The 60,505-nt window shown below is 34.2% G+C and overlaps 1 protein-coding gene and 4 pseudogenes across 1 annotated transcript; 1 reads left to right on the top strand and 4 right to left on the bottom strand.

The window, feature by feature from the left end:
- Window positions 1-12,942: 12,942 nt before the first annotated feature.
- LOC107018228 lies at window positions 12,943-19,387 on the bottom strand (annotated as a pseudogene).
- A 9,258-nt stretch (window positions 19,388-28,645) lies between these two features.
- LOC107018218 lies at window positions 28,646-29,211 on the bottom strand (annotated as a pseudogene).
- A 12,636-nt stretch (window positions 29,212-41,847) lies between these two features.
- On the top strand, window positions 41,848-42,580 carry LOC107012584 (annotated as a pseudogene).
- Window positions 42,581-42,802: 222 nt separating this feature from the next.
- LOC114074874 lies at window positions 42,803-43,714 on the bottom strand (annotated as a pseudogene).
- Window positions 43,715-43,783: 69 nt separating this feature from the next.
- Window positions 43,784-50,054, bottom strand: LOC114074873 (G-type lectin S-receptor-like serine/threonine-protein kinase LECRK2). The gene is made up of 3 exons (XM_027912949.1): window positions 49,732-50,054; window positions 49,250-49,677; window positions 43,784-43,899 (listed from the first exon to the last, which is right to left on the bottom strand). Exons 1-3 carry the CDS (start codon window positions 50,052-50,054, stop codon window positions 43,784-43,786), a joined length of 867 nt encoding a protein of 288 aa, XP_027768750.1.
- Between the last annotated feature and the right edge of the window lie 10,451 nt (window positions 50,055-60,505).

Raw genomic sequence — 60,505 nt, 5'->3', positions numbered from 1 at the left:
CCCATCTTTCCCATTTTTGTTGTCTAACTTCCCTGTAGTTCTTTACATTTTCTTCGTGCAGTTTTGTATCTTTTTTTCTCGTTGGACGATATCTTCTTTGAAGTGACCTTGGCCTTCCAATTTTTGAAGATACTTTCTTTACAAATTCTTTTATGTCGTTTGGACTTCTCGCCTTGAAGATTTTTCTCCTCATCAACAAATAAGTATGTGTTGTCAGTATCCGTTATTTAAATATGTACAACATGTTGCAAGACAAGTTACAACCAAACGTTCGCCTATTAAATTGTTTTTTCTCTGGAAGCTTAATTTTTAGGGTTTTATGACCACCTCTTTTTCGTGAAGCTCATCTTTAAAAGTCATTGCTCCATGAAAGAGAACAAACAAAAAATCACGAAATGTACATTCAATCAGGCATGTATGTACACTTCGTTAATATTCAAATTAATTTTATTTATGTACTCTCTCTGTTGTTATCTTATTTGGACCTAGCACAAAGTTTAAGAAAATAAATGAACTTAAATTCAAACTATCAACTCTGAAATTCCATATTATCTATCTATCTATCTATCTATCTATCTATCTATGTATCTATCTATCTATCTTCTGTACTACCTTAAAAGCATCAACTCCTGAATTCAATGTTGAATTACTATAATACCCCCAATTAATTAATTTTATTAGGGTAAATCTAGATAACCTTTAATGTTAAAGGATTATGATTTCTCAAAGAGATGTGACTTATCCAAAGGGTTGCGACTTTATTGACCGGTTTTGAAATTCTTGATGAGTTGTGACTTTTTCGAATGTTTGTATTTTTTTTCAAATGGTTGTGACTCCTTGTTATTTATGTCACAAGATAGACTCCTTGTTATCTATATATATAAATATATATAAGAAAATAGTATTTGGCCTTAAAATAATCTTAAATAAAATTAAAGATTCTATCATAATACTTTAAATCCATATATTAATTTTTAATATTGAAAAAGTTTAACATGTTATATCACCGTACAACTTCTATATGATTCTTGCTACTTTCATTAGACAATAACTATATTGTATGTATGCAGCAGTAAAAAGGAGAAGATTTCAGTTCTACAAAAATAAGGTAGAAACATAAAAAAGATCAAATATTTTTCACCAAAGGTGATATTGTTTTTATATTAAAATAAAATTATGCTACTAATATATGTATATCTAAAACAATGAATTTCTGAGGCGAAGTATTCGACATACACTGAAACCTCAATTAAACCATAATTCTTCATTACAATAAAGGACCTTTATTTTAATGTAGAATTACCTGTCTATGATAGTCTTACTCAAATATCAATTGATAAAAGATAGATTACATATAATATTTTATTAAAATATTAAAATATTTATGGTAATCCCTATTAGTGTCATGCACATACTAAATTTAATGTATGAATATTTAAGTGAAAAATATACATAAATGTTGTCCATCATTTATGTTCATACACTCAATAGGAAAGACTATTTGTGACATTTTTTAAAAATTGTCCTAGTTATATTTGTTTACAAAATTGAGTGAACTAAATAACACTACTTCTTAAGAAATGTCACTTTTTCTCCAAATTTTAACTTTAAATCTATTTTGAAATGTTTAGTAATTTTGGTCATTTGAGCTCAAAAATACAAGTAACTGTATGACAATCTTTATAAATCATTTAAAAGCACTTGTCCAATGTTCTTGAAATTTTAATTATTATCTAAATAGATTTAATTTAGTAATATTAATTATATTTTACAATATTATAATATATATATATATATATGTATACACACACACACACACACACACACACACAATATGCACGTGCAACGCACAAAACGTAAAACCGGTAAGGATAAAAAGAAAATAAAAGAAATATTGTCTTAGTCTCAATTTAAGTGGTCTTTTAAACTTTTTTGAGTTAAAGGTATTTTGACCGTGGCTTTTTCATACCACTTACCTATAATTTTAATTGTCAATTACTTGACTTATAGTAAATTTTACATAATTGTTGAAAATATAATTTATTTGAAGTCCTTATAGATTTAATGACTGAATATACCATCACATTTAAAAAATTTGACTTTCGAAGTCTTAAATATCCCATATAAATTGAAATAGAGACCTATTAAAGAACATATTTCCCAAATAAACATGTTCCGTTCTCAAGAATGAGCATGCATAAATGAAAGTTGTACTAAATTTCTTTGGAAGGAAATGAGTTATCTTGCCTTTACCAATTTTGTTTATTTTTTAAAAATGATTGTCTTTTCAGATCTCATAGGTGTAAAAAATGAAAATTCAACAAGGTTATTAAATTAAAAGCAATTTTTATAGGGCAGAAAATAATTTTCGCCGGTTTATATCCACTTTCACGAATTAAGACTCCATAATTTTAAAAAAATAGGATCTCTTGCTCTTTTACAATTTAAATGCAAGAAAATGACATTTTTCAAATTTCTAATGTATAAAAATGAAGATATTTTAAAACTAAAAAATCTCTTATTCAGAAAAATGTTATAAACTAAAAAGAATTTCGGAAAGGACTAGAAAATCATCTCCCTCAAACTCACTTAAAACCACATGATACTCATCAGTAAACTTCTAAACATAAGCGAAGGGAATAAAATTTGGGTAATCCTTACTCCCCAACCAAACCTCCACAACTACAACATGTTTCAAACAAGTCCAACCTAATATTTCACAACTTATATAGTACCCAACTCAACAACAACACTGTAAAAATTAAATATCCTCAACTACAAGCTTAATATTCATCAATCACAAATATGACCTGCATAAAATTAGCCCAAACTAGCAGTTCACAGCTTACATAACACACAACTTAACACCAGCACTTTAACAAATATATATCTTAAATATTAAAGTCATTATTCAACAATCATAAGTTTCACAAAAAGGCACTCACAAGATCAAGTTCATAAATGATAAAGATGTGCAATGCAATGAAATGCAATGTTAAGTATAATAACTCTCTTTATTTGATTTAAGTAACAATACAATCATGATACAACATCAACAATGAATCAATAAGCCTTTCAAAACCATTCTGAACACATCACTTACCAACAATTTACCACCCCTTTTCATCATTAGAGTTATTGAACATCGACAAGTCAACCCATCATAGATTCCCATTACTCCCCAACACATACCACAAGGAAATACGCGATTGTATGCACTTTACAAGGGTTTCGAAGTCCATTTGCCTCAAATAACTGAATAATAACTTCAAGACTTGAGTCTTCCCTTTTCGTTGAGCTTTCAAAATAATGTCATCTATAGAAGCACATATTCACAATAAGATTTCAAAACTAACAAGACCCACATTACTATGTCTTTAGCCTTGACCTAAAAATTCACTAAAAAATTGTGACCAAGTTCGTAAATCTTGATGCTAATTAACATTTCAATCATTAAATTTTTCATGTTTCATGTCTAGAATTATGTTTGAATTCTTCCAATATTATAATCTAATAGTATAGACATTATACCAAGTCGGAGTAAATTGGCTGGAAACATCAAAGAGAAACAGAGGGTTGAAGGTTAAGAGAATTGTATACTGAAGTCTTTTCTATTTTTCCGGATATGAAGTCATAGGAAAGTACAACTTTATAAAAACATAAAATACAAACTACTAAGTCATTGAATGACCACTACTTCAATTAATTAAGCAACTAATTATTAACCCAAAACACAAATAGAAAGTACTGCACAATGATCTACATATCTACTAACGTAGCTCAAGAATATAGGACTCTACTAACAAAAATAATTGACATGGTCATACTTTAAATCAGTCTTCAATATTCCCCCTTGATTTAGAGTTACAAACACCAAGTGAAGCCCTCAAATAAATAAACTTGTACGCTGCCAACGACTTCGTAAATATATGGGCTAATTGCTTACGAGTGTTGCAATGCTTCAACAAAATATCCTCCTTTGCAACCAAATCATGAATGAAATAGAAACAAACATCGATGTTCTTCTTTCTACTACGAAAAATTGGATTCTTTGTCATGTAGATTGATGCTTTATTTTTGCAATATATCTCTATTGCACTTTTATGTTTATGTTGATGTTCTGCTAACATTCTTCTTAGTTAGATAGCTTGGCAATCGGCGGAAGTAGCTGCAATGTAATCAGCTTCAGATATGGATAATGTTGTTGTAGCTTACTTCTTTGAGCTCCAATAAATTACTCCTGACCCAAGAGTAAAATTATGTGTTCAAATGCTTCGTGTATAACACAATGAATTAGCATAGTCAATATCGTGAACCCACATAATCTGAAGTTAGACACTTGTGAATACCAAATTCCATTTTCCATAGTTCCAGCGACAAAATACGGAACTCTTTTTGCGGCTCAAAAATTAATCTTTGAAGGTTGTTGCATAAACCTGGATATAACACCACCTAAAATGCAATATTGGGGTGAGTATGGGTTAGGTAAATTAAATGTCCAACCAATCTCTTGAAACTTCTATAATCATCCATCTCTGCTCCATCTTTAAGCTGAACGTTTTCACCAACATGCATAGGTGTAGCAGAAGGGTTTCAATTAAGAAAACTAAACTTAATGAGAAGATTTTGGCATATTTTCTTTGTGAATGAAATATTCAATACTCAGCTTGATGGTCTGCAAGGCCAAGAAAATAATGTAATAACCCCATATCATACATCTCAAATTCATCAACCATTTGAGACTTAAATTCATCACCCAGAGTAATAGAAGATCTAGAATAAATGATATTATCAACATAAAGGCAAAGAATGATGAAAGCATTACCTTTCTTCTTTACATACAACATGGTTTCACAATCACTTCTTGTATATCCCTTTATGTGAAATACCCATCGATTTAGCTACATCACGCGGGAGTGGCTACCTTCAAACCAACAATGATCTTTTCAGTTTATAAATCTTTATTTCATCACCGTTCTTTATAAAACCTTCTGGTTATGCTATGTAGACCTCTTCTTGTAGGTCTTCATTGAAAAAATACCGACAGGACGTCAAATTAATAAACTAGTTATTGTGACTGTGCAATAAACGCTAGAACATGTCGAGCAGTTTCAAATTGAGCAACCGGATAAAATGTTTCTTCAAAATCAATATTATATTGTTGTGCATATCCTTTTGCCTAGACAAGAGCTTTATGCTTCTGCAAAGTCCCATTCTTTTCGATAGATTTCTTATCATCTAACATCATTCTCCGCTACTTCCATCTTAGCCGCTTCTCCATAATGTATAGGAACTGACGTTTGCAAAAGAGAATTGACAAGCTGTATACATGTCGTTGGCGTACTTGGTGTTCAGATATTCTTAAAGGAATTGGCTCATGTGAAGACTTTTCAAGTGTAGTATATGAAGAGTTTCTGCTCCCTGAAGTTGAAGAAAATAAATCTGGAGAAGTGGTACTAGATTCGGCTGCTATAGTTGTAGGAGTTCGCTGCTGAATTGCATCAAAAGTTATTCTACTAGGCATAGAAATCTGTTCATGCATCTTGTTGTTGCTTCCACTCCAATTCCAACTTGTCATTTCATCAAGTATTCTTTCTAGTAAGACGGTTATATAGTGTATATGCATTAGATTAAGTGCAGTAACCAATCAAAAAAGAATTTTCAGAGTTCTCATCCATCTTATGATGAAATTTGCAATTTACTAAAGAATAAGTAATACAACAGAAAATTCATAACTAACTTGCAAATGGTTTTCTACTTTTCCAAGATTAAAATGGAGTTCGATACATAACACAATTTATTGGAGACAAATTCAATAAATGAACAGATGTCGTTAAAGCTTCAGCCCAAAATTGATTTGGAAGTCCCTTCGCTTGAAACATGATTCTTGCCATCTCCACCACTGTGTGATTTTTTTGCTCAGCAACACCATTTTTATTGAATTATTACTCCTTGGACAAGAATTCACGGGCTCTATCAGTGCGAAATATTTTTATGCATAAACCACTTTGCTTCATAATTTGGGCTTTAAAGTACTTGAATTTTAAAATGTTTCTGATTTGGTTTTTAATAAATAGACAATCTCATGAGACTACAATCATATGTAAATTTGAGAAAATGACAAAACCCACTAAAAGTTGTAGTATGCATAGGTAATAAATAAACATGTATTAATTCAAGAAAATTTGAAGCCCTCCTAGCTTTTGCAACAAGAAAAGACTTCCAAGTTTGTTTTCCATAAATGCACCCTTCACACAATTCAATAGAATCAATTTTTGGTAGTCCAAGAACCATACCTTTGTCAACTAGAAATTTCAGCCTCTTAAAATTGAACTTACCATACCTCAAATGCCAGAACTTCAACTCATCAATTGCACTTGCAACAACAATAAAACTATCCATGTTGGAAACATCGAGCAGAAATATCTTGTTTGACATCATAGTGATGTGAACATTTTTGCCTTAATTATTGTTTGTAATGACACAAGCATCGTCATCAAACAAAAAACCAAAGATAATTCCAATTGGACATCGGTTGTCCAACACTAAAGAAATTGTATCCTAAATTAGGTATGAACTGAACTATGTCAAACATTTTTACTATGTCGTGGCTAGAGTCAATACCCACAATGTCTTTTGCTTCAACCTGCTTCTCTTTTGCGTTGACAAGCTCCACTATTTCTTTTGTTTCTCCTCTAGAACCTGGAACAAAGATTTGATGCTTTTCATATTATTTGAACAACCACTATCTACAAACCACACATCAATTTGATTGTGATATGTATCAATGCAAATCATAAAGAGATAATTTTTTTCCTCATCTTTCTGTTGCTGCAACATTTATTTTCTAATCTTTATACCAACAATTAGCCTTTATATGCCTGTAGTACTGATAATAATGACATTGAATGCAATTGTTTGGGTTACTTTGCTCATTGGACTACCTATGCCCATCAGTCCTTCCTCAGCCTATTCTGTAGCCATGACCTCGACCACTACGAAATCATCCTCTTCCTGGACCTTTGCTTGATGAACCATTATTCTCACCACATTTGGCTGTTTCTTACTTCACCTGTATTGCTTTATCTTAATTATTTTCAATAGATCAATTGAGTCTCACCTCATGTCCTTGAAGATATCCCATCAGATAATCAAAGGAAAAAATTGATAGATCCTTAGACTCTTCTATAGAAGCAACTAAATGATCAAATTATGAAGTCATGCTTCGCGGTATCTTTTCCACAATCGTTTGATAAGTAATTTTCTCGTCACATGATCAAATTTTACTGATAATTTCCACTGCTCTGGACAAGAAAATAGCAATTGATTCTTCATTTTTCATTATCAAGATTTTAAAGTCACGCTGAAGTTATTGCAATCTCACTACAATGACCTTTGAATCACCTTGAATGTCCATCTACAGAATGCACCAAGCTTGCTTTGATGTGGTTGATGCTGCGATCCATGAAAAGTTTCTATCATGAACTGCTTGCTGGATAAAACCCAGTGCTTTAGCATCTTCTTCCTCGTTCTACCACGTCCCAAAGATATTGATATTTGAGTATTATTTTCATACGAGTACTCCAGAATTCATAGTTTTCTCCCTTGAAGATGGGAATGAGCGGTTGTTCCACACTGAATGCATTGGTACTTATTAACATGACTCTGGTACCAACGGGTTTAGCGTAAATAGGCAGGAAAACTTTAGGAATAAACAAAGGTTTAAAGATTATGACAATTTTATTTTGAAGTCTTTTCTATATTTCAGTATATGAAATCATTTGAAAGTACAACTTTATATAGAGCAGGTAAACTAACCGCGCTTTGCACGGTGGTAAACTTCATCTATTAACTTGCATCTCTTTTGAGTTTAATGAAATAACACATGGCCATTTGAATTGACATTTCAGCAAGTCCTTCAACATCGTTGATGGTACTAATTTACTTTTTCAAGAGATATTTTTACTTATCTTTTTTGGTTTCGAATAGTACATTCAAAACATGTAAAGCTTTGCGAATTTTAATCTAATATAAAAAACATGTTTATTTATGTTGTGTCGGACTAATTTGGATCCGTGAAAATAGACATTTTAACTTCAATACAATATGCATTATGTTTGTGACCTTTATTTGATAGAATATGAGAATGTTATGACACTACTGTCATTATTTTCTTGCGGGATATTATATAGACATACACTTAAGCTTGACTTCAAATGTTAAATTAAAAAATACTATGATTTTGAGTCTCTATATATAAATGCATTAATTCATCTCCTCCATGTTAATTAAACACTCCCACTTGTAAAATGATACTCTTGTAATGTATATAATTTTTTATTAAGTAGCAAATTAATCAATAAAAATGTGGTAAAGAACTGGCTATCTTTATTCTTTTCAAATATAACCAAAAATACAATTTGTTAGAAATATTTCAATTAATACTTTGACAATGCAAGTATTTTCTATTTTCACTTACTAAAATACTTTATTTGCCTCAAATATTTTTGCTGTCTTCCTCTATATTAGAAATGAGTGAATTTGGAAAAAAAATGCCCTTAATTTACAACAAAAATCCTGAGGGCGTGGTTGCATACGTGAAAACAATGATGACAACTCTATCGGATGAAACATCTTTAATTTACTAAAGTTTGTTAATATGTTACATTCTTAGTCTATTTGGTTTAACTGTTTTGAGAAGAGAGATATATATTGAATAACTGTTATTTTATTTGAACTTGAAACATAAATAGGAAAAAACATGAAAACAAAAATAAAAAATTATCAATTAGTTACATAAAATAATCCCTCACAAATTTAATGAGATTCGAACATTGTAACTAAATTTATAACAACTAAATTTATAACAAAGACTACAAAAGATCAATGAAAGAGAGAAATTCCAACTACCCTTCATCGTTTCAACACTGGAAAAAGGTGAAATAACATATCATTTTTTACATGTCTTACAATTGTAAAAGATAATACAAAGTAAATAGTCAGTACCTCACTTGAGGATAGTAAAATTGCGAAGCTTCATGCAATGCGGCTACGCATTCAAATTTTAAAGGTTCAAGTGCGCTACTTCAAATTCCTTGAATGTTTCTGACTTGGTACACCATTTACAGTAAAGGTATCTTGTATGGTAAAAAAAAGGACAATGTATGCGATATACCTCGTCTCGTCTGACAACTATATAACATACATTCTAGAATACTTATTTTAAAAGTTGAGATTCTCTCTCACTGAAGCTGATTATTATCAACATACAATATTAGATTCGCAAGTAAAATTCTGAAAAAGAACCTAGCTAAGGAGGGAATAAAACCAGTTCTCATCTCCTACACTTACGCATCAATGATCATAGCAAAAACACCTAAAAGCTGGACAACTTCTAGCAATGCAAAAAAATTGAAAATGAAAATTGCGTAAATTTAATCAGACCTATAGCAAATCATGTAATGAACACTAGTTTACTCTTCGTTTTCAAAACACCATTGTAATATTGTGGAATAGTTTTGAGTTTCTACGGTACATTTTAAATTGAAAGTAGAGGATAAAAAATATAAACTACTTTGTAGATGAGTCATAAATGTGATAATTAATAAAAACATGCATACATTTTCATTGCAAAAATAATTATTTCGAGACAGATTCACTGCAACCCCAAATTCCGCTCACGAAAAAGTAATTTCTACATACTAAAAATAAAAACTACTCAATTGATGAAGGGTGAAGATCCCTGCTACCCTGAATAACAGTTGTAAAGAAAAATATATAAGGTAGTAGTTATTTTATTGAGTAAAAAAATAAACCTTAGATTTTGATTGTACATTTATTTTTCTTTTTTTTAAAACATATGAGACATTGACCTATAAGTAAAGGAAAAGATCTGCGTAAATTTAGATAGAGAATGAATATGGTGGAAATTTATCTAAAGAATCAGCATACAATTATCCATGCTTCCGGCGGGAATCTAATAATACTTAAAATCTATCGGTCACTAAAACTAATATACTCTAGTATCTTACATTAAAGATTAATAATGTAAACAAAAATGAAAATTATTACATCTTATAATTTAACCTTAATTACAAAAACATAAATTAATGACGGTAAAATACATACCAAGATCTCTAACATAAGCAATGGTGTCACTGAGCCACTCAACCTGAGCAGTGTACACAAATATAGAATTGTGAAGAAAAAGAAAAATAAGAAAAAGAGGTTCAAAATTTTCGTTGTTTTAAAATAAGAGGGAACACCTCTATTTATTGAAAACAAATGGTAGTGTGAACAAATATTTATTGCCTTATCGAAAAGGTTATGACTATTTGGAAAAGTTGCAACCCTTTAGAAATGTCATAATCTTTCATAAAAGTCACAACTTTTCATAAAAGTCATAAATTTTCATAAAAGTCGCAACTCTTCTTTAAAAGTCGCAACTTTTCATAAAAGTCACAACTTTTCATAAAAGTCACAACTTTTCATAAAAGTTACAACTTTTCATAAAAGTTACAACTATTCATTAAAGTCACAAATATTCATAAAAGTCACAACTTTTCATAAAAGCCACATAATTTCATGAAAGAAGATGACTATTTTTTGGGTAAGTATTCATAAAAGACGTAACTCTTCACAAAAGTCACATTTTTTCATGAAAGTCACATATTTTCAAGAAAGGAGAAGGCTATTTTTGTAAATAAATAAATTTAGAAGGAAATTCTAGTTTGTGGAGGCGCCACGTAGGCGTGCCTAGGGTTCTCTTTTATATAAATATATGATATGATTGAAATAACAAACTATTAAGTCACCAAATGACCACTACTTCCATTAATTAAACAAGAATTACTAACATAAACACAACCAGAAATTACTGCACCATGATTAGCGTATATGCTAACGACTAGCCCAAGAATATAGGACACTACTAACAAACTTAAATAACATGGTCATACTTTAAATTAGTATTCAATATCCCATAAACCTAATATTTAATTACGTATACCACTATATCAAAACTTGAAATTTCATATGGTAAATCAAATAAACAGCGAATTAAATTACGAACAAAATTAACGAGAACACTTATTATTTCAAAACCTTATATCGAGGCCCCATACATTTCTATTAATTAATTTATTATCATTGATTAATCATGAACTTAATCATTACATAATCATTGGTCATTAACTCCATTGTTCTCCATTTTAAAAAAAGTACATGTAGATTAAGTTATTTCATTCTTCTAAATCAAAACCTATTTAATTTTTTCCTCATTTCTTTGACAAGGACCTGTTAAAATATAAAGTAATTAGTTATACAATCCAATAGTGCAGTAATCAATTCTATAATAGAGTAATCTGAACGTGTGACTAGTTGAGTTTAAGATTTATTCCTTCAATACGTATAAATTGACTATGTATTCATGGCATCAAAGTTAAATTCTAGAGTAACATTTATTTGACCTTACAATGATGAAGATGTTTGACAGTTGTGATAGTAATCGGCGGCATCAGATAGAGAACCTTAGCAATTCAAGACAATAATTTTGTAGAAAATAAGACCTTTAATACACATGGTCCAAAAGGTATAGGGTCTTAAGCAAGTTTCAAACTTAGCTCATCATTATCAGCTCAAATAATTATCTAACCATTACCCATACATTAATAGAGTATATCGAATAGATCAAAATTTGCCACCAACTTCACCTACCAATCATTAATGACTCGGAAAAACTATCGAGAGGGGTAAAAGAGTATGTTTATAAAAATTTTCAAAAATGACCTTGCGAATCATGAAAAAAAAGGTACCTACATTCCATCATGAATTTCATATAGTTCAAAAGATATAACACTCAAAGACAAATAGATCTAAAGTAGTACAATCTACACATATATAAGTTTTAGAATGTGTTTGTAGAAACACACATGGAAACAAGAAAACGAGATCTCTTGTCTTCTCACTATTTCAATGAAAGAAATTTTCTTTTTAGATCTCTTATGTATAAGAGAAAAAAAGATATCCTATAAAAGGGCATAAACTATATTTCTCATAAAAGACTAAAAAAGACAATATTTATGATCGCAATTTAAAAAATCAATTTTGCAGTTAAAATTGTGCCATATCGATCATTGTTAAGAATGAATGTTCATGTGATTTCAAGAAAGATTGCTTTCGTCTATTCAACGTCATAAATATGTTTTACTACCTCGCCAAATAAAGCTAAAAAGTGTGTACCATGTGACTTTGTATATATTTGTTGTATTAGGACGTCTCTATTTACTAGATCATGTTTGAAACTAAGTCATGATTATTATTACTTTGATAAGAAAAATGGTCTCATCCTATCCATTTCAAGAATGAATTTACATTTAGTGAGAAGTGTACAAAATTGACCTAATGCAACTAATCTAATTAATGAAGAAAATGAGTATCAATAATGTTTGATATAACAAAAAATGAAATGAGAAACTCTAGTGAAATTTCTATGTAAAGTTCCTCAGGATATGTTAAGGGAGCAAGAAGTAATAGCTTCATGTAAATATTTTAGCTTTCTAGAAAATTTTCAAATGAACTATTTGACGAAAATCTTTTGATTACTTATTTTACGATTTATGTCGAACTATATTGAACACTTTTGTTGCATTAGACATATATTGTCTAAATATTTTTTTATAACCCAAGGTTTGTTTATCTAGCAAAAGTATCATTTTTATATAATTTTTTTTAGAAAATCTTTACAAAGAATACAACAAAAACAACTCCACATCATTAATACAGACATCATACTTATTCATTTGCCTCCAATTGATTAGTTCAACAACAACAACAAAATATATGGTGTAATTTCACAAAAAGATATTGGAGAAGATAGACCTACGGAAACTTGAACCAATAAAGTTACTAATCATATTTGGAGTTGCATGCCTTTTGTCTTCCTTAAAGGTGGATACGGTCGCTTTCCTTCGGTGGTGGCTTAAGAATGTTTGTCAAAGCATTTGGACCTTTTATTTCAATGGCTGCCTTGTTATAAGCCAAAGCAGCTTCATCCATAGTGGCAAAACTTCCCAACAAATTTCGTTTATACATTCTTATATCTCGAATCTCTGTAACCCATCTTCCCCATTTTCATTGTCTAACTCCCCTGTACTTTTTCCTTTGTCTTGGTGCGGTTTTGTATCATTTTTCTCTTTGGAGGATACCATCTATGAAGTGACCTTGGTCTTCCCATTTTTTATGATAATTTCTTTGCAATCCTTTTTGTTGTTTGGACTTCTCGCCTTGATGATTTTCCTCCTCATCACTAGACGAGTCTGTGGTGTCATTGTCCGTTATGTAAATGCATACAAAACGTGGAAAGAACACAAAACAATCTCCCATTAGATTGGTTTCTTTTCCTTTGGAAACTTTTGAGTGGTGTTTGACTACCTCATTTTCGTGAAGCCCGTCTTTGGAAGCCATTGCTTCAGCAAAGAGAATAAACAAAAAAAGCACAATAAGTCTATTAGATCAGGCATGTATAAACGCTTTATCACTAATCAAATTATTTTTATTTATCTAATCTATATGTCAACTTGATTTATCTTATTTTGACCTAGCACATAAAGCTTTAGACTTTGTTCATTATTATCAACTCAATTAATTACCTATATATTACTTTCCAATTAATTAAATATAGTTATCCAATAGTTCAAAATGTTCAACCAACTTCCGCGACGAATCATAAATGATCCATGTCTCATGAAACGATGTCCTGGACAATAGATTCATGTTTAAGTGACTCTAGCACTTTATACTTTTTAGAACATATATGGTAGGTTAGGTGAGTATAAATCTTTCACCACAAATATACCTATTAGGCTTCTATCACCTTACCTTTACCCTCAAAGCCCTATTGATTCCATATTCCTTACTACAAGCCTTACTTTCAAGCCTACAATCATCAATTACCCCTAGATTCTGAGGCATTCTAATCACATTCTTTATTACCATGTGAATCTAGTCATAATTTAGCAAAAGGTTCAAATTCTATGCTTTACAAGTCAAGATCCATCATAAATAATAAAGTCTAGTTTAATTCATGTCTATATGTTCCACAATCTTGAACCATTACTACAGAAGAAATTAATGTTAGAAGATCAAAAAACTAAACTATAAATTTGACCACACTCAGAAAACCCCCATCCACGGACCGTGGATGGGTCTATTGATTGTGCTGCACCCTTATTGGTGGTGAACATAGCTAAAAATTGCATAAAAGTGCACGACATGGCCTATGACCCCAATCCACGGGGCGTGGGTCCATATACAATTCAAAGTGGCTGCTTTTTAACAGATTTTGGGGCTGTTCTAAGGGTCCTCCTCAAGGACCCCTTGGGTAGTCCTTGGTGATCATACCTTGACGTCCTAACCCTAAAACCCTCATTCTAAGTAGGGGGATCATTTTTAGGATTTTAACAATCATAAAAATCTAAGGAACTCTAGAACAAGTCTAGAACTTTCTAGTTTAGTTCGGTAGTTTTTGAGGCACAATAATATATCCCCCTTGGGATCATTCATCCTCGAATGATGATTCTAAACACTTATTAAGGTCACCTCTCTAAAATTGCATCCCATCATACATGCAATACATCTAAATGCACACAATCAAGGAAGGAAATTTTATTTCCAAGATAAACATATTTAATGCAACACAAGGGAGTAAACTACTTCTAACAACTCAAAATGTGTGAACTTCTACATTTACTCATTTCAAAGAGGAACTACATTCTCCTAACTAAAACATGATCAACGCACACTCATGGATCCTAAATGCAATTTACTCTCGAAAAGTCTTTATTAAAGGAGGAATCTTTCAACTCCTAACTAAGGTATGTTAATTAGTTCATCTCAATAAGTTTATATGAAATTCCACTCAAATTCCCCATAACATGAGGCAAATCAATGTATATAATTCTTTTCTATGAAGACCTAAGAATTTTTTCATGAACATGCACATAAGAGAATCATGGCAATAGATAAGCACACAATAACTTTACTTTTTTGGAGCATTATCTTCCACTTCTATACATTATTCATGCTAAAATTAACTTCAGGGCCTAACATACGAAGTCACAAAAGACAAGAAATTCAGAAATTAATAAAGCATAAAAAAAACATATCACAGACAACATGAGGAAATTACTCTTGATCTTCTCTAGATTGGAGAGCATAAAACTTATTCTTCTTAAGATAACTCTCATCTTAAAAACTAGAGGCAACTATAATATCCTCCCTTCCCTTAGCCTTAAGAACTAGGGAATCTCTAATTTTGTGCCCATCCTTTCCACACCCATAGCAACCATCCATACAAGTGAGGCACTTACTGATGAGTCCACAATTTCGACTCATTAGGGATTTATTTTTATTGATTTAGTGTCTTTAAAGGCCTATTTGTATCAATAGTTGGGATTGAGGAACAAAGCGTGAATATTAATGAGCATAAATGAATAAGGCAGCCGAAAGAATGAATAAAAGAAGGCCTGATGATCGTCCATCTAATTGGGATAGTCTTCGAATGGACATGGTCTCGCCGAAAGTTCTAGTGTGCAAAGCCCTCAAGGATAAAATCAAGTTGGCGAGAGAAAAGAGTAGTGGGCGAGTCGCCGAACTGTTCCACAATGCATTCGTCCAAAGTTACAAATTTGAAGATACTGTAGGTGAAAGCAAAAAGTCAATGGAGTCGACCAAAGGGCTGATCACGGAGTGGATCGGCGATCCCAATATATTGAGCCGAATGATCATTCGTAGCATATTTTTTGAGACCATAAATACATTTTTTAGTATTTAGTTTAGTATCAATAGATCTATCATTCTATCTAGGTTCCAATCTAGAATAAGAATTATCAGCTTGAAAGTTTAGAACGGAGTTTAGAGACAATATATTCCATAGTTTGAATGATTTGAAGATTGCCATTTTTGAGAAATTGGAAATGGGTGTTTAAGATTCGTCAAATTAGACCTTTGTAAAGATGAAGTGAATCTTACCCACTCGATGGAAACACAATTTGATAAAAACTTCTATCTTCTAATGATATCTGGCTTAACCTCAAATTCTTGGGGTGTGATTATGGATTGATTTCGCTGCTGGGTATTGTTGATTGATAGTTTTATGGCTTTACGAGAAATTGTTGTCCTTACAGATAAGAGATCTTCATTTTTCAATAGAAGGGATTTAAAATGGTAATTTTCTTCTATTCAAACTTTAATAGGGTGAGAGATCTGAGTTTTAAAATTTATATACTCACCGACTTGAATATCCTTATAAAAACAAGAAATCATTTTTCTCAAAATCACTTAAAATCCTAGAATTTTCTTTTGTTAAGTTGTTTCTCTATAGTTTTAAATAGAAACTTTCCACTTGGTAAATGTTCAAAATATAAAAATCAAACCTAAAGTAGTTGAATCTACACATATATATGTTTTAAAATGTGTTTGTAGAACAGATATAGAAATAAGGAAATGAGTATCTCTTTGTCTATTTACAATTTGAATTTTAAAAAATGTCATTTTCAGATCTTTTATGTGTAAAATTTAAATTATATCTCCGCCGCAGAAATTCATATGTCACACATAGGTAACTCCAAAAATGTAAATTGTGGTCCAAAAAAGTTTTTAAAAACACTATATTTGAGTATACCTTGAAAATAATATCAAAATCTCTCGAACAAATAAGTTATTTTATATTTTATCTTCTCTTAAAATTTTTGCATTTGATGGTCATTTATATTATTTAAATTTTAGTAATCATTGCTATATAGAATGGTAAGAAATTAAAATGCAAATAATTATACTTTTATACTTCGATTTTTTTTCACTTCTCATTCTTATCCATTATCATATCTGTGTACTAAAAAATAGAAATCAACATTAATAATTCATTAAATTGTCATAAATGTGTCATTGAACTTTTAAAAAAGACTCATCTTTGTTATCCGTTAAAAATTTGGCTCATCTATGTCATTTTCTATTGAGAAGAGACTTATGTCTAGATTGTTAACTAAAAAAAGTTTTGATTATGCAAAACCATTTTTTACACATCGTCAATCACGATTCGACCATGTCATTGATAAAATTTCTTTTTTAAAAACAAAGAATAAAATATGTCATCGAATATTGAGAAAATGTTCGTCTATGTCATCCGTTAATAGTTTGGATCATCTATGTCATTTCAGTTAACAAATAATGACATGCATGAGCCTTTTCTAAAATAGAAACAACATAGATGACCTAACCTTTTGACAGATGACATAAATAATCTTCTCTTAAAGTGTGATAAGCCAAAGAATCTTCTTAAGCAGTGTCAAAAGTCCCAAACCAAAGCCGAGTTCTCTTTCTTGTATCTCGAATCTCTACTGTCCACTTCCGTCATTTTCACAGTCTGACCCTCCTATACTTATTCACATCTTCTTGCATCAAATTTGAATCTTTATTCTCTTTGTAATTCTTCTTTTAATTGACCTTTTTCCTTCCATTCTCGATGACATTTTCCGTTACACGCGTCCTTTCATGTCCCTCAGACTTCTCTTCTTCATCCTTATCCTCCTCGTCAATAGGCGAGTCTATTGTGTCATGGTCCGGCACATGAATACGTACAAGGCATGGAAAGACTTGGGAAATTTTTACCACACGATTGCTGGATTTTTCGACTATATCAATTGTTGAGGGTTTTACGGCTCCATCTATTACCTGAAGATCTTCCTTGGAGGTCATTGCTGCATGAAAATAAAAAAGGCGCATCAGACTGAATATGCATACCCTTCATATATAATTAGAAATTCGTTTATTAATATGAGGTGATCGTACCCTATATCTGTTCAGAAACTTTTAGAAGAAAATTCAAATAAAATTTCTCACTCTAAGAAAATTGTAGTGCCTCTTAATTCAATGGTTGCCTTACCATAAGCCAAAGTAACTTCTTCAGCAGTGTCAAAAGTGCCCAACCAAAGTCGAGTTTTGTTTTTTGTGTTTAGGATTTCTGCTGCACATTTTCCCCATCTTCGTTCTCTAATTCCTTTGTACGTTTTCGTATTTTCTTGGAACAGCGTTATATATTTCTTCTCTTTGGACACTCCACTCCCTTTGTCTCAATTTATGATCACAATTTCAAAAATCTATCTCAAATTTCATGCTTTACCATATAAATCATTATTAAGAATGTTCAGGTGATTTCAATGAAAAATTTGTTTTGGTCTATTCAACCTAATGAATTTGTTTCTATTGCCACGACAAAATAAACCCCAAAAATGTGTACCGTGTAATCGTAGTAGTCATATGAGGACGTCTCTATTTACTTGATCATATTTGAAACTAAAGCTTAATTATTGATTATTTAAATGTAAAAATGGTATCACCTTAATGCATTTTAAGAATAAATTTACATTTAGTGAGAACTGTAAAAAATTAATCTAAACATGCAACTAATCTATTAATGAAGAAAAAGAGTAACACACTATGTTTGATATAAAATAACGTAATAAATAACTTTGATCAAATTTCCATTTCAAGCTCCTCATGATATGTTAAGGGAGCAAAGAACTAGTTTCTTCATATAAATAATTTAGCTTTTCACAAAAAAATTCAATGACATATTTAGAACAAATCTTTCAATCATTTATTTTATGAAACACGTTGAAATATAAAGAAAATTTATGTTACATTAGAAATATATTGTCTACACTTTTTTTTAAAACCCAAGGTTTATGTAGAAAAAGTAGCATTTTTTAGATAATGTTCTGTTCGAAAAACTTTACAAGGAGAACAACAATAACAACTCTGCATCATCAATACATAAATCATAGATATTCATGCTCCTCCAATTAATTAGTTTAACAACGCTAATGATATATACGGTGTAATTCCGCAAATAGAGTTTGGAGAGGGTAATAAAATATACACGAACTATTCTTTTCATTTTGTAAAGAAAGATTGTTTCCAATGACCCACGGCTAAAAAATAAAAGTTATTAGGAAAAATAAATTTCCATAAAAATAAATGGCAGTTAAAAATTAAGATACAAAGCAAAATAAAACAACAAACAATAAAAATTATATGTGATTACTAAATACTTTTGCCAATAAGGGAAGAAGATATGGGGCTAGCCCCCAGCCTCTCCCCCCAAAAGAAACATATATGGAGTTGCATGCCTATTGTCTTCTTAGTAGTGGATATGGTTTCTTTCCTTCTGTTGTAGCTCGAGAATACTTATCAAAGCTTTCTTAACACCTTCTATTTTAATGGTTGTCTTTTTATAAACTAAAGCAGCTTCATCCACAGTATCCAAACTTCCCAACCAACATCGTTTATTTGTTCTTACATCTCGAATCTCTGCACTCATCTCCCCCATTTTTCGTTGTCTAACTTCCCTATAGTTCTTTACATTTTCTTGGTGAAGTTTTTTATCTTTTTTTCTCTTTGGACGATATCGTCTTTGAAGTGACCTTGGCCTTTCCATTTTTGAAGATAATTTCTTTATAAATACTTTTATGTCGTTTCAAATTCTCCCCTTGAAGATTTTACTCCACACAGCTAAATGAGTTTACGGTGTCATTGTCCGTTTTTTAAATATGTACAACATGTGGCAAGAAATATTACAACCAAACATTCTCCTATTAAGTTGTTCTTTTCTCTGGAAGCTTAATTTGAGGGTTTTTTTACCACCTCATTTTCTTGAAGCTCATCTTTAAAAAGTCATTGCTTCATGAAAGAGAACAAACAAAAAAAGTTCATTAAATCAGGCATGTATATACACTTCATTAATAATCAAATTATTTTTATTTATGTACTCTCTATCAACTTGATTATCTGATTTGGACCTAGCACAAAGTTTAAGAAAACAAACAAACTTAAAATCAAACTGTCAACTCCAAAATTCCATATTACGGTTGTAACTTTTTGAAAGGATTATCTTATTTGGACCTAGCATCGTTGGGTCTGTTGATTGGGCATGTTCGACAACCCTCTACTAAAATGGGCATAACTTTTTACTCATAGGTGTTATTTTAGCAAGGTCGGAGGCTATGAAAACATTATTCAATTATTATCTTTGTGTAGGTCATGGGGCACCTAAATAATTTTTTGCTAAGAGTTATGACAATTTGAAATTGACCCAATTGTAGATCCCCTTAATTGTCTCCAAAATTTTCACCTATGATCTGTAGGTGCACCTACGGACCGTGATATTCATCCGTAGCTCTTGTTAGAGAGTGGGTGAGTGGGGGTCTCAATCGACGGTCACGGACTACGGTCCGTCGTCTAACATAGGGACCGTCGATCCGTCCGTCGATCAAGACTTAGCCAACTTTTCCCGGCTGAGTTTTCGGGAGTTTCTGATCCCATCGACGGTAGTGCAAGACGCACCGTCGTCTGTCCTATGGACCGTCGATGCCACCGTTGGTTGCACATGCAGATTTTTCTGAAAAAAATGGTTTTTGGTCTATTTTGGCTAGGGGGTGTTACATTATCTCTCCTTTGGGAACATTCGTGCTCGAATGAAGACTAAACTAGCTACAAGAGAAGGAGAGAGCTGCAAACCCTACTACTAAACACTGAAAACTGAGTTTCTGACTTAATTGAGTTCCGAGTACAATAAAATACACTGAAAATGCAAGTACAAACTGAGGGAACATGATTCTAAGACTGCATTTATGCGTGAATGATTGGAAAACTAAAGAGGAACTATTACCTCAAGCTAGAGTGGAATCGGAAGGAAAGAGGTGAGGATACTTGGCTTTCATTGATGCTTCTGCTTCCCAAGTACCTCCCTCTACGGACTGACTCCTCCACAAAACCTTGACTGAAGCGACTTCTTTGTTTCTCAACCTTCTGACCTGACAGTCAAGAATCTAAAGTGGTACATCCTCATACGAAAGACTTTTTTTCACCGCCACACTCTCCATTGGCACTATAGGGGCTGCATCACCCACACACTTCATCAAGAGTGAGATATGGAAGACCGGATGCACTGCTGCTAATTCTGCTGGCAACTCTAACTCATATGCCACCTTGCAAACCCTTTTCAAAATCTTGTAAGGGCCTATATATCTAGGACTGAGCTTCCCTTTCTTTCCAAATCTCATCACCCCTTTCATAGATGAGACTTTCAGAAAAATCCAATCATCCACTTGGAACTCTAATTTCCTTCTCCTTACATCTACATAAGATTTCTGACGACTTTGAGTTTTCTTTAGTCTATGTCTAATGAGTTGCACTTTCTCCATAGAATAAAGGACTGAATCTGGCCCTATAAAAGCTACTTCAGCTCTTCAAACCAACAAACTGGAGATCTACATCTACACCAATAAAAAGCCTCATAAGGGGCCATCAGAATTCATGAATGGTAGCTATATTGTAAGTAAACTCAATATGAGGAAGGTGATCATCCCAACTACCTTTGAAATCGATCACACAAGCTCTCAATATATCCTCTAATGTCTGAATAATACGCTCTGCCTACCCATCCGTTTGTGGATGAAATGTTGTACTAAGGTTAACTTTAGTATCAAGACCTTTCCGAAATGACTTCCAGAAATGAGAGGTAAACTGAGGACCTCTATCTTAGATGTTAGACAAAGGAACCCCATGCAACCTCACAGTTTCATTAATGTAAAGCTTGGCATAGTCCTCCGCGGAATTTGTAGTCTTGACCGCTAAAAAGCGAGAAGACTTAATCATCCTATCAGCTATTACCCAAATAGAGTCATACTTTCTGCGAGTACGCGGTAATCCTGTGATGAAGTCCATAATGATCACATCCCACTTCCAAGTAGGAATATCGATCTGTTGAGTCATACCTCCTAGTTTCTAATGTTCTACCTTGACTTGCTGGCAATTAGGGGACTTACTCACAAAATCTGCTATATCCCTCTTCATGTCATTCCACCTATAGACTTCTCGTAGATCGTGGTACATCTTAGTGGCACCTAGATTAGTAGAATACCTAGAGTTGTGGGATTCTATAAGAATATGTTGTCTCAACTCGCCCAAATCAGGAACACACAATCTACCCTGGTAGCGAAGTACACCATCTCCCCTTTGGGATAAAACCTCCACTCTCTGATTTTGGACATCATTCTGAAGTTCAAGCAAAATTGTCCCACTATCTTGATTTTCCTTCACCTCCACTACCAAAGACGATTCTGCAATAATCTAAACTGTTACACCGCTGTCTGATATGCTCATAAGGCGAACTCCCAAGCGAGCAAGCCTGTGAACATCATTCACTAGCTCCTTCCTTTCTTCCTCAAAATGGGCTACACTACCTATAGATAATCTACTAAGATTATCTGCTATTACATTTGCCTTACGAGGATGGTAATGCACACTTATATCATAATCCTTAAGGAATTAAAGCCATCTCCTCTGGCGAAGATTCAACTCTTTTGAGGTGTACACATACTAAAGGCTCTTATGGTCAGTGAACACATCTACGTGAACACCATACAAGTAGTGTCTCCAGATCTTGAGTGCAAATACCACTGCTGCAAGCTCGAGGTCATGAGTTGGATAGTTCTTCTCATGAACCTTAAGTTGTCTATAGGTATAACCTATCACCTTACTTCGCTGCATCAACACACAACCTAGGTAGAGTCAATACAAGAGTTGTAGTCAATCTAGTTTTCAATTCTGCAAAGCTTTTCTCACAATCATCTGACTATTGGAATTTGACCATCTTCTGAATCAACCTAGTCAATGGTGAGGCTATGGATTAAAATCCTTCCACAAACCTTTTATAATAACCCGCTAGACCTACAAAACTTATGATATCTGTAATAGAGGTTGGTCTTATCCATTGTTTCATTGCTTCTATCTTCTATGAAACCACTTGGATCCCTTCGCTAGATACAATATGACCAAGGAAAGCAACGTATTGCAACCAGAACTCACATTTGCTAAACTTAGCGAATAGCTGGCGATCCTTGAGAGTCTGCAAAACAACTTTCAAATGACTTGCATGTTCTTCCTCACTCTTAGAGTAAATGAGGATATCAACAATAAAGACGATAATGAACAAGTCCAAGTTCTGTTTGAACACTCTGTTCATCAAATCCATGAAAGTTGCAGGAGCATTAGTTAGTCCAAATGACATAACTACAGATTCATAATTACCACGCCGAGTTCGGAAGGCTGTTTTCGGAATGTCACTATCTTTGACTCTAAGCTGATGATAACCCGATCTGAGGTTTATCTTTGAGAAATAGCTAGCACCCTCAAGTTAGTAAAACAAGTCATCAATCCTGGGGATGGGATACTTATTCTTGATTGTGACCATGTTCAACTGTCTATAGTCAATGCACATTCTGAGAGAACCATATTTCTTCCTTACAAAAAACACTGGTGCACCCCATGGTGAAATACTAAGTCCGATGAAGCCCTTATCTAGAAGGTCTTTCGACTACTCTTTCAATTCCTTAAGCTCTGCTGGAGCCATTCTATAAGGTGGAATATAAATAGGGTGGTATCTGGAGGTGAGATCCATTCAAAAGTAGATTTCCCTTCCGGGAGGGACTCTTTGAAGATCTTCTGGAAATACTTCTAGAAATTCACATACTACTGGAACTGACTCAAGAGTTGGGGTTTCAAGTATAGAATCCTTAACCCGACCATTCTAAGATTTGTTCATCTGGAAACTGAAAATGAACAACCCTAGTTCTACAATCAACTACGACTAACGTGAGTGTAACCAATCCATGCCTAGAATGACATCGTAGTCTACCATTTCTAACTCTACTAGATCTCCTGAGGTGACTTTCTAAGAGACTGAGATAGGGCAATTCCTGTATACCTGTCTAGCTATAATTGGGTAACCGACTGGAGTAGAGACTCAGAAAGGTTCTGAGAGAGTTTCAGGAATAACACTGAATTGGACTACTATACTGAGTTACAAAAGACAAAGTCATGTCTGTTGTCTTTCCACTGAGTGAACCATATATGTGTCACATCCTTGAGTTTGTAGGATGTCAATCTCACCTATAACTACGATTACTGACATCACACCAAATACTTTCTTAACCTTATCAATGAACTTATGTGGGCCCTTACCAACTTGCGACCCTAAAAACTTAGGTGGATTCATCCTAACAAAATCACAAACTCTTCATTGTTCTTGTTGGTCATACTCTGAGCCAAAAGCTAAATTGGCATTCTGAATCTCTGTATTTAAACTTCCTTATCTGTTACTTGAGGAACTACGTTAGCATTGTGTGTAATAGCATTCCATGACTAATCTCTACGAGAAGCCATGATCTTAAGCACACAACGTCGAGTTATAATGGAATCAGATCATACCTTATGCACAATAAGATTAATAAGAAAGTGCAGTTTTTCTTAAACACTTCATAGCCTCCCTCTCATTAGATGTGGTGCACTTCACACCCATGAAAAGGACTCTACTTAATGCGTCTTTTAAGACATCCTAGGACACCTAAACCTTCTGATATGATACCAAGTTTTGTCAGGCCCCGAGCTACCCCTGAGACGTGGACACAGAACCTAGAACCACAAGTGATCCCAAGCTAACCCGTCTAATAAACTGATGCAGAAGCTAAATCATAACTAAATATGAAAAGATAGGGAATACCCATATGCTAAAACTGATATATATGAAAACTGATGATTTTAATCCAATGAAATATTAACTCACTACTAAGGCGAAACTAAATATGTCTTAAAATAAGCCTCTAAAATGGACTATAAATAATGGGACAAGCCCCCAGCTAAATCTAGCAAAAATTAAAACTAAATGACTAAAGACTGAAATGACACTCATGACTATTGTCCTTAGAGAATGATGACTCACAATTGAATCTGCTGAATTGGATATCGGAAATCGATCTATGCGTGATCTGGATGCTGGGAATCTAAACCCACATCATGAGAAGATGTAGCGCATGTATGCGTCATTACTTGAAAGGTACTGAACATGTGGGATAGAGTAAAACTGAAATAATACATAACACAACGAGCATAATAGAAAGTCTAATAATCTGACTTGTTAAACTGACGGACCATCGTCGACTGACGCCGCGTCGTAGGGTTCGTCGACTGGGCCTGTTCGGAAGCACTTTGATATAATAGCCATAACATTTTACTCAAAGGTTCGATTTTACCAAGGTCGGTGTCTACGGAAAGATAATTCAATTATCTATCTGTGAGTAGGTGATGGGACACCTAATTCATTTTGTGCTAAGAGTTATGTCCATTTGAAGTTTACCCAATTATATTTTCCCCTTAACTGTCTACAAATTTTCCACCAACAGTCAGACCTACGATCCGTAGGTCCACTTACGGACCGTGTTGGTCATCTGTAGCTATTGTCAGATAGTGGGTGAGTGGGGATCTCGATCGACGGTCACAGACTACGGACCATCGTCTGACCTACGATCGTTGGTCCGTTCGTCGATCAAGACTTGGCCAATTTTTCTCGGCTTAGTTTCTGGGAGTTTTTGATCCCATCGACGATTGTGCAGGACGGCACATGTAGACTTTTCTGGAAAAAAAAACTGATTTTTGGACTATTTTAACAACGGGGTGATACATATATCCCTTTCTCTGAAAACACCCATCGATTTTGCTACATCACGCTCCAGTTGCTACCTTCAAACCATACAATGATTTTTCGGGTTTGTAGACCTTTGTTTCATCACCCTTCATTATAAAACCTTTTGTTTGTTCTATGTATACCTCCTCTTGTAGGTCTTTATTGTGAAATGTCCACTTGACATCAAATTGATAAACTAGCTATAGTTACTATGCAGCCAGTGCTCTACAGTTCTAACAATCTCAAGTCGAGCAACTGAAGAAATTGTTTTTCTAAAATCAATATCATATTGTTGTGCATATCCTTTTGTCAAAAGACGAGTTTTATCCTTCTACAGGGTCCCATCCGCTGCACTTTGTCTTGAACACCCATTTAAAACTAATTACATTTTTGTCTCCTGGTAATTCCGCCATCTCCCATGTGCCATTCTTTTTGATAGATTTCATCTCTTCTAACATCGCTCTCCCCTACTCTTCTTTTTTAGCCACTTCACCATAATTTGTAGGATATGACGTTGCAAAAGAGAATTTACAAGTTGTATACATGTGATTGGCGTATTTGGGGTTCATCTTTTTAAGTCTTGTTTATGTTCTTTATGGAATTGGCTCATCCGAAGACTCTTCAAGAGAAATAGATGAACTATTTCTGCTCCCTGAAGTTGAAGAAAATAAATTTGGAGAAGTGGTACTAGAATCGGTTGTTGTAGTTGAGGAGTTAGTTGTTGAATTGAATAAAAAGTTGTTCCTGTAGGCATAGGAATTTGTACTTGCATCTTATCATTGCTTCCACTCAATTTCCAGCTTGCCATTTCAGTAAATACTACATCCCTTCTAATTAAAATCTTTCTACTAAGAGGGTTATAGCCTATATGCTTTAGATTGTGTCCAGTAACCAATAAAAACACAATTTCCAGATTTTTCATCCAGCTTATGACGAAATTGGGAATTTACAAAATATAATAAGTAAAACAATAAATTCATAAATAAATTGCAAATGTTTTTCTACCCTTCCAAGATTCAAATAGAGTATGATACATTGGATAAAAATTCAATAAATGGATTGATGTTGTTACAGCTTCATCCCAAAATTTATTCGGAACTCCCTTCGCTTGTAACATGCTTCTTTCCATCTCCACCACAGTGTGATTGGTTTGCTCAGCAACGACATTTTTTCTCCGGAGTATAAGGTGTTGTCAACTCCCTATGTATGTCATTTTCTTCAAAAAAAATTGATTAAACTCCTTGGACAATAATTCGCGACCTCTATCTGTGCAAAAAGTCTTTATGCACAGGCCGCTTTACATTTCAATTTGGTCTTTAAAGTACTTGAACTTTTGAAATTTTTCTGATTTTGTTTCTAAGAAATAGACCCAACTCATGCGACTACAATCATCAGTAAATAGGAGAAAATAATGACTCCCACTAAAAGATCTAGTATGCATAGGTCCACTTTAAATAAACATGTATTAATTAAAGACACTTTGAAGCCCTCTAAACTTTTCCAACGGGAAGAGATTTTCAAATTTATTTTTCATAAATGCACTCTTCACACAATTCAATATAATCAATTTTTGGTAGTCCAATAACCATACCTTTTTGAACTAGCAATTTCAGGCCATTTATATTGAGGTGACGATACCTCAAACGCCACAACTCCGACTCATCATTTGTACTTTCAACAAGCGTATAACTTTCCATGTTGGAAACATCGAGCAGAAACATCTTGTTTGACATCATAGTGATGCAAACCTTTTTGCCTGAATTCTTGTTTGTAATGACACAACCATCGTCATCAAACGAAAGAGAATGCCCATTGGACATAAGTTTTCCAACAATAAACAAATTCTATCCTAAATTAGGTAGAAACAGAATGATGTCCAACATTTTTACTATGTCGTGGGCTGGTGTCAATACCCACAGTGTGTTTTCCTTCACCCTGCATCTCTTTTGAGTTGACAACCTGAATATTTTTCTTTTGCTTCTCATTTTTCAAAGGTTATAACCACTACTTCCATTAATTAAACAAGTAATTACTAACGAAAACACAACTAGAATGTAATGCACCATGATCAGCGTATTTGCTAACAACTAGTCCTAGAATCTAGGACACTACTAACAAATTTAATTAACCTGGTAATACTTGAATTAGTATTCAATATACCATACATCTAATATTTAATAACGTATACCAATATATCAAATTTTGAAATTTAATGTGGTATTAATAAAAACATCACAGAAATAGCGAAGTTAATCACAAACAAAACTAACGAGAACACTTAACTTTTTCAAAACCTTTTACTTAGGCACCATAATTTCTATTAATTAATTTATTCATTGACTACTCATGACCTTAATCATTACATAATGATTGGTCATGAACAACATTATTCTCCAGTTTTAAAAAGGACATGTAGATTAAGTATTTTCATTCGTCTAAATCAAAACCCACTTAATTGTTTACTAGTTTCTATGCAAAGAACCTATTAAAATATAAAGTAATTAATTATACAATCCAATATGCAGTAATCAGTTCCATTATAGAGTAATCTCAACGTGTGACTAGTTGAATTTAAGATTTATCCCTTCAATACTTATAAATTGACTAAGTTTTCATGGAATAAAAGTGAAATTCTAGAGTAGCATTAATTTGACCTTACAATGATGAAGACGTTCGGCAGTGGTGATAGAAATTGGCGGCAGCGAATAAAGAACTTTAGCAAACCAAGACAATAATTTTGTAGAAAATAAGATCTTTAATACATAGGGTTCAAAAGGTATAGGTTCTTACACAAGTTTCAGACTTAACCCAAAGTTGTTTATCTAGCAAAATTATTAGTTTTAGATAATGTTTTTTAGCAAATCATTACAAGTAATACAACAAAAACAACTCTACATCATCAATACACAGATCATACTTATTCATGTGCCTCCAATTCATTATTTCAACGACAACAAGAACATGTATAGATAATTTTACAAAGAGAGATTAGAGAGGATAAACTTATAGAAACTTGAACCAACGAAGTGACTAAACATATATGGAGTTGCATGCCATTTGTCTTCCTTAATGGAGGATGGGGTCGCTTTCCTTTGGTGGCGGCTTAATAATGTTCGTCAAAGCATTTAGACCTTTTATTTCAATGGTTGCCTTGTCATAAGCCAAAGCAGCTTCATCCGAAGTGGCAAAACTTCTCAACCAATGTCGTTTATTCATTCTTACATCTCGAATCTCTGTAACCCATCTTCACCATTTACGTTGTCTAACTCCCTAGTACTTCTTTACATTTTCTTGGTGCAATTTTGTATCTCTTTTCTCTTTGGAGGATACCATCTTTGAAGTGACCTTGGTCTTTCCATTTTTTATGATAATTTCTTTTCAAATCCTTTTTTATCGTTTGGACTTTTCTCCTTGATGATTTTCCCCTCATCACACGATGAGTCTGTAGATTCATTATCCATTATGTAAATATGTACAACACGTGGCAAGACCACAGAACGTTCACTCATTAGATTGGGTTTTTTTCATCTAGTAACTTTTGAGGGTTTTTTAACTAGCTCATTTTCGTGGAGGTCGTCTCTGGAAGCCATTGCTTTAGGAAAGAGAACAAACAAAAAAATCACAATAAGTCCATTTAATCAGGCACGTACATAGGCTTCATCAATAATCAAATTATTTTTATTTACGTACTCTATCTGTCAACTTGATTAATCTGATTTTGACCTAACAAATAAAGTTTAAGACTTTGCTCGTTATTATCAACTCAATTAATTACATGTCTATTACACGCCAATTAATTATATATAGTTATCTAATTGTTTACAGTTTAAATCAAACTACCTCGATCATAAATAACCCATGTCTCATGGAAGGATGTCCTTGACAATAAATTAATGTCCAAGTGACTATCAATTTATACTTTCTAGAACTTATATGGTAGGTTAGGTGAGTATAGATCATTCACCACAAATATAAATATTAGACTTCTATCACCTTCCCTTTACTCTCAAATCCCTATTGATTCAACATTCTTGACTACAAGCCTTACTTTCAAGACCCACAATCATCAACTACCCTAGATTTTGAGGAATTCTAATCACATTCTTTATTACCAGGTAAATCAAGTCATTATTCATCAAAAGGTTCAAATTCATTGATTTACAAGTAAAGATACATCATACATCATAAATTATATTTTAATTCATGTATATATGTTTCCCAATCTTGAACCATTACTTCACATGACTTTAATTTTAGAAGATCAATTCTAATTCTTCAATTTCACCATTCATGGCATAAACTCCCAAAATATCAAATTCATCAAATAGACTAGGGTTTACCATTGAAATAACATAAATTCATTATAATATCATAATTTAATTTCAATTAGATCATAATTAAGTATCATCCACTTGATTGGAATAAAAGTTTAACACTACCCACAATGTAGCAAGAATACCCTAGCAAGAATTGCATTTTGACTTCGGGGAAACTCTGTGGATCTATGGGTGGAAGAACCATATATGAACAAGATAACATACCTTAATTCGAATATCTAACACAATATTTAAACAATGGAAGAAATTTTCCCATCTTAGTTCTCTTCTTCTTTTTCACTTCTAGAGAGTGAATTATTTGGAGTGAATTTGGGTTAGTTTTGTGGTCTTGGAAGAATGATTTAATTCACATATTTTAGGGTTCTATTAATCTTATATATATGCTTTGATAAAAAACTAACTGACCTCCCTTAACCCCTAACTAAATGCCATTTAACCCCTAAGCCCCCAACTTAAAAACTAAACTCTATTCAAGGAGGGATCTTTCAACTCCTAACTAAGGTATGTTAATTAGTTCATCTCATGAAGTTTATATGCAATTCCACTCAAATGCACCACAATATAAGGCAAAACAATGTATATAAGTCATTTATATCAAGATCTAAGCTTTTTTCATGAACATGCACATAAGTGAATCATGGCAACAGATAACACACAATAACCTTACTTTTTTGGCACACTATGTCCTCTATAGGAGTAAGCCTATATAATCACTTCTATACATCATTCATGCTAAAGACAACGTCAAGATCAAAAATAATAAGTCACAAAAGAGAAGAAATCCAGAAATTAATAAAGCATAAAAAACTAACAGAAGCAACATCAGGAGATCACTCTTGATCTTCTCTAGATTGGAGAACATAAAACTTATTTTTCTTAAGAGAACTCTGATCTAGACCACTAGAGGAAACTTTATTATTCTCACTTCCCTTAGCCTTGAAAATCACGAAATCTCTAATTTTGTTCCCATCCTTTCCACACCCATAGCAATCGTCCATACAAGTTAGGCACTTACTGATGAGTGCACAATTTTGACTCATTAGGCCTTTATTTTAATAGATTTAGTGTCCTCAAAAGCATATTTTGTATCAATGTAAATCCTTGAATTTCATGTATTTGGATTGAGGAACAAAACATGAGCACTGATGAGCACAAACGAACAAGGCAGCTGAAAGAATGAAGAAAAGAAGGCCTGATGATCGCCTATCTTATTGGTCAAGTTGCCAAATGGCCATGGTCTCGCCTAAAGTTCCAGTGTGCAAAGCCTTCAAGGAGAAAATTAAGTCAGCGACATAAAAGAGTGGTCGATGAGTCGACGAATGGTTCCATGATGCAGTCACCCAAAGTATAAAAATTTGAACATTGCCATTTCTTAGTGGGTATTGAAGATTCGTCATATTAGACCTTAAAGATGAAATAAATTTTACCCAGTTGATGGAGACACAATTTGGTAACAACTTCTATCTTTTTTTGATATCAAGCTAAAACTTCAATTCTTGAGGTGTGATTATGTGATTATAGGTTGAGTTAGCTGTTGACTATTGTTTATTGATAGTATAAATGTTGTTTCGAAGTGATTTCATTCAATAATTTTTGCTTAATCTAAAGGGTTGTAGTTTCAAATGCAACTGTACCTTTGTGATTTTGGCTTGCTTGAGAGAGACATTTCAAAACTAAGATTACTGATTTGACGGCATGTGGGTATTGAATTTTCATGAGTTCAGCTCAAGAGAGTAAAGATGAAACCCTCTTGTGCACATTCAACTCAAGAGAGTGAATGGGCTAAAATGTAGGTAGTTCTTTATTATTTCTTATTGGTGTTCGAGAGAAACAAATTTGATTCGGGGTAAATTTTTCAAGAGAATGTTTATCCCCAATAGAGTCTAGCTTGTAACATAATTTACAACTTTTTAACATCAGTTGCAATTACCCAGTTGTCAACCTTAGCCTATAATACAATCACATCCCAAAAACCTATCTCATTATTTATCTATACATGTTATTTGCTATTATAGTTTATAATTACAATCAAAAACCCCTGTTATTTGACATTTGATTCACCCCAAACTTGAATCATGATTTTATTCGTAAATGTTTTTACCTATGATTGAGTTGAGCATTTTCGCACTTGGTTATTGATTCTCAAATACATACCACTCCCTGTGGGATTTAACCCCCAACTCGATTATTTGGGTTATACTAATTAATAATCATTGAAATTTAGTGTTGGATGAAGAGTCCTGATACCTAAAATCAAAATGGTCGCGCTGCCAGGGAGTGGTGTTGTATGAGAATCTTTAGTTAAGTTGAATGTATTTCTTGTTAGTTATAGTTGAACTTACTTAATTTTAGTTGTGTTTTGCCAGTTTGTGTCTTGAAACAGAACGAAATCAATGGTATCCAAGTAGCCACCAAGACGACATCAGAAACCTCAATGATGTCAACGAACCTTATGCTAATTACCCCTTTTGGGTGGTATTGTTTCCCTTTGCTTGTCTCCGGCCGAAGGAAATGCGTTGTTTTACATCACAAGTACTAATGTTTCAACTTTTGCAATCGAAAAGGGTTGTTCGATGGTTTTGCTCATGAGGATCCCTATTAGCATATTAGAAACCTCGTGGATGTATGTGGACCGTTCTCCTTTAAGAACATATCACTAGAGTTGGTCCAATTGAGGTTGTTGCCATTCTCTTTTATGGAAGAAGCCTACAAGTGGCTGGCGTGGTTGCCACATGAATCAATCACATCGTGAAAGAAGACGTATCGATTCTTAGCCAGACTGTTACTTCCCATTCAGTATCAATCAAGTATTTTGAGACCCTAATGTGTAATATCTCTTCTCATTTGAATCTGAGACAACAAGGGGAATTTTTCGAGTGATACAACGGCAAACCCCAAGAATAAGATTTTAGTGTGGACTTGTTTCATGTCACGACGTTATCTAAGGGCTTTTTAGTAGGCAACCCAAAAATTTATTTGCTTTCTTTTTAAGTTGAAATAATGGTATGTTCATTGTGCAGGTTAAAGTATGGAAAATGATTGAAAAATGCAGATAGGCGAGCCACAAGTCCAGCCGGCGTAAGAGGTCAGAGTGCCCAATCTGATCCTTTGTTTGACCTAAGATAATTTGAAATTGGGTTCTGTAAAACACTGTGATCCCGTTACAAACTTCTTTAAATCTTGTAATCTTAAACAATAGCATTAAAAATGATTTCTTTAGCCCTTTACAAACTTCTTTTAGTTTTATGGCTTTACAAGAATTTTTCGTCCTTAAATATAAGAGATCTTGATCTTTAAACAGAAGAGATTTAAAATGGTCATTTTCTTCTATTCAAATTGTTATAGGGTGAGAGTTCTAAGTTTTCAAATTTTTACACTCACCGACTTGAATTATATATCCTTCTAAAGAACTAGAAAACCATTTCTCTCAATCTCACTTTAAATCCTAGATTTTTCTTTTGTTAAGTTATTTCTGTAGAGTTTCAAATAGAAAATTTTCCATGCGCTAAGGATATCATAAATCGATCAATGAATTTCTTATAGTTCAATAGATACAATCTTCAAAAAAAAAAAATTTTAAAAATATTAAACCTAAAGTAGTCGAATCTAAACATATATAAGTTTTAAAATGTGTTTGTAGAGACAGAGAAACAAGGAAATGAGATCACTTTGTTTACTTACAATTGAATTTTAAGAAAATGTCATTTTCAGATCTCTTATGTGTAAAAGATAAAATTATACATTCGCCACAGAAATTCACATGTCACACATAGATAACTTAAAAAATATAACTTGTGGTATAGAAAAGTTAAAGAAACTCAGATTTGAGCATACCTTGAAAAGAAACTCGACAGCACTCAACCAAATAAGTAATTCTGATCTTTTGTTTTGTCTTTAAGTCTTTTTGCATATGATAGTCCTTTATATACTTTAAACTTTAGCAGACATCGCTATATAGAAGTGATAAGAAATTAAAACACAAATAGTTAATCTTTTGTACTTCAATTTTTTTCACTTGTCATTCTTATCCATTATCATATATGTGGACTAAAAAGACGAAATCAACATTAATAATTCATTAAATAGTCATAAATGTGTCATTGCACTTTTAAAAAAGACTCATCTATGTCATTCGTTAAAAATTTGGCTAATCTATGTCATTTTAATTTTAGAAGAATAATTTGTTAAAAAAATAAATGTAAAATATTTTACTCTGTCACTGTACCCCCCTCCCCATTTTTTTAGTTTAAATTTCTCTAGAAATGTATATAATTTTTTTTACTTTCTTAAAAAAAATTCTAACCACTCCACCTAACCCTCCGCTTACAAAAAAATTTATCGCTTTCTATTAGAAATATACATATTGAAAATATGTTTTACTTACCACCTCAACTATTTTTTATAATAAATTTCTTATTTATGTTATATTCGATAAACGAAAAAGTTTCTAAAACTATATGTACATATCAAACACAAAACGAGAAAAATGTAAAAATAAATTACGAGCGGCGAATGAGCAACGAGGGGGTGGAATTTCTATTTTTTAAAAGTAAAATAATATCAATCTTTTTTTGAATGAGTGGGTGATTTTTGTTTGGAGAGGAGGGTGGTGAAGTATGAATTTTTAAAAATATATTATAAAAGAAATTTTAAAAAAAAAATAAGAGGGTGTGGATTGTGGGGGGGTGGGTGGAGGAGGGGGAGTACAAGGAGGATGAGGTGAAGTGGGTAAAAAAATAAATTTAAAAATTTTTGCATGTGCAATGTCATGTGTAAATAAATTCATATAAAATAGAGTGTGCATTACTGTATTTGTCAATCTAATAATTGATACTTTAGGTATGAAAATCACTCTCAAGAGTTTAGGTATTGAACTCAAAAAACTCAATATTTTAGATGTGTTTTTGATGCTTATTTCTATTGAAAATGGATGAATTCTTTAGCTCCGTAAGTGAAAAATTAAATAAAAACTAAATAAAGAAAACTGAAATAAGAAAAAAAAAGAAAAATAGTTTTTAAAAAAGATAGTAGATGAAAAAGACCAAAAAAATACAAAATATAGGACAAAAGGACAAAAAGACGAATAAGACGAGAAAAAAACAAGCAGGAAAAGAATTTTTTTTGCCATTTATTTATCAAAACAAAAATGATATCGTATCATATATTTATATAAAAGAGAATCCTAGGTCCGCCTATGTGGCAATTACAAGCACGGATTTCGTTTTAAATTTATTTATTTTTAAAATTAGCCTTCGGTTTTTCATGAAAAGATGTGACTTTTATGAATAGTTGCAACTTTAATGAAGAGTTGTGACTTTTATCAAAAGTTGTTACTTTATGAAGAGTTGCGACGTCTTTCAAAATGTTGTGACTTTTATGAAAAGTTGCAACTTTAGTGAAAAGTTGCGCCTTTGTGAAAAGTTGCAACTTCTATGAAAGGTTGTGAACTTTTCGAAGGCTTGCAAAATTTTCAAATAGTTGTAACATTTCTGATAAAGCACAACAAACATTTGTTCACACTACCCTTTTTGTCAATAAATAGAGGGATTTTCTCTCATTTTTAAAAAAAGTCCGATCTTCTTCTTCTACTCCCAAATATTCATTTGATTTGCTCCAGTTGAATAACTTACTGACGCTGTTGTTTTTGTATGGATAAGTTGGTGAATAAAATTGTTCCATCATGAGAAGATGTTATTCTTTAAATCTCTGGTATTAGAGGGGAATAATTTTCTTAACGGATATTGTGCATTCAGTTGACTCGATTTTTTTCATTCTATTTCATTCTATTTTTATATACTCATTAACTTATGCATATGATATTAATTATTATTTTTGAGTACATGTTTTAAACACTTTTATGTTTCTGCAAAGTTATTGTCGCTAATTATATTGAACATATACACTTGTAGTACGTTTATTCATTGTACAGAATATAATTATTGTACTCGGCTCCAAAAATTCATGTTTTGATATTCTATATTAAATTTTATAACATAAAAGTAATATATATAAACATAAATATTATCTATTTTTACATATATACGTAATTTCTCACTTATCATTTGAAGAAATTCATTATGCAAGTTAAAAAGTTGTAATTGTTTTCCTGTTCAAGCGTAATTTCTTTTTTAAATATGTTTACAAACTTTTGAATTTTCTTGTATGACATATTTCACAATTGTATAATCTGAGCAACTTAAATGATTCTTTTTATCATGAAATGTCTTTGTATATGTATATATTCTTATTTTCTTCTTTATTTTCCTTTTAATGTTAATTAAAGAACCAATGATTTATTATTTCGTGAATAATTTATTTGTTAGAGGTTCTTGGGTTAAGTGATAATGACAAATAATCAAATTCATGTTGAAATATTGCTAATATTTTTTGATGAACCTATTTTTCCATTATTTTTAATATATAAATATTAGTAAAAAATTATTTACAGTTTAAATGAAATTATTATTTATGGCCGCGCGATGCACGGGCAAATTAATCAATTATGATATAATATTAAGCTCTTTTTAATTTATTTGTAGGATAATTTTATTTTATAAAAAATATTAAATAAATAAACATTATGTTGGTAAAACTTTTCTTTTATGGATATGGAGACAAATAACAGATAGTATTAAATAATAGTATTAAATAATATTAGTATTTACTGTGTACTAATCCTAGTCCTATTAGGATTAGTACTCCTTAATCCTAGTCCTATTAGGATTAATACTCCTTCCTATATCTCCTATATATATCTCCCATGTATTCCCTTACTAGGTTAACACTTCAATACAATCAATATTCCTTCATGGTATCAAGAGCCAGAAAACCTAGATCTTCTTTTCTCTAGGTTTTTTCTCTCTTTAGGGCACCGATCGTTCCCTGTCTTCTCTTGGGCGGCGGCAACCATGACAACCGAGGTAGATCCTCTCGATTCACTTCCTTCTGCTGTTAAACTCCTTCTCACGCATCTTCATGCCCTGATTCCCGAAAAATTATCAGACATAATTTACCCTACATGGAAAATCACCGTTCTTACAGCCCTTGAGGCCAATTACCTTCTCAAATACATCGATGGAAGAACAGAACCGCCGCCGGCAGTCATCACCGCCACGAACAAATCAGAAAAAACCAATCCGGCCCATGCCGCCTGGAAAGCCGTAGATGGCCAGATCCGATCATGTTTGATTGCGGTCATCTCTCCCACGGTTCAGAAGCACGTCCGATCCTACACAACTGCTTCAGCCCTGTGGACGGCCCTCGCAACACGCTATGCATCAATTTCCCACTCTCATATTTTTCAATTGCGTGATCGTCTCCACACAATTACCAAAGGCACGAAAACTATGGCGGAGTATTTAGACGAGGTCTCCACCATCATCACAGCCCTCGACACCGTGAACGAAATCATTCCCGAAAAAGATCTCGTCATGTGCGTCGTTCGGGGGCTCCCATCAGCTTACTCCTCCATTAAACAGGCGGTTCGCATCAGTCCAACGCCCGTTGACCTGGCTACTCTCTCCTCGTGGCTAAAAAGTGAAGAAATCAACGTGGATCTGGAGAGCAAACTTCTTCTCCGAGAAGCCGCTGTTATGGAGCCGGCCACCGCCCTCACCGCAAGCCAGAACTATCGCGGGGGGCGTGGTGGCGGCCGGCAGGGGAGCCGCGGCGGCTACGGCAGAAACAGCGGAGGCCGCGGGCGCGGCGGTCGGCAGGGCAGTCGTCCGCCGTACGACGGTCAGCAGCACGGCAGCAACAACAGCCTGCACTCCTTCGGCAGCGGCGGGCAGTCATCTTCCAGCGGCGGGCAGGGCACTTACGAGCGGGATCGTCCAACTTGTCAAATCTGTCAGAAAACAGGACACACCGCTGTTCGTTGCTGGTTTCGGTATGAGGAGAGCCGAAATAGTGATAACCGTGCCAATTATGCATCTCAAGCCGGCCCTTCCTCTGAATGGCTGTTGGATACTGGGGCCAACATGCACGTTACTTCTGATCTATCCAAGCTTAACGCTCCAAATCCATATCATGGCTCCAATGGTATTACTGTTGGCAACGGTGAGTCCCTTAATATTTCTCACACTGGCACGGGTACCATTAAAACCCCCACCGCTATCTTTCACCTAGGTAACCTTACCCACGTCCCTTCTATTAAATCCAATCTCCTTTCAGTTCACCAATTCACAAAAGACAATAATTGCTCACTCTTGTTCACCTCTAATGATTTTCAGATCCTAGACAATACTACCAAGAGGGTGATTTTTCAGGGCCCCTGTGAGCATGGTCTGTACGTTCTTCCTGGCACAAGTTCGTCTGCCCACCCAGTTTCAGAAAGCGTTCCTGTGGCTCCGGTGGCTCTTTCGGCTGATGGCCACAGTCTGTTGTGGCACAGTCGTCTGGGTCACCCGTCTACTCAAATAATAAATTCTTTAATGTCTCAATTAGGTTTTTCTTCCATTCATGTAAACAATTGTGACTCCTGTTCAATTGCTAAATCTCATAAATTACCTTTTACTTTATCTGAGAAGCGTACAACTGCACCTTTTCAACTTATTCATTCTGACCTATGGGGTCCTACTGCTGTTCCTTCATTTGCTGGTTTTCGCTATTATATTTGTTTTGTGGATGATTTTACAAAATACACTTGGTTGTACCCACTAAAACACAAATCACAGGCATACACCACCTTTGTCACTTTTGAAAAAATGGTCAAAACACAATTCAATTCTCATGTTAAACTTTTTCGAAGTGACAATGGAAAGGAATATGTCAATAACATCTTTGGCCAGTTTCTGCAATCCCTGGGAATTATACATCAAACCTCCTGTCCATACACTCCCGAACAGAATGGGGTGGCTGAGCGTAAGCATCGCCATCTCATTGAAACGGTGGTTACTCTTCTACATCAATCTCATCTCCCTGTCTCCTTTTGGGTAGAAGCTCTAGCCACCGCAAACTACCTCATTAACAGAATGCCCAGTCACACTCTCTCCAACAAATCACCCTATCAACTCCTTTACCAAGAACTTCCCAATTATACCAACCTCCGCGTCTTTGGGTGTCTTGCCTACCCTTGGCTACGCCCTCATATTACTCACAAATTACAACCCCGATCCCGTCCTTGTATTTTTTTGGGCTATCATCCTACCTCCAAGGGTTATCGCTGTCTTGACCCACAAACTCATAAAGTCTACATATCTCGTCATGTCAAATTTGTCGAAAATGAGTTTCCCTACGAGTCTATTTCCTCCTCCACAAATACATCATTCATTGGCGTCCTTCCCCTTTTTCCAACATACTCACAGGGTCCCTCACCACCTTCCCCCACACCTCCACCCACTACCCAACCACCCCTCATCACCCCTTCGACCGTCACCCACAATACACCCGCAACCACCACCCACACTCACAACCAACCCGAACCACCCCATACCCACAACATCTCCAGCCCGATCCGTTTTGGGTCCTTCCCGGCCACCCCCGAATCACCACCGCCCGTGCCACCCCCCAATACTCATCCCATGTTAACCCGTGGCAAAGCCGGTATCTTTAAACCCAAAACCTTTCAGGCTACCATACTACCAAATACACCCCTTCCCGATAGTGAACCAACAACCTACTCTGTTGCCTCAAAAAATGCTTATTGGCGTCATGCTATGGATGACGAGTTTAAGGCTTTGACTGATCAGAAAACTTGGGTTCTTGTACCTAAGCCCCATGGGCGGCACCCAGTGGGCTGTAAATGGGTGTACAAAATTAAACACAATGCAGATGGCAGTATTTCCAGGTACAAGGCTCGTTTGGTTGCTAAAGGCTACAATCAGGAGTATGGGCTTGATTACTCCGAGACATTCAGTCCTGTTATTCGGCAGGAAACCATTCGCCTGGTACTGTCACTCGCCGTGCGCAACAATTGGCTCATCAATCAGTTGGATGTTTCCAATGCTTTTCTTCATGGCATGCTTGATGAAACTATCTACATGACGCAACCACCGGGCTATGTTGATCCCCGCTTCCCTCAACATGTTTGCAAACTCCAGAAGTCTCTGTATGGGCTCAAGCAAGCCCCCCGTGCTTGGTACACACGTCTGAAAACGTTCCTCCAGGGACTCGGCTTCACGTGTTGCGTACACGACACGAGTCTGTTTACTCGACATTCAGCACACGGTACAGTCATTCTTCTTGTCTATGTAGATGATATCATTATTACAGGCTCTACTGCAGCTCTCATTCAGGATGTCACTCGAGCTATGCATACTACCTTCAAAATGAAGGACCTTGGCCCGTTACATTATTTTCTGGGAATGGAGGTTTCTCGGACAGGCAGCGGCTTGTTTCTTCATCAGTCAAAATATGCTCGAGATCTGTTGCAGAAAGCTGGACTGGAAAAATGCACCAGTCAACCAACACCGATGGCAGTCTCTTCGTCTACGAATGGAGCCGACACCCCCTTTGCCGATATCACCCACTTCCGCAGCCTCATTGGGGCTCTACAGTATCTGGCCATTACCCGTCCTGACATCCAGTTTGCTGTCAACCGAGTTGCTCAGCGCATGCATCAACCAAGTGAACATGATTACCATTGTCTAAAATGCATTCTCAGGTACATTTTTGGCACTCTTGGTCGTGGTTTACTCATTCGACCCGGGGACTTGGAGCTTCGGGGTTTCTCAGATTCAGATTGGGCGAATGATAAAAATGACAGAAAATCTACATCGGGGTTTCTCGTTTTTTTGGGGCCGAACCTGATCTCCTGGTGTACAAAAAAACAACCCAAGGTCTCTCGGTCCTCGACTGAAGCTGAATACCGCGCCCTTGCTCTTCTTGCTGCTGAGACCATGTGGGTCACATATATTCTTCGCGAACTCCGCGCCACTCACACTGTTCCTGCTCTCTATTGTGACAACAAATCAACCATCTGTGTGGCCAAGAATTCCGTCCTACACACCAGAATGAAGCATGTTGATACCGATTGTCTCTTTGTTCGCGATGAAGTTCAGGCCGGCACCATGACTGTGCAGTATGTACCCACTGAAGAACAACCGGCTGATATTCTCACCAAGCCTCTCCCGAGCCGACAGCACGATTACCTCAGTTCCAAGCTTCCGTTCGCTTCCGCTCAGCTCAGCTTGAGGGGGGATAATAACAGATAGTATTAAATAAATAGTATTAAATAATATTAGTATTTACTGTGTACTAATCCTAGTCCTATTAGGATTAGTACTCCTTAATCCTAGTCCTATTAGGATTAGTACTCCTTCCTATATCTCCTATATATATCTCCCATGTATTCCCTTATTAGGTTAACACTTCAATACAATCAATATTCCTTCAGAGACAAATATCATACCAGCCATATAAGTATTATTTATTATAAATTAACCCATCACCCAGCCTGGTCCACACCTCCTAGTCCACATCTCCTACAACTCTCTATTCATTTAAAATTTTCAATTATCAAAATGCTTGGGAAAGTCAAAGAAGTACGAAACACTCACCAAGTAACAATAATTTCTCACAATGATAAACGTAATAGATAATGTATCTTATTTTTAGTATTATCAATTAACTATCATAGTAAATATAATAGATAATCTGTCTTATTTTCAAAATTATGAATTCCACTTGTAAAAAAATGTTGCTCATCTTTTTATGTGATAGTGGTATATAAAAAAGATAAACCTCACATTAATATACCATAGTTTTTTGAAATGTGAAACTGACATACTCCACAAATATCCTCTTGTGCTTGTTCTTCTCATCTTTCCCCTTCATATTTTAGCACAACTAAGTTTGCTATACCATTAGGCAGCTCTCTCATAGCAAATGATGAAACAACATCCTGACTTTCTCAATCTGGAGATTTTGCATTTGGATTCAAGAAAATTCAAAGTCAAAATCAGTTCTTGCTTTGCATATACAATGCTAAGATTAAAGATGCCAACATAATTTGGTATGCAAGTGGTGGTAACCTTGTGCCACGAGGCTCAATCGCGGAGTTAAATCCTCAAAAGGGACTGATTCTCCGCGATCCTAAAGGGAAAATGATCATGTGGAGCACTGGTAGGATTGATTCTAATGTTGCTTATGCTGTCATGAACGATACAGGAAACTTTGTTCTTGTTGGTATGGTTCTTCAGTATTATGGGAAAGTTTTCGATATCCGACTGATACCCTTATGCCTACTCAAATACTAGAGATTAACAACAAGCTTGTTGCTCGAAAATCTGAGTCTTTCTTTGTTCCTGGTAGATTTTATCTTCGTATGTTAAGTGATTTGAATTTAGTTCTTCTTACTTAATCCAAGCCAATGAATTTCGATTATGATGCTGAGTAGTACAATTGTCATACTTCTGATTTAGGAGATGAAGCCAATTCTGGTTATCGATTGATATTCGATGAGTTTGGTTCAGTTTACATATTGAAAAGGAGCAATCAAAGACTTGTGTTGACACCTCCTAATGTTCCTTCAATTTCAGAAAATTATCACAGGCTAAGTCTTTATTTTGATGGTGTTTTAACTCATTATTATCGTCCAAAGAGTAAGTCTACGGGGGATCAAAAGAGGAGTACTCTATGGTCTTTGCCTGATAACATATGTCTAGAAATTGTTGAAGATATTGGAAGTGGAGTTTGTGGATTCAACAGAACCTTCAAGCATTAAATATCTTGATATCTTCTAATGCCTCTACATCAGCGCCTACAAGTAAATGCAGCTCGTCTCTTTTATAGCAATCGTAAGCCCATTCTAGTAGTATCACTTCGTTCTGGTTTGCCACATCCTGCTCATAGTTTTATCTGCAGCAAATCAACTCTAAGAGCAAGACCCCGAAGCTCTACAGATCAACCTTCACAGTTACAGGCATGCTTCTGAACCAGTCTGGAGCTACGTACCCTTTGGTTCCACGTATCCTAGTTGTTGTTTGAGTCTGATGTTTTTTCAATAGCTTGGCCATACCAAAATCTGCTATTTTTGCTGTCAAATATTCATCTAAAAGAACGTTTTGGGGATTGATGTCACAATGTATAATTTAAGTGCTGCACTCTTCATGCAAATAGCAAAGTCCTTTCGCACTGTCGATGGCATCTTGTACTCTTTTGGACCAACTAAGCCTAGAGTCTTTGAATAGAAAGTGTGTTATCAAGCCGGTTTCATGTGTTCATATACCAAAAGGCGGTGTTTGCCTTCTTTGCAGAATCCAAGGAGTTAGACAAAGTTCTTGTGATTAGTCCTGCTGATTGAATTCACTTCAGCTTCAAATACCTCTTCTCCTTCTCCTTCTGTTACCATGTTTCGGAGTTTTTTTTACAGCAACGACTTTCCCATTTTCATCATCAAGAACCGCTTTGTAAACTGTTGAGTTAGCTCCAGTGCCTAACTCTTCCTTGAATCCATTTGGAGCAGGTTCTAGCTCTTTGTAGCTAAAAAACATGATAAGTTCACTCCCGAAACAGCTGAATTCGTCGGTTCAGTCCTGTTTCGTTTTTTCCCTTTAAACTTAAAAATGTACACAAGTGCCTAAAGAAATAAGATCAAAGTAGATTGATTTTTATTTTTTCGTATTTCAACATTTGGCGATTCCCACACTGTGGTGTTGTCTTTCCTTATTTTTATCAAAGCCTTCCCTCCGATCGTTAGACCTACTCTCCCATTTGAAAGAGGATATTTTTTCTTCCCACAGTCGTCACTGTAAATGGTAACAACACAAAAACAATCACTCAAACAATTCTGTCTGCACCAATCCTCTGAAACATCCCAGTGAGACTGAAAATCTGAGTCATGCCAGTTATCCAACATTTCGTGGAATGTGAAAGACTCAACTTCTCGCGACCTGTGGTTACAGTTCTGCTCAGAGAAATTTTGTCTTCAGCTGCCTAATTTGTCATTTCGATCATCCAAGATATATCTGAGTGGACAATCACATCTCAGCCTCTGATCAGTTCCTATTGAGCATAAGCTGTTGAAACCATAGGCACCCCCTCCTGTACTTTGCGCGATAGACAAACAGATATTACCAGGAATGTAATACAAACTAGAACATGCCATCGGTTCCCTGTTGAGTTCATCCCATTTTTTGGTCAACTTTTGTTATTCAATTGATATAAGTAATTGTTAAAAAAGAATAATAATTAGAGTTGAAAATAAATGATTAGGTAGTTGGCAAATTGGTAAGATTTGCAACCATTTTTGACTTTATTATGTTTACCTATGTCATTAGTGACATAAGAATAGTTTTATCCTTCTATAAATAGCGCATTCTTGCTCATTTGTAGAACACACCAAAGCTAGAGAGAAAAACCACATTGAGAGCAAAGTGAGGTATTTCGTAGACTAAATAAAAAAATAGTCTTTGAAGAAAAATACAGTGTGAGCGATATTTTAGTAAGGTGGAAATCAAAAGAGTGTTTTACGTTTTGAGTGCGTAGTAGTCACTTTGAGTATTTTATTCGTGACTACACTGTGTAAAATTCCTTACTGTAGTAATATCAGTTGCTCCTTGGCCCATGGTTTTTTCCCTTATTGAAAAGGGTTTCCACGAAATTTATTGGTGTCGTTATTTTCCCATTTTATTTCCATTACTCTTACCATATATATTGTTGTGTTTATTAGCGTTTTTCAAACAAACTGGTATCAGAGACAAGGTTTTGTCTGAGTATGCTCTGTGATTGCAGCACAGTCTAAAACTTCCACATCAGAAAAGATTTACTTTGATTTGCGATAACAAATTATTTTTTTGGGGGGGGGGGACAATGGAAGCCAACACAAGTAGAATGGTTACTTTGAATGGTGTTAATTATGCCATTTGAAAGGGGAAAATGGAAGATATTCTTTATGTCAAGAACTTTTATAAACCAATAATTACCACTGTAAAGCCTGATAATAAAACAGATGAAGAGTAGAATCTATTGCACAGACAAGTTTGTGGATTCATTAGGCAATGGGTCGACGCTAATGTGTTGAACCATATTTCTGAGGAGACAAATGCTCGAACCATATGGGAGCATCTTGAAATTTTGTATGCTCGGAAGACTGGCAATAACAAAATGTTCTTATAAAGCAGATGTTGAGTTTAAAATATCATGATGGTTCTCCAATGACAGACCATCTGAATAATTTTCAGGGAATCATGAATCAATTATCTGGTATGAGCATCAAATATGATGAAGAAATTCAAGGCTTACTTCAACCTGCTTCCATACCAGACTACTGGAAACATTTAAAACTACATTTTCAAATTCTTCTCCAGATTATATGATCTCTATGGATTCCGCCAATAGTAGTGTCTTGAACAAAGAGATGAGAAGAAAAACTCAAGGTTCTTCTTCGTTAGATGTCCTGATAACTCGCCCCAGGGGGAGAAACAAAAATCGTGGTTCTCAATATAGAGAAAAAAATATGAGCAAAACCAGAGGCAGACATAAGGATATTGAGTGCTATCATTGTGGCATGAAAGGGCACACCAAGAAATTCTAAAGGAAGTTGAAGAGGGAGAACAAAAATAAAGAGGAAACTAAGGAAGATGGCTATGAAAATTACCTAGCCACCATTACCACCGAAGATCTTGTTACTGTCTTTGATGCGGATATGATAAATATTGCTTATGATGAGTCAAGATGGGTTGTGGACACTGATGTCGCATCTCATGTGACATAAAGGAAGGATTGTTTCTCTTCCTATACTCTTTGTGATTTTGGAACCTTGAGTATGGGTAATGAGACTGTTTCTAGGGTGGTTGGTATTGGTAAGATTTGTTTGGAAACTAGTTTTGGAACTAAACTAGTTTTGAACAATGTGAAACATGCTCCTGATGTTCGTCTGAACCTAATTGATGTTGGTGTTTTAGATGATGAAGGATATGTTAGTACCAACGGTAATGGAAAATGGAAGCTCATTAAGGGTTCCTTAGTTGTGGCTCGTGGTAACAAACGTCGTGGTCGATACTGGACTGCGGCATCTGCTTGTGTTGATATGGTGAATGCGGTTGAGAGAGATAACTCCTCAATGTTATGGCACAAGAGACTTAGCCATATAGGCGATAAAGGACTTTATATTCTAGCCAAGAAGAAAATTTTGTCAAATTTCAAAAGTGCTAAAGTAGAAAAGTGTGAGCACTGCTTGGCTGGTAAACAAAGAGTTTCTTTTAAGTCCTTCCCTACTTCTAGAAAGACAGAGTTGCTTGAGTTGGTGCATTCTAATTTATGTGGTCCAATGAAGACAAAGATATTGGGTGGTGCACTCTACTTTGTCACTTTTATTGATGATTTCTCGAGAAAACTTTGTGTTTATGTCTTGAAGACTAAAGACTAAGTGTTTGGTGTCTTCAAGAAGTTTTAGGCTTCAGTTGGAAGAGAAACTGGAAGGAAACTTAAATGTATTCGTACTGATAATGGTGGTGAATATAGTGGACCATTTGACGAATAATGCAAGCATCAAGGTATTAGACACCATAAGACTCCTCAGCTTAGTGGTTTGGCTTAGAGGATGAACATGACCTTAATGGAAAGAGTTAGATGTTTGCTTTTTGAAGCAAAGTTGCCGAACTCATTTGGGGTGAGGCTTTATTGACCGCTGCACATGTTATTAATCTATCTCCTGTTGTTGCTTTGCAAAGTGATGTACCAAATAGTGTTTGGTACGGAAAGGATGTATTATATGACCATTTAAGAGTATTTGGTTGCAAAGCTTTTGTACATGTGCCGAAAGATGAGAGGTCAAAGTTAGATGCCAAGACAAGGCAATGCATCTTCATTGGATATGGCCTAGATGGATTTTGTTACAATTTATATGATCCAATTGAAAATAAACTTTGAGAAGCCGTGATATTATTTTCATGGAGAATCAAACAATTGAAGATATTTACAAAGCGGAGAAGGTAGAATCTTCAATTTTTGATGGTATAGTTCATCATGATGGAGTTCCTCACATAAGTGTGCATAATGTTGTGAGGCTTGATAATCATAGTGGTGCCAAGAATCATGTATCGAATAAACATGTGGATGTTGATAATAACAATGATATTGTTATTGATGATCCTGTTGCTCATGAAGTTGTGGACGAATCAAATATTCCGCCTCAGAGGTCCACAAGACAGAAGTTTCCTTCTTCCCGTTATTCACCAAATTAGTATGTGTTACTCACTAACGGGGGAGAACCTAAATGTTATGAGGAGACCATGGAAGATGAGCACAAGGATCAATGGATTGAATCCATGTAAGATGAGATGAAGTCTCTGCATGAGAACCACAATTATAAGTTGGTAAAATTGCCTAAGGGCATGAGAGCTTTGAAGAACAAGTGGGTGTTCAAAGTTAAAGTTGAAGAACACAACTTGAAGCCCAGATACAAAGCTAGATTGGTTGTTAAAGATTTGGTCGAAGAAAGGGTATTGACTTTGACGAAATATTTTTTCCTGTTGTGAAAATGTCCTCGATTCGCACAGTTTTAGGTTTGGCTGCTAGTCCTAATTTAGAGATTGAGCAGATGGATGTGAGGACGACTTTCCTTCACGGTGACCTAGATGAAGAGATCAATATGGAACAACCTGAGGGCTTCAAAGTAGAAGGTAAAGAAAATTTTATGTGCATACTCAAAAAGAGTCTTTATGGCCTAAAAAAAGCTCCCAAACAGTGGTACAAGAAGTTTGAATATGTTATAGGAGAATAAGGCTATAAGAAGACTTCTTCAGATCATAGCGTATTTGTACAAAAATTTTCAAACAATGATTTTATAATCCTTTTGCTGTATGTGGATGATATGTTAATTGTGGGTAAGAATACTTCCAAGATTGACGAGCTGAAGAAAAAGTTATGTATGTCTTTTTCTATGAATTACATGGGTCTTGCCAAGCAAATTTTGGGAATGAGAATTACTCGTCTCAGAGATGAAAGAAAAATTTATTTGTCCTAGAAGAAGTTCATTGAACGTGTACTGGAGCACTTCAATATGAAGAATGTTAAACCTGTTAATAAACCTCTTGCTGGTCATATGAAGTTGAGCAACAAGATGTGTACTACAGCTAGAGAGGAAAAAGAGAACATGGTCAAAGTTCCATATTCCTCCATTGTGGGTAGTCTAATCTATGCAATGGTATGCACTAGACCTGATATTGCTCACACAAAGGGTGTTGTTAGCAGATTTCTCGAAAATCTGGGAAAAGAGCATTGGGAAGCTGTGAAGTGGATACTCAGGTATCTTAGAGGAAGCTCAGATGCATGCTTGTATTTTGGAGCATCAAATCCAATCTTTAAAGGCTATACAGATTCTGATATGGCAGGTGACCTTGAAAACAGAAAATCCACTACTGGATATTTGTTTACTTTTTCAGGGAGAGCTATATCATGGCAGTCAAAGTTGCATAAGTGTGTTGCACTATCTACAAATGAAGCTGAGTATATTGCAGTTACTGAAGCCGGCAAGGAGATAATATGGCTAAAGCAATTTCTTCAAGAACTTGGTTTGAATCAGATGGAGTATATTGTCTATTGTGACAGCTAGAGTGCAATAGACTTGAGTAAGAACTCCATGTACCATGCAAGAAGAAAACACATTGACATCAGATATCATTGGATCCGTGAGGAAGTGGAGAGTGAATCATTTCACGTCAAAAAGATCCACACAATTGAAAATCCTGCAGATATGCTGACCAAGATGATACCGAAAGACAAGTTCGAGTTATGCAAAGAACTTGTAGGTGTGGGCTCTCTCTAAGATGAAGATACCTCCTTTCAGTGAATGGGACTGGAGGGTGAGGTTTGTTGAGTCCATCCCATTTTTTGGTCAGCTTTTTTATTCAATTGATACAAGTAATTGTAAAAAAAGAAATAGTAATTAGAGTTGAAAATAAAAGATTTGGTAGTTGGCAAATTGGTAAGATTTGCAACCATTTTTGACTTTGTTATGTTTACCTATGTCATAAGTGACATAAGCATGGTTTTATACTTCTTTAAATAGAGCATTTTGCTCATTTGTAGAGCACACAAAAGCTAGAGAGAAAAACCACTTTGAGAGCAAAGTGAGGTATTCCATAGACTATACAAGAAAAATAGTCTGTAAAGAAAAATAGAGTGCGAGCGATATTTTAGTAAGGTGGAAAGAAAAAGAGTGTTGTTCCTTTTGAGTGTGTAATAGGCACTTGAGTATTGAATTCGTGACTACACTGTGTAAAATTCCTTACTATAGTGATGTCAGTTGCTCCTCTTGACCCGTGGTTTTTACCCTTATAGAGAAGGGTTTTCGCGTAAATTTCTTTGTATCGTTATTTTTCCATTTTATTTCCATTACTTTTACCATATATATTATTGTGTTTATCCGCGTTTTCCCAACATTTCCTACCAGAAGATTTCGAATAGACATAGTGCCTAAAAACTCCATCATATTCAAGAATCGCTCGATGATACATTGATTGGCTTCTTGAATTTTCCACATTAGAAAAAATTGAATTTATCAAAGTTCCATTCTTCGCTTGAAGAATAAGAAAGCCTGATTGATTGAAGATCACTTGATAACCACTGCCAATTGACATAGGTGACCAATATGCAAAATTTATTGCCTCAGCTGGATAATCAATTGTGCAAAGCACCAGATACCCATCAGTTTGAAGTATAAACTCAAACCTCCCACTCGATATATTCGTGTCAGAAAAACTTGAAACAGGGTTGTTTCCTTGATTAAGTACTTGACCAGGCAAAATCGTATCTGTGGGCTCATTGAAACTCTGCCATAGAGTGTCTGAACTAGTAGTTGCTAGCATAAAGTTTCCGCTATAAAACATGGATACATAGGCCAATTGAGCATTATCCATGCCACGAGCTCACATCTCTTGACCATTTGGATCAGTGAGGACTAGTCTTCCATCCGCGGAGTGGTGAACTTTGGATCCATCTAACGCAAGATTATTCTTATTGGCTGACCAAACTATGGTTATGTCTGTGATTTTCTCGAACCATATGGCTAGTAAGTACCTTGATTCATTTCTAATTTTTTGGAAGCTGAAACCGAATTCATCTGATGGAGATGGCCAAAAGCTAGTAGTATCACTTGTAGTGAGAGAACCCAAACTAGCATTTCGGTAAGATTGAGCAATGGCTGGACGGGGAAACAATAAGAGACCAACAAGAAGCATAGCTAAAAATGTCATGTAAGAAAGAGGCAAAGTTAAAAATGGATAATTGTACACATATAAGTTACAAATATAATGTCTTTTAACTTGAAATTTAAGTAACTATTCAAGTAGACAATTAAACTTGTATACAGTTGAACAAGTTGACGCACACATTGCACATGGCAATTTACGTCCTGTGCAATATTTATGTGGCGTCCTTCATACATAATGTTACATGTGTATGTCTATTTATTTATATTTATACAAGTATATAGGTAACTTGTGCATACCCAAAGTTAGAGGATGTAAATGTAAACTGAGATCAACTAAAATGAGAAAATTAAGGGAAATGTGTCAAATAAGTCTCAGTTTTGTTTTTCGTGATAGATTGACAAAAGAGCTGGTCAAATTCTTCTTTAAAATGTAATTAACTAATTATGGGACCAAATTAACATTTTCAAAACTTTCTAACCTTTTATAAAATACAAGAAAACACATTATTATAATTCAAACCAAATCATGTAAAAGAAAAAAACATCTTTTCATCCTCCTTCCTCTCTTCTCTCTCTTATTTTCTTCCTCCCTTGGGGTATTGTTAATCTTCTTCCTTAGAAATTCAGAAATCCATCGTTACTCTTCCTCTGCAGTTGTTAATCTTCATCTCCAGTCCTTCCTTACTCTCTCATCTTTCTGAACTGTAATCGTGTTCGACTAGAAATGGTTAAGTTTTTTTTGAAATACTTTACAATGTTCGAAGTTTTTTTTCTTGTATTAATGAACAATAAAATGTTCTGTAGGTGTAAAAAATGAATAATCGACTTAATGGTGTGTTTTATTTATCATTTTTGAATGAAAATCAGCCAACTCAAAAATTCCTTATTTTGAGGAAATGTATCTGTATTTGTAATGTTATCATTCAGTGAAAAGTGTTTTTTTTTTGTTGTTCTTTTTTTTTTTGGCCATTTTGTTGATATGATTGTTGGAAATATAGTGTTGTTCAGGCGTCCAAAATATATTTAGCTTATGTTGCCACATTTTTGTGATATGTTGGACATTTGTTGCCACATAAGATTCAAATGTTGTAATAATCTGTACAGATGTGTCAACATATGATGCATCTGTTGCAACATAAGATTTATATATTGCACAACAGCAGGTACATATGTGACAACATAATGTTAATTTATCACAACAGACTATCCATCGATTGCAACATACTGGTATTTTTATTTTATAACGAATTATAAAATCTCAATATTTTTTTATTTACCTTGTAGATGAAATGATACAAGAAGCTTCATCCATGACAACAACTCAACTTCTAACATGCAATGCTCCTTTTTTCTATGCGAAGAACGTGAGCAGCAACATGATTATTTTATCAGCCTTGTTAAAAAATTCACTAATATTTTTTAGGAAATATATCATAATATTGATGTGCAAAGATCCAAGAAAACTTCACAGCCTTTGAAATGTAACAGGTTGAAAAAATCTATTTCTCAAAAAATTTCTATGATTATTGAGAAGAAAGAAAATGAGAAAAAGGCAAAGGAGGAGAAGGAGAAGGAGGAGAAGGAAAAGGAGAAGAATGCAAAGGAGGAGAGGAGAAGAATGCAAAGGAGGAGAAGGAGAGGGAGAAGAAGTCAAATGAAGAGAAGGAGAAGGAGAAGAAGGCAAAACAGGAAAACGAGAAGGAGAAGAAGAAGAAGGAAAATGAAGAGAAGGAGAAGGAGAAGAAGGCAAAACAGGAGAAGGAGAAGGAGAGGAACAAGAAGACAAAGGAGATGGAGAAGCAGAAGGAGAAGGAGACAAAGGAGATGGAGAAACAGAAGGAGAAGGAGAAGGTGAACCAGAAAGAAAAAGCGAAAGCAAAAAAGAAAGGGAAGAAAGTTGAAGTTGTTAGTTGTGATGTGAAGCGACAATATCCATTTGAAGGTTTTAACATTGACGGCGAGGGTCAAACTGAACTAATGTCATACTTCTCGCAATGGATAAACGAGGATCTTTACAAGCATCGTGCAAAAAAGTAAGTAAAGTATGGTCGTTAACCTATTCTTAGAATTTCTTCTTGTTGTCCAATAAGTAATTATTTATAATGATTACATAATTGCAGAGGAAACAAGGAGGATCACTCCTTAGCCAATTGCTCAAAACTTTAATTTGACCAACTTGATTTAGTAGTTGCATTTCCAATGATGGTTACAATGTTGACAAAGTACCTTGAGTTGAGTGGATTTTTGAGCAAAATGAGCGAAACAACTGGTCAGTTCTTAAATGTTACCAAGGAAAGAACAAATCTCAACCATTCGAAGTCAGTCATCTTACTGGTATTGCCCAACAAGAAAGCAGTAGTCTTTAAGTATCACAATATTATTTTGTCTTACAACTATCAAAATGTGGTGTTATTAAATTTTCTGATTGATGATATACCATGCAAAGATTGTGGAATTTTTGTTGCTCCATAAGCTGAGTATTTGACTGATGGATTACAAGTACAATCATGTGGAATTAGTGCTGACACCCTTCGCTTGAGATATGCTTCACTCCTATGGAATTATGGGATTGTAAAGGCTCGAAATGGTTACGTTAATGACAATGAGGACCCAGAGATGCGTAGAACTAAAAGAAAAGCTAAGATCGATGAAAATGTTGTGTTTACAAACATTTATTAGATATGTGGTTATGTATTAAAATGTTTTTTATGATTATTTCGATTTTGTTTAAACAAATGTCAATTATGATGGAAAGGATCAAAATTATATATGAAAACAGAGCGAATCATCTGTACCAACAGATAGTATATATGCCGCAACATATGTAATTTCTGTAGTAATAAACACGACAAAATTATATGTGGCAACAGATCGTATATATGTTGCAACATATAGTATGTATGTGGCAACATATGTCACAGTTTGAATTGTCCTAACTAAAAAAATTAAACGACTTTAATTTTCATTTTCCTCTCCCCTCTCCCCTTCTCTCTCGTCTCTTCTATAAATGTGTCATTTCGTATTCTCAGCTTTATCTATTTATACTAATAATTAATTTCAGTTTTATCCTCTCCCTTTGCCAGTGTAGTACACTTCTCCTTCTCTTCTCTTCTTCTCTTCCTTCTTTCACAGATTATCTTGTACAACAAAGGCGGTGTTGTGTTGTCCTCATACTTTTCTTTTATCTTTGGTATATATCTTATCAGGTAATATTTAATTAGGATTTGAAATGCATTTTCTTGCTTATTTCCTTATTGCCCTGTTTTGACTTGTGGTTGTAGCTCATTTAGGGGCTTTCAAATATTTTATTTTTGTGGTTGCAGATACAAATATAATGGCTCCTGTCAAAAGAAAACATGATATGGATATATCTGACCAAACAAAGATTCTGAAGAAATCTAGGTCTAAAATTGCTAGGAAGAGAAATAAAATACACTTTTAGAAAATCTTGCAACTGAAGCAGTTTCTTCTTCTCAACCAGAAGTAGAGTTTTGTGAAAGGAATATGAACAAAGACAAGTAGTGGATGAAGAAGATGGAAAACAAGTAGGAGTTGAGGAACAAGGGAAAATAAATAAAGTTCAGGAAGAAGAAGGGTAAAATATAGAAGTAGTAGTTGTGGAACAACAAGAAAAAACAAATGAAGTTCATGAAGAAGAACAAGAACTTCAGGAAGAGTTCAATTCTAGTGGTAATGTTGGGATTAAAATCATCAATTCAGATACTTTCCCTGTGCATCATCAACTTGATGCTAATGGTGACAACATTATTAGGTCAGTCCTGCGAAGACCTTTTGTCAAATTCAGGGATATCCTTAAGAGAAATCAATTGGAAGATTTTTTCAGAAATAGATGTTTTGGTCATTTTCTTGATTTACCCATTGATCCACTTCCATGTTTTCAAATGACCATCGTGTATGAACTTCTGAAAGAAGGTTTATTTTAAAAAATCCCAATAAGAAAGATGATATTTTAATTAATTGTTGTGGCATGCCAGTTTTCTTTGGCATAAGAGAGTTTTCCATAGTTACAGGGCTAAAATTTCATCCTCCTGTTTAGCCCATACCTGAATACATTGTTAAAACAGAACCACAAGGAAAGAAAGTAGTTAAAAATTAAAAGAAGCATGACAACAGTCACTGCCAACCGAGGAGCAATACTTGATGTCCCTTGTTGGCAAAAGCTTTAAAAATTCTGAATTTTTAAGTTTGTTGGAACGGGAGGATACACCAAGGAAGCACAAGTAATAATTGTGCTTACTTTGGTTTACAAAAAATATACTTTTGTCGAAGGATCCGTGCAACAACATACTTTTAAAGTCTGTAAATTTTTGTCAGGATATTGAAGCTTTCAAGAACTACCGTGGGGTCATGAGAGCTTTCATCTAACTTTTGAGTACATGTTGAGGCCTTTAGGAGAAAAGACCAGTAACTTGTTTGGGTTTCCATGGGCTTTCATGGTAAAACTGAATGTTTTTGATCTTTTTATATTATATTATATTAAGTAATAATTCAACATTTGATTATTGAGAGGTTTTCCTTTTTTACAGGTCTGGGCATTTGAAGTCATTCCTTATTTAACCCATCAAGTAATTGCACAAAAAGAGAGATCATCCCCAAGGATGATGAGACGGTTGATGGCAAGAACAAAAACTACCAAATAAGGGCATATTCCAGATCTTTTTAACCCTCCTGTTGATGCAGTAAGTTATTATTAGTATATTACAGACATATGTTGCTACAGTTGTGTCACATGTTGCTACAGATGATTCATCTATTGCTACATGTGATAAAAATGTTGCTACAGACGAATCATGTGTTGTGACATGTGCCACAAATGTTGCTACAAATGAGTCATGTGTTGCAACATGTGACACGTGTTGCTACAGATGATTCATCGATAGCAATATTTGTGACACATGTTGCAACAGACAATTCATCTGTAGCAACAGATAATTCTTACTGATGACTCATTTTTACAATTTTAGGTTGTCCATCCATGGATTACCCCAACTGAAGAGGAATTGCAAATGTCATATCTAATATGTCTATGGTTGGTTGAAACCATTTTTGATACTGTTGTGGATAGATTTAAAATGGTGTTGGCTGGAGCAACAACCATCAAAAGAGAGAGAGCTCCTAATGAAGTCATTAATGAATTAGTTGTTTTTGATGGTACTGCTGATGATGATGGTCCTGGCATTTGTATTAATGATGGTGGTGATGTTGGTTCTGCTGCTGCTGCTAGTGCAGGACAACACGAATGGGCTTCCCTCTGAGAAAGAAGCAGTAATTAAGGTGACCAGTGCAAAGGATATTCGATTGCAATACGTCATGCATGTTTTTACAGCTCAATATTTCAGGAACATGACAAGCCTAATAGTTTGGTGGGAAGACTGGGTAATCCTACATTTTATATTATGAACTATTTCTTATGTCTTTTCAGTGAATACTCTTCCTAACTATTTAATATTATTTTTTATTTCAGTATATTGACGAAATCCTTAACCCCATGCTTCAGAGGCATTAGAAATACCTGGGACTATTATTATCCCAGAGATAGAATCCTTGATTTCAACTTCTATATAAACTTGTTGCATAGATATAATCAAATGAGCGATGAGGCAACAATGTCATGTGGTAAAAGCATGAGTCAGTTACTAGATGACTTTGTATGGGATGATGATATGATTGACTATATCAGGGGTATTAGGCCAACTCCTGGAGGCATGGACTGGATTGATGCAAAAAGGATTTTGACAGTCATGAACACGTCGTGTAACCATTTCGTGAATCTCGAGATTCTCTTGCACAAGGGATTGATCAATGTTTATGACTGCAACCTGTCTACGAGTTGTTGCCTATATTGCTGAAGCAGAGTGGAATAATGAATCATTTACCAGAGAAGTTGCTCACTCAACCATAAGAATTTAACGGTAGAATAGAACCTATGGTACAAAATGCAAGTGGATCGGTGTGCGGGTCATATTCCATTGCATTAGTTGAGCATTTGATTAGTCCGACATAATTGCATCCACCCAGTTCACTGTTATATGACAATCTAATTGAACGGATGCAATATATTTGGGCTTACGGGATAATATCTCAGAGTTTAAAGCCTTGACATTATGCTTGTAATTAATGACAATGTTTAATTTATCAATTATATTGGTTTATTTTATGTTAAAGACAATATTTATTTGATCAATTTGTCTGACACAACATTTGGCATATGTCGCTACAGATGATTCGCTTATGGAAACATTTGTTACATATGTTGCTATATGTAGCATCATTTGAGACATATGTTGCTACAGATGATTATATGTAACAACATTTGAGTCATATGTTGCTACAGCTGATGCGTATATCGCAACATTCGTCCGTCACAACGTGTGGCATATGTTGCTACAAATGATTATCTGTAGCAACATTTGAGTCATATGTTGCTATAGGTGATTATATGTATCAACATTTGAGTCATATGTTGCTACATATGATTATATGTAGCAACATTTGAGTCATATGTTTCTACAGATGATTTTATATAGCAACATTTGAGTCAGATGTTGCTACAGATGATTATATGTAGCAACATCTGGGTCATATGTTTCTACAGATGATTTATGTAGCAATATTGGAGTCATATATTGCTACAGCTGATTATATGTAGCAACACTTGAGTCATATGTTACTACAGATGATTATATGTAGCAACAGTTGAATCATATGTCTCTACAGATAATTTTATGTAGCAACATTTGAGTCAGATGTTGCTACAGATGATTATATGTAGCAACATTTGAATTATATGTTTCTACAGATGATTTTATGTAGCAACATTTAAGTCATATGTTGCTACAACTGATTATATGTAGCAACATTTGAGTCATCTATTTCTATAGATGATTTTATGCAGAAACAGTTGAGTCATATGTTGCTACAGCTGATGTATATATCGCAACACTCATCCATCACGACATGTGGCATATGTTGCTACAGATGATTCGCCTGTACCGACATTTGTTGCATATGTTGTCACTGATGATTATATGTAGCAACATGTGAATCATATGTTTCTACGAATGATTATATGTAGCAACATTTCAGTCATATGTTGCTCTAGCTGAAGGGTATATCGCAACATTCGTCTGTCACGACTACACAATAATTTGTTATTTGATCAGGAGTGCAAAACAACGTCTATGCAATTCCAAAACTATGATAATTGTATTGGTTGTACACAACTACATAATGATTTTGTATCGTCTACAAAATTCTTCTTGGTAATGCTTAAAAGTACAAGAAAAAAAAACAAAGAACACCAACATTAGCTTCCAGATGCTACAACATTTGGTCTTTTTCTTCTCGATCATCCCCCATTCAGTACTTCTATTGATATGACTTTCATCAACACTGTCCAACTCCTCATTTTGTTCGCCATTCGGAGAATAACGAACTTGGATCGTATATCAACATCTTTACGATCCCTCCATCAAAGAAGTTGCATGAATTCTCCTAAAATACCACGAAGAAATAAATTTAATTTAAAAAAATAAATTGATCTGAAATCTCTTAATATTTTATAAATAAACATACATACACGATATCGTGGAAAAGACCAAAATCTACGACCTGGATTGTACCATGAAGTTTTCAATGAATGTAGATCTCCATGTTTGCAATACATTTTAACTTTCAACATAGTATCATTTTCATCATAAAAAATTCGACTTAGTATAGCATTTGACATCATACTATGGGAATACCAAAATTTTATTTGACCGAAGGCCAATCAAATATAGAATAATGTGACTGACAAAAAATAAAAGAAGATCATTACATTTAATGTGAAGCGACAGGTCCTATAGGAGATAGGAGATCCCAGGAGAGAGAGAGTGTGTGTGAAAAAAGGCGCCAAAACAAAAGCGGCAAAGATGAAAAATTTGAAAACCCTATTCATGAAATGAAAATGAAAACATACTCTAGAATGGGTTGGGCCTATTTTACTTTTGTTAAACACAATGGGCTTTGCCTATCAATGGGTCACTTTTAAAAAAGTCATTTGTTATAATTATGTGTTGCAACACTTTCATTATATGTTGCGAATTTAACAATAGAAACTACATATGTTGCTACAGATGAAAAATCAAGGAGACATTAAGAGACGATTTGATCGATTTAGGAAAGGAAAAATGGAAATTTGGACCAAAATTTAGTGATTTAGAACATCAATTATCAATGATAATAAGATATAACATTTGGAACAATGATTTAAAAGGTTGTTATATAACTATCATATGGATTTACTAGGACAATGTATGATGAACTAGTGAGATGATTATCTTTATAAATATAATTGCTATAATCCAATGAAGAGTGTTGTTAACGACCATAATTTGTTACTTAGACATGTTGTAGGACTATATATTGGTGTTACATATCGAATTAGGTGAATTTAATTGAATTAACTCCCAAAAGAGTCATTTGTCATAATTATATGTTGCAACATTTTCATTATATGTTGCGTATTTAACAATAGAAACTGCATATGGTTCTATAAATGAAAAATCAAGGAGACACTAATAGACAATTTGATCGATTTAGGAAAGGAAAAAAGAAAATTTGAACAAAATTTTAATGATTTAGAACATCAATAATCAATAATAATAAGGTATACATTTGGAACAACGATTTAGAAGGGTGTTATATAACTATCATATGGATTTACTAGGACAATGTATGATGAACTAGTGAGATGATTGCCTTTTTAAATATAATTGCTATAATCCAATGGAGAATGTTGTTAACGACCATAATTTGTTACTTAGACATGTTGTAGGACTATATATTGTTGTTACATATCGAATTATGTGACAATTTAATTAAATTAAGACCCAAAAAAGTCATTTGTTATAATAATATGTTTCAACAGTTTCGCTATATGTTGCGAATTTAACAACAGAAACTGCATATGTTGCTATAGATGAAAAATCAAGGAGACACTAATAGACGATTTCATCGATTTAGGAAAGGAAAAATAGAAATTTGAACCAAATTTTAGTGATTTAGAACATAAATAATCAATAATAATAAGGTATAACATTTGAAATAACGATTTAAAAGAGTGTTATATAACTATCATATGGATTTACTAGGACAATGTTTGATGAACTAGTGAGATGATTATCTTTATAAATATAATTGATGTAATCCAATGTTGATTGTTGTTAACAACCATAATTTGTTACTTAGACATGTTGTAGGACTAAATATTGGTGTTACATATGGAATCACGTGACAATTTGATTGAATTAAGCCCCAAAAGATTCACCTATAATTATATGTTGCAACAATTTCGTTATATGTTGCGAATTTAACAATAGAAACTGCATATATTGCTACAGATGAAAAATCAAGGAGACACTTATAGACGATTTGATCTATTTAGGAAAGGATAAATGAAAATTTGAACCAATTTTAGTAATTTAGAACAAAAATAATCAATATTAATAAGGTATAACATTTGGAACATTAATTTACAAGGGCATTATATAACTATCATATGGATTTACTAGGACAATGTATGATGAACTAGTGATATGATTATCTTTACAAATATAATTGCTATAATCCAATGGAGAGTGCTGTTAACGACCATAATTTGTTACTAAGACATGTTGTAGGACTATATATTGGTGTTACATATCGAATTATGTGATGATTTAATTGAATTCAGCCCCGAAAAAGTCATTTGTTATAATTATATGTTACAACAGTTTCGTTATATGTTGCGAATTTAACAACAGAAACTGCATATGTTGCTACAGATGAAAAATCAAGTAGACTCTAATAGACGATTTGATCGATTTAGGAAAGGAAAAATGGAAACTTTTACCAAATTTTAGTGATTTAGAACATAAATTATCGATAATAATAAGGTATAACATTTGGAACAACGATTTAGAAGGGTTTAGATAACTATTATACGGATTTACTAGGACATTGTATGATGAACTAGTGAGATGATTGTCCTTATAAATATAATTGCTATAATCCAACGGAGAGTGTTGTTAACAACCATAATTTGTTACTTAGACATGTTGTTGGACTATATATTGGTGTTACACATTGAATCACGTGACAATTTAATTGAATTAAGCCCCAAAAGATTCATTTGTTATAACTATATGTTTCAACAGTTTCATTATATGTTGCGAATTTAACAACAGAAACTACATATGTTGCTATAGATGAAAAATCAAGGAGACACTAATAGACGAATTGATCGATTTAGGAAAGGATAAATTGAATTTTGAAGCAAGTTTTAGTGATTTACAACATAAATAATCAATAATAATAAGGTAAAACATTTGGAAAAATGATTTAGAAGGGTGTTATATAACTATCATATGGATTTACTAGGACAATGTATGATGAACTAGTGAAATGATTTTCTTTATAAATATAATTGTTATAATCCAGCGGAGAGTGTTG

The sequence above is a fragment of the Solanum pennellii genome, chromosome 1, assembly GCF_001406875.1.
Source record: "Solanum pennellii chromosome 1, SPENNV200".
Classification (NCBI taxonomy): Eukaryota; Viridiplantae; Streptophyta; class Magnoliopsida; order Solanales; family Solanaceae; genus Solanum; species Solanum pennellii.
This window is presented reverse-complemented; position numbering and strand designations above follow the sequence as displayed.

Coding starts and splice junctions, on each gene's coding strand:
- LOC114074873 (XM_027912949.1), bottom strand. CDS start 50,054: ATGACATTTTTAGCTATGCTTCTTGTTGGTCTCTTATTGTTTCCCCGT. Junction 49,678..49,731: donor GATCCAAATGGTCAAGAGAT/GTGAGCTCGTGG, acceptor CATGTTTTATAG/CGGAAACTTTATGCTAGCAA. Junction 43,900..49,249: donor TGTCTATTCGAAATCTTCTG/GTAGGAAATGTT, acceptor CGCAAAGTACAG/GAGGGGGTGCCTATGGTTTC.